The sequence below is a fragment of the Lathyrus oleraceus genome, chromosome 7, assembly GCF_024323335.1.
Source record: "Lathyrus oleraceus cultivar Zhongwan6 chromosome 7, CAAS_Psat_ZW6_1.0, whole genome shotgun sequence".
Classification (NCBI taxonomy): Eukaryota; Viridiplantae; Streptophyta; class Magnoliopsida; order Fabales; family Fabaceae; genus Lathyrus; species Lathyrus oleraceus.
In genome coordinates, this window is record NC_066585.1 from 27,965,688 (window position 1) to 28,037,296 (window position 71,609).

The 71,609-nt window shown below is 34.0% G+C and overlaps 6 protein-coding genes across 7 annotated transcripts; 1 reads left to right on the top strand and 5 right to left on the bottom strand.

Annotated features, from left to right (window-relative positions):
• Nucleotides 1–20,367: 20,367 nt before the first annotated feature.
• LOC127102165 (E3 ubiquitin-protein ligase ORTHRUS 2) lies at nt 20,368–24,479 on the bottom strand. Its single transcript, XM_051039569.1, has 8 exons — nt 23,891–24,479; nt 23,039–23,706; nt 22,838–22,937; nt 22,652–22,713; nt 22,441–22,543; nt 22,090–22,186; nt 21,728–21,945; nt 20,368–21,073 (listed from the first exon to the last, which is right to left on the bottom strand). Exons 1-8 carry the CDS (start codon nt 24,428–24,430, stop codon nt 20,753–20,755), a joined length of 2,109 nt encoding a protein of 702 aa, XP_050895526.1. The 5' UTR covers nt 24,431–24,479; the 3' UTR covers nt 20,368–20,752.
• Nucleotides 24,480–32,612: 8,133 nt separating this feature from the next.
• LOC127102168 (probable protein phosphatase 2C 6) lies at nt 32,613–37,064 on the top strand. The gene is made up of 4 exons (XM_051039572.1): nt 32,613–33,219; nt 34,815–35,102; nt 35,544–35,649; nt 36,430–37,064. The coding sequence occupies exons 1-4, from the start codon at nt 32,731–32,733 to the stop codon at nt 36,762–36,764; spliced, it is 1,218 nt and encodes a 405-aa protein (XP_050895529.1). The 5' UTR covers nt 32,613–32,730; the 3' UTR covers nt 36,765–37,064.
• Nucleotides 37,065–37,261: 197 nt separating this feature from the next.
• LOC127102166 (uncharacterized protein C3F10.06c) lies at nt 37,262–40,065 on the bottom strand. Of its 2 annotated transcripts, none has more exons than XM_051039571.1 (7): nt 39,600–40,065; nt 39,344–39,507; nt 38,381–39,041; nt 38,153–38,247; nt 37,967–38,075; nt 37,817–37,876; nt 37,262–37,661 (listed from the first exon to the last, which is right to left on the bottom strand). In XM_051039571.1, the coding sequence occupies exons 1-7, from the start codon at nt 39,892–39,894 to the stop codon at nt 37,468–37,470; spliced, it is 1,578 nt and encodes a 525-aa protein (XP_050895528.1). In that variant the 5' UTR covers nt 39,895–40,065; the 3' UTR covers nt 37,262–37,467. The 2 variants fall into 2 exon arrangements, with proteins under 2 accessions (XP_050895528.1, XP_050895527.1); XM_051039570.1 differs by having other exon boundaries at nt 38,153–38,253; nt 39,600–40,062.
• Nucleotides 40,066–49,036: 8,971 nt separating this feature from the next.
• LOC127102169 (uncharacterized) lies at nt 49,037–51,205 on the bottom strand. The gene is made up of 5 exons (XM_051039573.1): nt 51,040–51,205; nt 50,692–50,834; nt 50,457–50,564; nt 50,037–50,111; nt 49,037–49,372 (listed from the first exon to the last, which is right to left on the bottom strand). Exons 2-5 carry the CDS (start codon nt 50,823–50,825, stop codon nt 49,141–49,143), a joined length of 549 nt encoding a protein of 182 aa, XP_050895530.1. The 5' UTR covers nt 50,826–50,834; nt 51,040–51,205; the 3' UTR covers nt 49,037–49,140.
• Nucleotides 51,206–56,792: 5,587 nt separating this feature from the next.
• Nucleotides 56,793–58,555, bottom strand: LOC127102171 (senescence/dehydration-associated protein At3g51250). The gene is made up of 4 exons (XM_051039576.1): nt 57,800–58,555; nt 57,502–57,632; nt 57,250–57,416; nt 56,793–57,113 (listed from the first exon to the last, which is right to left on the bottom strand). The coding sequence occupies exons 1-4, from the start codon at nt 58,373–58,375 to the stop codon at nt 56,860–56,862; spliced, it is 1,128 nt and encodes a 375-aa protein (XP_050895533.1). The 5' UTR covers nt 58,376–58,555; the 3' UTR covers nt 56,793–56,859.
• A 301-nt stretch (nt 58,556–58,856) lies between these two features.
• On the bottom strand, nt 58,857–65,767 carry LOC127102170 (uncharacterized). Its single transcript, XM_051039574.1, has 14 exons — nt 65,494–65,767; nt 63,726–63,781; nt 63,469–63,643; nt 62,907–63,008; nt 62,586–62,657; nt 62,129–62,245; nt 61,940–62,017; nt 61,505–61,567; nt 61,334–61,430; nt 61,080–61,158; nt 60,794–61,005; nt 60,165–60,310; nt 59,396–59,518; nt 58,857–59,303 (listed from the first exon to the last, which is right to left on the bottom strand). Exons 1-14 carry the CDS (start codon nt 65,569–65,571, stop codon nt 59,142–59,144), a joined length of 1,560 nt encoding a protein of 519 aa, XP_050895531.1. The 5' UTR covers nt 65,572–65,767; the 3' UTR covers nt 58,857–59,141.
• Nucleotides 65,768–71,609: the final 5,842 nt, after the last annotated feature.

Genomic DNA, 71,609 nt, shown 5'->3' on the forward strand with positions numbered 1-71,609 from the left:
AACGATATTGTAAATTAAAAATGAAAAATAATAGGTATTAAAATTTTAATTATATTTAAAATGTCAAGTAAATTACACTGCCAAAAATTTGCTAGCCACTGTTAGATGACTGTGGGCTATTTAAACTTGAACATAGGCATGTATAAATAATTTAAAATGGTAATGTCTTAGTTTTTTTTATAAAAAAAAAATAGTTTAGCACAATGGCTAATAATTAAAATTTAAATAATTTTCAGATGGTTTAGTTACCGGAGAGGCATGGCTAGATATAGGGTCTATTTGTTTTGGCTTTTTTTTAAAATGATTTTTATAGTGTTATATATTTTAGTGTAAAAAAAATTTACAAAAAAACTTTTCATAAAAGCTTCAAATGAGAATTTGGTTTGAATAGTTATTCTTTAAATGTTATTTTAGGTATTTCATCATTTTATCGAAACTTTTTTTGGATATCAAATTTTCAAAAAATCACTTAATTTTGAAGCTATTTCAAATAGTTTTTCATAAATATTATTTTTAAGATACAACTTTTTGAAAAAAATTATCATTTTGACTATGTTTTGATTTTCAATAATGTATATTTATGTTATAGAATGAACAATTCAATCTTTTAATTTATAAAAAACAAATTTAGAAAAACTTATAATATTTTGAAAAACATTTTTGTAGAATCCATTTTCAAAAATACAAAGAAAAAATCCATTATTTTAAATCTAAAACAATCTGGCCCATATTTCAGTACCCGCATACAATCCTTTTACATAATATTCATTGGTGCTCTCATTGAATTGAATTCATCACTATGACTTCATCAACTCCAACCCTTGAAGACCTTGCTGCGACCATGCAACGTTTGTTGTAGAACCAAGAACAATTCTCCTCCGAATTGGCTTAGCTCCATTCACTTGGTTTCAGTGGATGCATCATTTTACATGGAGGGTGAAGCCCTCACTTGGTTTCAGTGGATACATGCAAATGGCCAGTTGATTTCCTAGGCGTTCTTTCTTCACCCACTGCACCAACTCACCCAAATACTAGCCTTCGTCCCACTCTCACCATGTCAACACCAAAGAACCCCACTAACATACCCATTAAACACCTATCCTCAATAGAGTTACAAGCCCATCACGAGTGGAATTTGTGTTACAATTGCGATGATCGCTACACTCCCAGTCACTGCTGCAAACGTCACTTTCACTTGCTCAATGTGGAAGAAGACCCATAACCGGATGGATACTTATATCTACTTTTAACCTAACCCAAACCACAACCAGATATCAAGCTAACCAAATCAGCCTTCATGGCCTCACGAGCCACATTATCCCTCAGCAAGAGTAATGGGTCAGATCCAAAAATGGTTATTTTGATTGAGACTATTTCCTAACGGCATCTTATAAGTTTCTGGACATACCTTAACATACATTTAAGTAAGAACATTCAGAGTGACGTCATATTATTTAAGTTATTTTATTTCAAAAATGCATTTTTAGGAAATTTTCCGTAATTAGATTTTCATAAGACAGGCATATCAGATCCAAAAACATATAATATTTCAAATTAAAATTAAGATTTATAAAACAAAATTAGAATTATATAGATGAGTTCAACATAAAATCCAACATTACACTTCAATATCCAGTGGACGCTTCAACATCTTTAGAATATCTTCGACCGATCTTGAAATCGTCGCTTCCAACTCGAGCGGAACTTTTGTTTCGAAACGGAAAAACGTATTCCACATAGACCTAACATTTGCTTGCGTCTTGAGCTCAAATTTGTTGAACTCAATCTTCCATCTATTGTCAATCGACGGTGAACGGTACTCGAGCTTCACAATCTTTCGATTGTCTCTGTAAGGTATAAGATAATGGATTTCGTCTTTGATATCCTCGAGGGAGATGAAGTTGTTGAGCTTGAACGTGCGCCCGGGTGTAGAGCTGGAGAACGAGACATTTGCGACATATCAGTCAATGTTCCATTGTGACATTTGAGACATTTTCAATTTGTGTGAAATATAACATAAGAGCACCTTAATTTATAGAAGCCATAGATCAATATGAACCACTCAATTACTGACATACTGATTTCAGAGATATATCTCTGGAAACGCATCCTATTATCTTGTTCCGAAGATGCATCTTCGGAACTTCTCCTAAACCAGTGTTTTTCATTTACAAAAAATACAAATGTTGTTATGGGGAGTATCAAAAATGCATTAAGACAAAATATGAACAAATGGTGAATATATAACACTTCATTTATATTGAGACACAATTATATACACTTATTTATCCGGTAAAATAAGAAATTAAAACAAATCGAAACATGTGTCGCCAGCTAAATCTATTGGTGGTACCCCTTTGACTTTTGCGCATTTGATTCTTTTTCAATGTTGTTCAATTTTTCAAATTCTTGCATCCTTTCCATAAAATGATTCGGCCAAGTCTAGGCTTTTGTGGTTGAATGAGTCGTCCACTCAGGTGATGTAAGTGGTATAGGACATCTTGGTTTCAAGTAAACTTGAACAAATGACTTAATTTTGAAAGTCACCCAATACGCATGATACGACCATTTGGATTTTGAGGTGGGACGGTGCACAGTGGGAAAAAGATTTCCGAAAAACTGTAACGTGCAGATCAACACACACTCTATCATACGCACATGCTAGGTGACCCATTTCAGGGAAGGGCATCCATTTTGTCTCTGGTGTTGGTCCACTAAGGCAAGGAATAAGAGACTCATAAACTTTATCGAAGTGTTCTTTATTTCCATACAGTCGTGTGTATGATTCTTTATGAGTCCTCGACTCTTGAATAAGTTAATGGCGAATAAGTGTATGATTATCTTCTCTTTTACCGAGTAAAGCTGAAACAGCTCGATATCCATAATTATCATCCTCCACAACTTTGACGATTCGTTCGATGTATTTGCCCATAAAAATCGGCATCTCGTCGATGAATGGAATCTTTGGAAGAGGCGGCGTCATAGGTGGTTTGCTAATGAGAGCTCCTTTGACAACACTTTTTTGAGATGTTGGAGTTAGTGAGTAAGGAAAAAATTTGTCAACATGTTCAAAATATGAAGGAGACTGTGTAGTCGAATTGTCATTCGGTGTACGCTTCACTTTCTTCGGAGCACCTTTTGTTTTTACCGGTTGAGAGCGCGTTTTCATATCAGTGGTTTCCAAATAGGCAATCTTCCTCAATTGATCTTTGATTTGGAGTTGCATGCTATCTTCGGCTTTCAAAATCTCTCTTGTATCACTTCTCATTCGGTCAAAATAGAGATAATCTATTTACCTAAGTCTCTTCAAATGAGTGCAAACCCCGTCCATTTTAATTGGGTCACCAAGTTTCACTTTTTTAGCAATAACACAAGCAGGCGGGAGACCATATGTTTTCACACTTATGCATTCACACTTTACGCTATTGGAGTCTACATTATCATCTCGTTAGGCTCGTGAAAAATATAGTTCAAACCCGCCAGAGAGATATTACCGACCAACTGAGAATATAGAGTGTTGTTTTTAAATCTGTGTTCCAAAATTGTTATGCTCCGACCAAATGACGTTTGTATCTTATTATACCGGTTTTGAATCATGTGGTTCAGGGAGTCATAGTCTCTATACAAATTGCTCTTACTATTTCCCAACCAATTTTGAAAAATAGCATGGGCAGACTCAACTCTGTTAGTTGTGGTATTTCCAAGGTGTCTAACATTATCAGTCCATGCACAAATAATTTTCTCCTTCACCTGGTCAAGAATTGTGCTTTCAACATATTTCAATAAATCTGGATACTTATCACACGCTTTCCTGAAATGCATAACAGAATCGGCATATAGTTCTTTTGTGGAAGAATTTATTATATGATTCCATGCATCCATTATTTTTTTTCCACAATCACACTCACCTTCACCAATTTTTTCCACAATCACACTCACCTTCACCATTTTTCTATCTTCGGACTCTATCTGTTTCGCCCCTACCGCGGGTTTAACCCGGCTTCTCACATTCTTTGTTATATGATATCTACAAAGTAATACATTAGAAGAAGGAAATACCTTTGCAATCAAATTCATCAATGCGGTATCGTGGTCGGTACCAATCGCTTGGAGCATCTCACCTTGATCCTTCAATGGTGACTGACACACCTCTAAGGCCCAACTAAAGTTGTCCTCTTTTTCACACTCAAGAAATGCAAACCCAATAGAATATGTCTTCTCAGTTGAGGTAACACCAACCATCTCCAATAATGGAAGTCTATACTTGTTGGTCTTATAGGTTAAATCAAGTATGAGCACCGTAAGAAACGTGTTGAACAACTTTATGCAATCATAATGAGTCCAAAATATATCTCTAACAGTAATTCCACCCTCGCACATTCGGTACCTAGACATGTAATTGTCATCACCAAATAGTTTCAAGAGTTGTTACATCTCAGTTTTATCCTCCCTAAGTGTCTTGTTAGTTAGGTACCGAATATTATACACTTGCTTGATATTTGATATATTTCCGGGTCGTTTCTGTTTCAATGTTGCAAGTATACTTTTCTATTGAACCAGATTCAAGGTCATGTCAACAACATATTCCTTCTCTTCTGGCATGAGCCGACACACACTAGGATGGCCAGATAATTTTTCACACAAATCATGGTTATGCAAACCACATATCACATTAAATCTCCATTTTTTTTGCCAACATGTAACCACAAACCTTGAACAAACACTCACAAATTTTAGAACCAGTATCGTCTCTTTTAAAATTCCGGAGAGGAGTTCTATATTTCCTGCTTCTTTTGCATGTCATTGTCACAAAAGCGCATCTTCTATCCGAACCATTATAGTACCTTCCGATAACCACACCAAATCTAAGTTTAGAGACCTCCATATGAATTTGTTGAAGCATTTGATCACGAGATTCAAACTCTTGCTTGTTTTTAAATTGGTTGCCAACATCTACCGTGTTCACGATAACACCTTGGACATCCGGAGAAACAACTTGTTTTGGGAAAACATCGGGTGCATCATATCTAATGAAAACAGTTACAACATAACAGCATATAAGCGCTACTGCTGAAGACAGAACTGGAAATCAAACACATACAACTTCCGGACATGCATCTCCGGACAAGTTCATACTCGTTCTGGAAATACATTTCCGGACACAACGCTCTCTTTTTCAGGGAAAAAATCATGATTAATGTGAATAATGCAGAGGGAAATGAAGGATCTTTACCTGGAATTCTATCTTCTTTTGCTCCCTATGATGTGATGAACCAAAAGAATTGATATTTGGAGTGAAAAATGGATTGAGAATATATGGTTTTTTAGTGAAGGATTTGGTTAAAAACCAACTATGGCAACAATGGACGTGTCATCATGCAACTGCTTCTTTTATCAGATATTTTCAGAGATGCATCTTTGGAAATATCTGACATGCAAAGCTGACCGAAAATTTCAAATTTCCGCCTATGATTATGGAGATGAATCTTCGGAATTTCTATTGAACTGGTAAATAAATAAGGTATTTCTTAAAATATTCTGGAGATGCATCTCCGGAATAAAAATAACCCAACTTGTAGGACGCCTCTCAGAATGACCTTTGTTGAGTATGTAAAAGGTGCGCCCGGAAATGCATCTCCAGAAATACGGGGCATTTTTGGAAATTCATGTGGTGCAGTAGAAACATATAAGGTGCATTAAGAAATTCTCTTTGATTAATAGTCGGAGTACCCACAACTTCATCCAGGATCAAGTCGCTAAACAATTAAACTTACTCACAGAACCGGAATCCCACGAGTTTAAGGTCCTTATGGGAAATGGAGAGTAGTTCGATTCCTCTCTCATGTGCTCTGAGGTAAAATCATTGTTAGACTCACATGCTTTTACCATTGATTTTGTTTCTCCCTATCAGTAGGGCATAAATTGTATCAATGGTCCAATGGTTAAAAACACTAGGCCCAATGGTCCTATATTATGAGAAATTAACATTGCGCTTCGAACACGAGGGAAAAGTGATTCAAATTTCTAGGGAACCCAAACCGGCGCCTTCTAAGTAGTCCTTGCATCAATTGTAATGCCTCATCCACACTAATTCTCTTGATACTGTGGTGGAGCTGCATTTATGCCATCCCACCACCACATCATACCCTGAACCACCAAAATTCCCACCAGAAATTAACACCTTACTTGACCAATTTTCCACTATATTCAACACACATACTACATTACCACATACTTGACCCACATACCACCGCATTCCTATACTAAATGGCTCCAATCCGGTCAACATTCAACCTTACCAGTATCCCCACTTTCAGAAGCGTGAAATCAAGAATCAGATCCAAGATATGTTGGATGATGGGATCATCCAACCTAGCTCTAGTCCTTTTTCTTCGTCGGTATCGTTGGTGCGTAAGAAGGATGGTACATGGTGACTCTACATGGATTATAAAGACTTGAACTCTATTACTTGCAAATATTAGTTTCCCATTCCAACAATCGACGAATTATGGTATCGTGTGTTTTTCTAAGTTGGACTTGCATTCTAGATACCATCAGATTCGGATGCACGCTTCTGATGTTCCTTAGACAACATTTCGAATGCATCAAGGCCACTACGAGTTCCTTTCCATTCTTCTCGGATTACTTAATGCACCATCGACCTTTCAGGCAACCATGATCACGATTTTCCAGTCGTTTCTGCGCAGGTTTATTATGTCTTTTTTTACGATTCTTTGGTGTATACCAAGAATCTGGATGATAATTTACAACACTTAGAACTGGTATTCAAATGTTTACTAGATAATACTTTTTATCTCAAGCTCTTTAAGTGTTCCTTTGGCAAAAATTCCATCAGCGTCATGGGCAATGTAGTGTTTTCCCTTATTTTCTCACAATCAATGAAATGTTTGGCCAAAGAAGGTTGGGCAAAACCTTATTGACAATGACCAATGAATTTTATTGTTTTGTATTAATTGTTCTGAAAATCAAAAGGTATTTAAGATAAATCCCCTAGGGCCACTGTAGTACAGTGCTATTGTTTATTGATTTAACATTGCTTTTGTTGATTGTGATACTATGACTGTGGAATTGTGCAAATAGGATTGTGTTCATGCCTTAGATTTTTGAGAATTGTCTGTAATTTTAAGCGATCCTATTTGGTCGTGTTTCCCAAATATTTTTACAGAAACCATACGATGTGTATTTCCCAATTTCCAAAACCTTAATCTATTTTTCCAAAGTTTCCCAGATTCAGTAAAACTAAATTTTTTAAAAATTGGACTTTTCACGGAGAACCAAAAATTGGATTTTTTTTCCAGAGAAATCAAATTTGTTGAGTATTAAGGGGAGGTTGAGACTTAGATAGACGAGTTTTAAATCTGTTTAATAGGGAGAAAATGTAGAAAAATTGCATGTAGACATAGAATGGAATTTACCGCCTCATTTCAGACATAATTTGACTTTCGTAAGTCCTTTTTGGGTGTCGTCGGTTGCATTGAAAAGCTAACATGGTAATCCTTATTTTTAAGTAGAAAAATCGGGTCTAGGGGCATTAAAACAATAGCAGTTTGCTAGTTTTTATACCAGAGGCGTAGTCAATTTCAGTTCTACATTGGTTATCATGTTTCATGCGTAACTTGAGTTTCATAAGTCTTTTTGGATTGTTTTCAGTTAATGATCTTTAAAACTAAAGAGTTTCATAAGTTTATTATGAATATATAATTTTTCATGCTATTTGGAAGTCAGACATTCTGTTTTAGAGTTTATACAGGAATTGTCGCGATAGGGTTGTACTGAAACGAATAGAACTGGAGTTTTATAACTTTGCTTGAGATGCAGTTAAAGGCGTTTAAAAAAGAGTTTAAAGAAATTTCAAACTATAGAGTTTCAAAATTTTATCATAAGTCTATAATATTTGCTACTATTTTTAAGTGAGACAATTTTATAGATAGGTCCAGAGCTTTGAACAATTTTGAGTGTGGTGACCTTTCGTTACCTTTTTGATGAGTTTAAGAATCCTATTTTATTTGGTTAGAGTTATTATAAAATTGTCAAAGTTTCTTTTGAGTTGTTTAGCGTCGGAGATGAGAATATATAATACACTTGAGTTGAGTTTGGAGCATTGTTGACATTATAAGGTTACATTTTGAGTAATATTTTATTTGTTGAAGATTGTTAAGACAAAAGAGTTAAAATTGACTTAAATTGTCGGCCATTAGAGTTAGTATAGTTATCACTTGGGAAGAGTTGTCCTTAAAGTACTTTTGAATACTTTAGAGTATTGTTGGGTACTCTAGAGTCAATTAGAGAGTTGAGATGTTGAGTTGTTTTCAAGCTTTTTGAGGATTCTAATCAGTTAAAATTAACATAATAGATTTTTGATAATTTTTGAGTATTTTGATAAGTTAGAATTGTTGACTAATAACGCAACTTTACTCTTTTAATATGAAAAATAATTATTTTAAAAATTGTATTTTTTTAGATTAGTAATCCAGAGCGATCATTACAGTGATAGCATGTGATTGGAAATTTTAGAGATTAGTAATTCAGGGAGATTATAGTGACGGTCTGTGATTGACAATGTATTGATTCAATAATGGAAGCTTATTTGATGATATTTTGATGATGACATTTTGATGATGTATTGATGATGATATTTTATTGATGATGTTTTTATGATGATATGTTGATGATTGATGAGTTACATGCTTGCTTTTATACATGATCATGTATGCATATATTTTGGATTTAGGTAGGATTTTAGTCCAGTGATGGCCTGGTTCAGAGAGGGACTATGGTGGTCTCACGTCTATGGACACAGTTCAATTGGAATCAGAGACATGGGCAATCAGTAACATACCTCTAACCCCAAAAGTCTGATGCCACGTGCATTTTTTATAAAGGAGTTGGTGGCATTAGAATTTGCATAACTATTTTAATTGTGATTGTATTTTGTGTGAATGACATATTTGTGATTATCGTTATTTACCACTTTGCTGCTATTTTTCACTGTTATCATTTGTAAGGTGTACTCTCACCCCCTTATTATTGTTGTGGCGTATGTGCTTCTCTGGAGTACAGACAATCAGGTACTCAACATGAGTAGTTGCTTGTGAGTTGGAAGATAGCCTTTGAACTTTACTTCGTTTATTTTATCGCATATTACTATTTAGTTGATATATATGCTCTGATCTTTAACATCGAGAATGAGGCGTATTATTTGTTTTAAGTTGGTATTTGAAGTTTATTTCTTTTAGTATTTTCATTTAATTAATTCTTTGTGTTTTGAGATATTTTGAGTTCCGCTATGAGAGTTTTGAAAAATATTCATGAAGTCATATGTTTTGTTTTAAATAACATCCTAAATTGTGATATTTCTATTTTATATTAAGATTTGGGGTTTAATTAGGGTGTTATAGTTGGTGCATATATCACATTTTCCTTTAAAGACAGATAGAGGTAGTTCAAATAGTTTGAATGATTTTGCATGTTGCAAGGTATAAATAGGTAATTGAATGCAACATACACTCCTTAATGAGTCGTGTTTAATTAGAGGAAAAATAGGACGACAATAAACATGGTATACTTTATGTTGGTCGAGAAATAGGTCCTAAAATTTTTGGGGTATGAAAATATAAAATGGAATGTCCATGTTCTCAATAGATGTTTTACTATGAATGTTGTGTGTTGTCAACAAGGCAGTACTTTCGTGTTTTTAGGTGTGTGTGGCTCATGCACGTGCTTCAGACCACAAAAAGAATTAAGTTAGATGACAAGAATAAGAAATATGTTTTGTTAGGAGTAAGTGGTGAATGAAAGGCCTACATGTTATCTGTTCTAATTTCTAAAAAAAACACTATTATCAAGGATGAGATTTTTGAAGAGAATGGATGTTGGAATTGGGACAACTAATGCAAGTTTGATGTTTTAGAGTTGAAAAATAATTATCAAAATGACATTGAAAATGAAGTAAAGGGAAATGAAGAAGGAAAATTCAATAAAGAAAAAAGCAACACTGATGATACAACAAACTCAACTAGATCCAGTGATGATTCGCCAATTATGATTATTGAGAGGATAAGAATACCACCTTCTTGGGTGATAGATTATAAAACTAGTGAAGGTTTATCTGATAAATATAAGGTTAATCTGATAAATATAATTTGAATGCAATGATGAGCCTTCCTAAGGATGAAATCCTCTCATTTGAGAAAGCTATCAAAAAGGATGCAATGAGGGAATTAAATTAATAGAAAAGGAAAATACTATCTAGCTTATTTTTTTACCATAAGGAATCAAGCCAATTGGGATTTAGTTGACTTATAAAGATAGAAGATTTTGTATGACCTTCGGTAAGCACCGAGAATAAGGTATAGAAAGATAGAAGGATATTTTGTTCAATAAGGCTTGTGAACATATATTGTTTACAAAAACAAAGGAAAAATGTAAAATTTTAATAGTATATTTTTATGTTGATAATTTAATACATACAATAACAATGATTGTGTTAGTGATTTTGATGATTGGATGAATACTTTTGAGTTTATTTTCTTACTTTGATACACAACTATGTATTGGTCCTCTAAAAACGAATAACGATTATCTAATGTTTTTGCGGCAATTGCTTAGTGCATTTCAATTCTTATTGACCATTAGATTAATCTAAAGCTTTATAATGTGTCATTTGTCCTTATTTATCTTACAACTAAAACGCACAACATTACATTTCCATTTTTCTGTTCATAAAATATTTTTTCATTTTCTTAGTTTGTCGCACTAGCATTGTCATCATCAATCCAAAGCTAGTACCAAATCAAGTTATTGATTTATACAGCCAAATCCACAACACAATCATCTCTCAATCTTAAAATATTTTTATTTTCTTTCTCCGCCATGCCAGCACCAACATTATCCAAGCCAAATCTAGAACCAAACCAGATTGATTTCTACAGCCACATCCACAACATGGTTATCTCCCTTTGTTACGGCCGCCCCATTGTTGACTCATATGTTTAGTGTGAACCATATATCTTATTTCTTCATATTTAGTTTGATTGAACAATTATTCTTCACATCCTAAATTTACACAATGGAAGATTGAGAATCCAAATTGAGCATGTCTAAAATGTGAAAGGATTGTAAACGGTGCTAATTTTTCGGTAACTTATGTTAAGAGTATAGTCTAAGTTTTGTAACCAAAGTTCAAGCTCAAGTTGATTAATGTTAGGGTTTGTTATATTAGTTACTTAGTATACAAGTAACATAGTTGTATATATACACCTAATTGTATTTCAGTTTTACAATAATGTTCAACAATAGCAATCCTTATTCTTCATTATCTATCTCTATTTCTCTCCTCACTAAAAGTATCTCACGCACTAACAAATTGGTATATATAGCTCTAGTTAGTTTCTTGATCGTGTTTTCAAGAATCACACGTCGATGATCATGTTTCCAGGATTGTGGGTTACTAATCGTGTTTGCTGCAAAGATGAATGGTAACAATGGCATTTTGAATTCTCCTCCAATTCTTGATGACAAGAATTAGATCTGATGAAGAAACAGATGTAATCTCTGTTTGGCTTTCACGAATCCCTATAAGTGGTTACTAATGGCGTCCCTAGGCTTGCTAAGAATGCAACTGATGCTCAGAGAGTCACAGACAAGGAGGCCAAGAAGAAAAACCGCAAGGCTGTGTTTTATATTCAATCGGCAGTAGATGCAGCGAACTTTGATCAGATTTCTCATGTTGAATATGTGAATGAGGCATGGGATATTCTTGTCAATTATTAGGGAGGAGGTTAGAAGGTTAAAGTCGTCAAATGGCAGACATTGCGAAGGCAATGTGAATTACTGCAGATGGGAGAAGAAGAAAATATTGTAGGTTATGTCTCAAAGGTGCAGAATCTTGTCCATCACATGAAAGGTTATGGTGAAACCCTAACTGATAAAATGATAGTTGAGAAGGTAATGTGTATGTTGACCTCTCACTTTGATTATGTTATCATAGCCAATAAAGAATCCAACAATCTTGAAAAATTGAAATTGAAAGATTTGGTTGGTTCATTTGAGGCACATGAGATGAGGATTTTCGAAATGAGAGATATTCAAGATTTGATACAAGCACTACATGCTCAGACATGGAAGAAACATGGTGGTTCCAACAAGTTCAAGGGAAAATGAGGGAAGACTTAAAGCAAGAAGTCTTGGTTGAACTCTCAAAAGCATAAGGTCGATGATAAGGCTTATGAATCCTCAAAAAGAGGAGAAGGAAACTCCTATCAGAAAGACAAAGAAGAAGAAAAAATGTGTGTAATGCTATAACTGTGAAAAATGGGGTCACTTGGCCAAGAATTGTTGGTACAAGAAAGACAATGGAGAGATAAAAGGCAAAGAGGAAGGAGAAAACCTTGTACGCTAATATTCAGATGATTTTGAAGATATGGCGGTTATGGCTACAGTTGCAGGTGACCATGTCGACTCCAAAATATGGTTCCTCGACATTGGTTGCTCGAATCACATGACTGGTAGGAAAGCGTGGTTGGCATATTTCAACGAGTCGAAGAAGAGAAAAGCCAAACTTGCAAATAATAATTTGTTGCAAGAAGAAGGTAATAACAATATAGTTATTCAAAGGAGAAATTGAGCAAAAGTTATGATCAAAGATGTACTCTATGTACCTGGAATGAAGTGTAACCTACTAAGTATTGGACAATTGTTTATGGGTGCTTATGAAATATGAAACCTTGTAACTTTTAGACACTCATAATAGTTTGGTCTTAAAATCTCATTTGTCAAAGAACATAACATTTAAGACCATGATTAGTTAGACTGAGGTATAATGCCTCAAATAGTTGTTGACCACAAGAATAGTTAGTTGTGGCATTTAAGGATTGTCCACTTGAATTTTAGGTCATTCAATCTTCTTATTACTCAAGATATGGTAATTGGTATACCAAGTCTTGAGATTCTCGGCAAATTTCAGTGAAGGTTGCTTAGTATAGAAGTAATCCAGAAAGTCTTTTGTTTCGACTATGCCAATGAGGTCCTCCTACATACTAGAAGTAGTACATTCAAATGTATGTGGCCCATTCATTTTGTCTCATTTATTTATGAGTACAATCAAAAGCTTTTGATCTATGTTATCAAACAAAAGGACGAAGTATTTGAAATCTTTAAGAGATTCAAGATGCTTGTCGAAAACTATAGTGAAAAGAAGATCAAAGTTCTACGAACAAATGGAGGTGGCGAATACACATGCAAGATATTTGAAGAGTTCTGTGTAGAACATAGTACTAATGATGAGGTAACTTCTCCTTACACACCTCAACATAATGGAATAGAAGAAAGAAGAAACATGACCATATTGGATATGGAGAGATGCATGTTGAGGTAGAAGAATTTTCCAAAATCCTTATGGGGTGAAGTTGTCGCCACTGCTCTTTATATTCTGAACAGGTGCCCTACCAAGAAGCTGAAGAACAAGGTTCCTGAAGAAGTATGTAGTGGAAAACAACCATCAGTGAGTCATATGGAGGTGTTTCGCTTTATTTGCTACAAACATGTTCCTAGTGCAAGAAGAAGGAAGTTGGACGATAAAAGTGAAACTATGATTCTAGTAGGATATCATAACGCTGGAGCTTATAGGATATTCAATCTAATTAATGATAAGATCATGATGAGTCGAGACATTGTGATTAATGAGAATTTTGTATGGGATTGAAATTTAGGTGATGCGACTAACAAGACATTGATGGGCTATGAAGTTGATGAAGAAAGTAGTGAGCACGAATAAATTCCAGTCGATAATGTTCCAGTCACTATCGAAGTCGAAGTGAACAATCAATAGGGTGTGGCTAGCACCAAACCTCAAAGAACCGTAGTTCTTCCAGTAAGGCTTCAAGACTGTGAAGTGGTTGGTGATGATGAAGTCACAATAGATGGAGAATTAGTTCATTTTGCTTTACTTGAAGATGTTGAACCAATTAACTATAGCGAGGCTTTAAAGAATAAACAATGGAAGTCATATATGGTCTAAGAGATACAAGCAATCAAAATAAACAACAATGGGAGTTAGTCGAATTGCCAACACGTACAAAAGCTATCAAAGTGAAGTGGGTGTTCAAGTTGAAGCATAATGTTAATGGGTTGATAGCAAGACATGAGGAAAGATTAGTAGCTCGAGGATTACTTCAGAGAGCAGGACTTGGCTACCCTGAAGTATATGCACCAGTAGAAAGATTGAAAATTGTCCAATTGGTGATACCCTTGGCATGCAAGTAAGGTTGGTCGACATTTCGCTTAGATGTGAAATCAGCATTTTTGAATGTTCCTCTAGATGAATAGGTCTATGTCACACAACCTTCTGGGTTTGTGATACAGTAGGAAGTAAGGAAAGTATACAGGCTGCACAAAGTGATGTGTGGCCCCAAGCAAGCACCTAGTGTTAGACAATGGCAGCGATCGATCTAGAAGGGGGAGGGGGTGAATAGATTGCCAAATAAATTTTTCTTATTAAAATTCTGTTTTGAAAATTATTTTTCTATGGAAAGAGGAAATGAATTTGGGTTGACTCTCGTCTATCTGAACTGTTATTGGTAGGATCGGATATCAGTATAAACCATATTATAATGTATTCTAAAGATGAGAAAAACTAATCAATAATCTCAATATAGTTTGTTTGAATACAAACCACACTTAAGATAAACGATTTCCAATGAGATGTAAAAAATAAACTTGACAAAGGAATTTTTGCGAACACTTGGTGTGCAGTAATTTTAGAGAATACTTGGTGTGCAATACACCAAGTTTAATTCTCTTTGTGTTGAAGTTACAACAGATCAATTGCAATGAATTAGATTGCAATGGTTTTACACAAACAGTTTTAAGCACTTCAACACAACCATAATTTTCAACAATTCAAATTACACACTACATGTGACCAAAATCTAAAATGAAATTTGAGAGAGAGAGAGAGAGAGAACACCGAGATTTATTTAGGCAGTTCCTTAATTGTCCTCACTATGGGCACGTCTACCATCAATTCGAAATTGAATTGAGATATTGTAATTAACCTTTGCAATATCAGTTTACAAGAGACATGTAGGAATTCAAATCTAAACCCTATGTTTCATGTTGATCTTATCTCCTTCTCTACCCTTGACCCTAGCAAGATCAAGTCACACGAGATCTCCAATATGATCCTTCGGTTACCTCTACTCCTTTGCAAGAACCCATGTTCATCAAAGCCTTCGCTCGGCTGAATCCAAATTGTGAAATCTCTCCCAAGCTTTTCAATTAATCCTTCGGCTATCGCTACTCCTTTGCAAGAAACCCCGTTCTTCAAAGCCTTCGCTCGGATGAATGTAAGTTGATAAGACTTGTGCAAAAACCTCTAAATCAACCCTTGATCTTGGAGTAAAAACCCTAAAGGTTTTATCCTTGAATCCCCTAAAGGAAACCTCAACACAATTTGTTACACAAACCTAAATTGGACCTTATCAGTCTATTCTTGCCAACAAACAATAAAAAATGATTATGTGTTGTTAATAAATGTGCCAAGAGAGGTTGATGATGATGATAATTCTTTGTATCTTTCAGGTTTCAATTCTATGAAATGATGCATGAATGCATATTTATATGTATGTGTATGTGTAGAAAAGAAATGAGTAAAAATAGATTTTTAGCCAAAATGCCATTCTGAAAAATTAGTTCATAATGTATTGACTCTAAACTTGAATGAGTCAATACATAAGTTGAATGAGTCAATATGAGACCAAATAGAGTCGATAAATTTAAGGTAGTAGACAATTTGTAAATAAAAAATTCCAGGATAAGTCGACTCCAAGCACGGGTGAGCCGACCCATTCGCTCAATGTATCGATCCATTTTCGATTGTATCGACCCATTAGAGGCAATGGCAGATATTTGAAAAACTTCTTTCAGATTGAGTTGTCCTAAATAAGAATGAGTCGACCCATTCGCAAGATGTATCGACTCATTTCTCATTTGTATTGATTCATTAGAGGCAGATCCAAATTCATTTAAAAGCCACAAATAATGTATCAACCCATACTTAACATGTATCGACCCATGCATGTCTTTTTGTGAAAAACTCGTATTTTGGCATGTGATGGCTGATGCAATCTAGTCTTACATGTCCTATGATGATGATGATGCACATTCAAGATTGTAAGGTCCAAATACATAAAGATCTAAGCTATCTAGTTTTAACAAAATTCAAAATACATTAAGAGAATATCGCACTCACATACTCCTCATTTTTTATGATAGAGAAACATACTAGACACCTTTGATGACTTTGGAAAAGGTCCTCCTGAATATGTGCGTCATAAACCTTGTGTTTCTCCCCCTTTGACAACATCAAAAAGAGGAAAAGACTGAAAAAATGTGAGAAGCATCATGAACAATACACAACATCATATAGAAATAAACACACTCACAGGCGTTGCAAAGATTAAACGAACCAATTAAAACAAGCACTCACATAGAATCATGTCTTAATTGAAAACAAAACTAAAACATAAATAACCAACCAAATATAGAAAAAGGAATGGAAAGGCATTACTTAATATATCCATTACACAATTGGCATACATGTTGCAATAACAAAACATAATAACAATAAGTTGTGTCCACAAAAAAAATAACATAAAAGATAAATACATGCATAAGAAAGATTAGGTCCATAATTAGGTCTAATATGACCACGTCCACGTCCATGACCGTGACCTCTACCTCTGCCACGGAACCAAGCAAAACCATTGTCACCATCCATCATATCACACATCTCTTGGTAGAATTAAATATAATGATCACTATAGTCATTTTGATCACGAATAATTTGACCAATCCCGGCTTAAGTTGAAGCATGGTTTGAAGCCATGTTGTGACAAATCTCATTGAATTACTCTGTAGCATACGAAGCAAAGCTATAAAAGGTGTCATCCTAAGCAGTTAGATGATCATGAATAGCCCTGAAATGCTCCTCTTGAGTGGCCTCAAACTCAACATGCCTACGAGAATCCTCTTCATGGCACTCCCGTTTCTCAACACGCATGTTCTCGAGCAAGGTGAGAATAGACGAATCTACACCAGATGAGCCAATATCATAGGGGTTTTATAAGTAGTTCCATGTTGGGTCCATGAGTTTTGCTGCCATTGTCCCCAACCTTATGAGTTATCGTGTGAGCTTGCAAAACCTTGCCATTCAGGAGGATCTTCATTAGCATGTTGAGAATCCACTATGTCATCATCCACATTCTGATCTGGTTCTTCTACTTGGTGTTCATCAATCATAGCAATACCATATTCAATTGGGTCATCATAGTTATAGATGAACTTACCTAAGCCTTTCATCTTGTAGTAGTATACCTTGAGATCCTTATCCCAATGGTATCCTATATGCTTCATGGTGCTTGAATCGAATTCTTGAGCAGATCCAGGAGAGATGGTCACGAGATTTGCCACACCAATATTGAAATGCTTCAAAAACTTAGCAATAATTGAAACATAACAAAGAGAAGATCCTTAGTTACATTCCTTAATAGCAAACATTCTATAAGTGAAGTAATTTGGCCAATTTATATGAATTTTGTTTTGAAAGATATACATCAAATGAATTTCGGAAATGTCAATCTGTGAGTGACCACCATATCTTGGACGCAACACGTGAGTCACAATCCAATGAAGGATATGTTGATCCCTTTTCAAATAACCGGTTTATGTGTTAGCCATCTGGTTTTCTGCTCTGGGAGCTTTGAGGCAAGCATTAGGTAACTTCTCACTTCAAAGTTAGGATGAAAAGAATAACCCATGAAAGTAGACCAATGAGTGAACATAGGAGTTAAACCAAATACCTCCTTCCAAGTGTTTTTTGTAACATGATAGGTATGCTCGCCCATCTTAAATTGAAATGTACATCATTTTCTTGACTCCAGCCCAACATAGAAGACTCGAATCAAGTCTTCGATGTACTCAGTTGAGACTTTCAGACAATTATTGATCTCTTGAAACTTCATTATATAAAAAACTTAAGGGATGTGTAACTCATCGACAACAACGGGGTCATACACGTGTTATTTGACAATAATCCTATTTCTAAATGATTTTTCAAATTAATAAGCACAAGATGGACGCAAAAGTGACAGAGCATTTGCAGGGGTTAAGGAATATGTTCTTACAACCTTCCTCCCTTTGTTCAACTTAGGAGCCATGAGTTCTTGATGTAAAAAGTGTGAATACCAAGTGTTTGATGAAGGGTGTGAATGAAAGTAATAAGAATTTGAGTAAAGTTTAAAAGACCCACTAACCCAAACTATGAAAATAGAAAGACAACTAGCCAAGTTTTAAGAATTAAGATGGAAATGATGGATTTTGGAGAAGTGGGTAAGATAGGTCTTGTCGAGGATGATGAAGAGTAAATGTATTTTGGAAAACCAAACTTGTCTTGAGAATAGAATGGATAGTTGAAAGGAAATGAGTAAATGAGTTTAGTTAGGGGGAAATCAATCAACTAGGTATTTTGATTGCTGACACGTAAAAAAATGACTTTTTATATGAATTGGCTGACCCATTTGGACCTTGGAGCCTTGATGGAACGAAGCCTGGCACCAATGTATCGACCTATTAGACTATGGCTTGGAGAATTTGTCGAAATTCAAAGAGTTGGTGAAGAAGGAATTTAAAATATCGAATTTGGGAAAGTTGACGTACTTCCTAAGCATGGAATTTCAAATGTCAAAGCAATGTATGATGCTACATCAAAGAAAGTATGTCAAAGAGATACTCAAGAGATTCAGGATGGAAGACTCGAATCCTACATCCTCGTCTGTCGAACCAAATTTGAAGTTGGAGAAGCATGGAGAGGAAGATAAAGTCGATGTCACTTTGTTCAAACAAATTATTGGATCTCTGAGATATGTGTGCAACAATCGGCCTTATATAATTTTCTCAGTTTGATTAATGAGTATATACATGAGTGAACCAAGGGTGTCACACATGAAGGTTGCAAGAAGAATCCTGAGATACTTAAAAGGATAGACAAAATACGGAATTATATTTCCACGAGATTCTGAAAGCAAAAAAGCTGAGATTATTTGTTATTTAGATGTTGATTAGTGTGGAAAAAAGGAATATCGAAGAAGCACAACTGATTATTCTTTCAAGTATTTGGTGCCCCAATCTCATGGTGCTCGAGAAAGCAACTCTCAATTGCACTATCATTATGTGATACTGAATATATAGCAAGATCTTATGATGTGTATCAAGCAATTTAAATCAGATATGTGCTGGAAGAGATGGAGGTCGAAGTGAAGAAACCTCTGATGTTGCGGATCGACAACGAGTCAGTCATTAATCTTGCAAAGAATCTAGTTCTGCATGGGAAAAGTAAACACATTAAGACTATGTTTCATTTCCTAAGGAAGAAGGTAAACCACGATGAACTTGAAGTAAGGCATTGCTCGAGTGAAGCACAGTTGGTCGAGATTTTCACCAAAGATTGAAGATCAACTGATTCCTAAATTTGAGAAAGAAATTATGAATAGTCCAAATCGATTATGATTAGCTAGTGCTTAATAACTTGGATTTAAGGGGGTATGTTGAGAATATAATCCAAATTGTATAACCAAAGTCAATATCAAGTTTATTAGGGTTAGGGTTTGTTATATTAATTACTTAGTATACAAATAACATAAATTATATATACAACTAATTGTAATTCAGTTTTACAACAATATTCAATAATAATAATCATTATTCTTCTAAAAAAATCCTCCGTTTCTCTTCTCATGAAAAGTGTCTCAACTTCAAAATTAAATAGTTAAGATTTTTCTGAATTTTTAATGGTTTATTCCTAATTCTATTCGGTTATATTCCTATTGCTATATCTCATGTTCATCAAAACTTACCATGATCTTTAATGACTGTTGTGGTCATGTGGATAAAACGTGTAACCCTAAATAACCATTATCTCCTCCATATTGACTGTGGTGTGGTGGTAAGAGTCAAGACGGAGGCGATCGGGGTTGATGATAGTGGGCGACCTGAACGACTGGTAAAGCACGCGAATATGGAGATGCGGTGTGCAAAGTGTATGTCCTTTTTGGGTTAAAATTCTTTGAAAAGTTAATAATGACACGCGTCAAAACATGATGGTTTAGATTGATGTAATGGTAAAAAAAAAAAAAAAGAGGAGTTACAGAGTAAGACATGAAATGATGCTGCGGTCTCTATTTTTTTTTTTGAAACAGCAATCTCGTTTTTTGTAATCAATAAACATATAACAAGAACATGACATATAGCTCGTGTGATATTGGTTCATTTGAAAAAGAGAAAAAAAAAGGATGAAAATCAACCCTGACTATTGAATGCCATTTACAAATGTGTGATTCATTTATACAAATTTGCAACAGTTCTAGAAAACATTGTGTACTGCCTATCCAGCTTCGATGAAAACAAAAGTTCACGCCTCGAATACTAGGAAGTTTCATGTTAGCCAAAAACTAAAATAAGTATCTTTTGTTTTGGATTTAGTTTTCAAGAAAGCCTTAGTATGTGTTTGGTTTCGTATTAGAAAACCAAATCACATTGAAAAACCACGTCCCAATGAAAAAAATTCGTGAAAATAATGAAGCAACTATTTGTTGAAGCTTTTGAGTTGATATGGTTTTTCAACGTGATTTTGATCAAGTTGATGGACATGACATCCAAACACATAACAGAACATCCTTTAATCAAAATCCATTGCTTCGCTTTCTACTTCTGCATCATCCATTGCTTCGCTTTCTACTTCTGCATCATCCATTGCTTCGCTTTCTACCACAATCTTGCCACCGGCAACTTTCCTCCCCTTCTTAGGAGGATCCAAATCATTCTTGTTAATCTCCTTCAACACTTTTTCACCTGAATCACAGGGCTTTGAAAACTCCATCTCCTCATCAGGCATGAGATTTTCATCACTTTTAGCACTTAATTCTTCCGAACTCTCCTCCATCTGCTGCTCAGTCTGTCGCTGGAGTGATTCAATCACACCCATCATTTCTCTGTTTACCTGTCAAAAAACAAAAATAAACAAAACCAAGACCTTTTTTTATGTAGAGCAGAACAACACTTCAAATTGAATATTGCAGCAGCTATTTCACTAAATATTTACAACAAAACTTCAAAAGATTATCAAAGGCATACACACTACACTTTCAACAATATCAAATGCATAGACACTGTCAATATTAAGCACCTAAAGACATCAAAGTATACAATAAATTCCATAATGAATTACATGTTTTAAAAGTGGTTTTATGGTTTTATGGTAAATTAGGAAAACTAGTCATTTCATAGTAAATTAGGAATACAATTAAAAGAAATTCAACAAGGGTTCAATTTGGAGAATAATAATCCATTCCTTATTGGATTGGAGCAAATATAAATCCTGATAACAATATGATTATTGATCACATTACAAACAAGCAATGTAATCCAAAAGTTGATAAAAAGGCTGAGAACACTCACTTCAAAGTTCTGTCACAAAAAATAACTCAATTCACAGTGAAATCAAGCAGTTTTTTTCATAAACATACAAATGTGCAGCAGTACCTGTGAATTCTGAAAGTAATCAGCTATATCGGCTAATCACTTCACAGTTCACAGTGAAATCAAGATGTTCTTTCCATTAACATCTATTTTAACATATGTTCAGTAGTAGTACCTGCGGATTCTGAAGATAATCAGCTATATCAGCTGAACAAATAGGGCATTTCATAATGTTCTTTCGTGTCCGCAAAGAGCGTCCACTTTGAGATGCCCTCTCTCTGATATAGCTTTGGCCAGAAAAGGCATCCTCCAGGCAGGCTTTGCAGAAGTTGTGAGCACAAGGAGTAGTAAGAGGTGAAGACAACACTTTGTGACATATGTTGCAACCAAAATCTGCAAAAAGATTGAGCACGGAGGCAACACTGTATTAACTTAACAAGTCCACTTCTATATGGTGTTTATAACAACAACAGCTTCAAATACAATGATCTTAAAAAAAGAAAACAAGGTTAATTGTTATCGCCAAGGATTATATACCTTTCAACAGCGTATTCTTGCTTTTGGAGGACACCCTTTTGCCTGTTTTCTTACTTAGTGGTGGGGGCTTCTTCCACAACCAGCAGCCCTTTTTCTCCTGAAATTTAGACAAATGCACACACTGAGAGACCTTACAAAATCTATAGAACAGCAAAGTTGGAAGGGAGAAAAACATTTGCCTACCAAATAATTATTACAAGATCTAGACTTAATTATTGTGATCATATCTTACTAAGTACAACAATATGACTAGAAAACAATGAAGAACAGTAACAAACAAAAGTGAAAGAAACACCAACACATCAAGAAATCTAAGAAAACGGATCAGTTGGCACGGCAGATACCACTTACATCAAAGTCCCATGATGGATCACCCTTTCTTTCAGTAATATCTGTTGCACCCTTAAACTCATTAATTATAGGTAGTGAACGGGGACGGTCTCCGGATAAATCACTGCAGATCAACAAAATGAATGAACGTGATCAAGTTCTATACTCCCACCTATATATTAGTACACACACACACAAAAGGAAATATAAAAATCAAGGAACTAAAACCAACCTTGTCCATGGAGCTGGCTCATTGTCACACCTCACAAACAAATACCTGCAAACCTTATGACCCTATCACAGAAAGATTCCCAGTCAATACTAAAGTTTAAACAAATGATAATCGATTAGGTCTAACTCAGGGTACTTAGTTGAATAAATGCAATGATTGGTTATTAAAACCAATAATGATACTTACTTGTATTCCCATTTTGCGCCAGCATTTCTCAATTCTATAAATGCCGTCGTATCTCACTCCTTCTTCCGGAGCATAAGCGGATCGTTTCTCTTTGTGGGACCTGAACCAAATAAACAGATCCATAAACAAATGCATGACAAATCATCACATTGAAATTTGAAACTAAACAAATAAGGAATCAATCAATCCATAAAAACGGACCTAACAACACGAACAGGATAACCTTTTCGACAACTGAGTCTCAAAGCCTCATTCGAACTCTCAAACTTCTGATCAAAAGACTGATCTTTATTGGTTCGTTTGTTACCACTGAGATCTCTCCCACCACTTCCAGTATACAGAAACCACTCACCATGATCTTCATCATCAACATAACCACCAGAAAGCGCAACAGACTGAGCACCATGAGTACTCTGACCAGCAATCCCAGCAACATGAGGAAAATGAGCCCCCCATTGCCTACATTCCATCCTATCCTCCCACGAATCACCAACAAGAACCCCGCGGTTCCTCGTTGGATCATTCTCAGCAACAATCGGCCCAAAATGATCTTTCGGAATCGTCACAAATATCTTCCCACTACACGCATTCGCCTTCCCTGTTTTCTTTGCTCTCTCTGTAGTAAAAGCAGTATCAGGAAGCTCATCATTATGAACAGTATGATAAACTTTCAAACCGCCGCTCCCTCCAACACCACCTTCCGATCTCGCTATCTTCGCATTACGAATCGCCATCGCCAACTGCGAATTAATTCGCGGATTACTCACCATCTTCGCCGGAATTGGAGTTCTACAATTCGAACAAGTGTTCTTTCCTTGCCTAATACATTTCTCAAAACACTTCAGACAAAAATTGTGCCCGCACGGAGTCTTAACCAACACCAACAACAACAGCCACAACCACAATAACAGCAACAACAACAAACAAAAACTCAATTTCAAATCATAATTTTCATAATACCAAATATATTACAAAATTGAGAAAAAAATAATTAGTAATTTGAATCAGCTTATAGAAAGAACAAAAAAAAATCATGAAATGAAAGAAACTAACAGTAACGGGTCTTTCCAATAACTGCATGCAAACGGAGCAATTGAGACTCCCATCGAAGATATCAAGAAAATCATTGCAGGCTCTATTGATGGTTTCAGTTTCAGTAGAAGATCCACCAACGAGTTCTTGGCGTTTCTTCGCTTTTTCTTCATCGGTAAGCGACGGATCGTTCTCGATGGCGCGAATTGAGGAAACGAGATCGCCGGCGATGGACGGAGCAAGCGAATCGACGGTGAGGTTGGGTTGAGAACAATCAGGGCATTCCCAGCCGGCGATAGAGGTGGGAGCGAGGGGTAAACATGTAAAATGCCACGGAGTTATGCATGTTGTGCAATAGAGAGTTTCGGTTTCTAGAGGCTTCTGTTTGCATACCATGCAAACGCCATTGGAGTCGCAAGGAAACTGCGCCATTTTCTTTTTCTCTCTAGTTTTTTTAGTTGAAAATGATTTAATTTTAAGGTCTTTTTTTCTCCTTTTTATAGTGATATTTTTAATCCAATTTTCACTCGAGAGGGAAGGGGGTTTTGAATTTCTACTCATTTTTTAAGCTGTTTTTTTCTCTCGATCTCTTCGTCTTCTTCCGTTTCTCTGTTTTTTTTTATTTCAATGTTGAGAGGGTAATTTAATATTGTATTGTGCGTATCTATTCACTTTTTTTATTATTATCTAAATACTCTTAATTAAATTATTATTTTCATTCTGTCATGAAAAATAAAATAATAAAAAACAATCCTAAATTCTAACAAATCACAGACCAATATTATTATAAGTTTGATGTAATTATAAAAAAAAAAGTTTAAGGTAATTATCACGATGAATGTTACTATGATTTTTTAGTGAATATTGTTATTTCATCATCTATAAAAAAATTTAAAGAAAAAACAAAATGGGTTATGTTGATTTTTCTATGTTGTTTTTCTTTGGACTTTTATATATTTTAAGATGGATTTAATTACTATACATTGTTAGAATAAAAAAATTTATACTAATGATTCATCACCATCATCTGTTTACATTACTTTATAAATTTTTTAAATAAAAGTTAAATTTATTCCAATATCCAACGGTTATAATTACTAGAATGTAAAAAAAATTATACTATCAATGTATTTCAATAAAAGTGTTTTAAGATAATAAAGAAAAAATATTTGTTCAATTTTTGATAATAACCTTAATTATTTAATATTTTATATGATATATTTTTTATAACTAAAATAAATAATTATAGTAATATGGATTATATAATAATTAAAACAGTACTATAAAACTTTAAATTAACAAATAAATAAATAAATTGTAAATATTAAAAACAAAAATAAAAAAATTGAAATAATTTATAAGTAAAAACATAGTGTTAACTTTATTTTATTTAAGTATTTTCTTTTTAAAATATATTTTTTAAAGATAAAATTTTATGTAAATTATATTTATTTTCTTTTTTCTTTTTTTTATAAGCAACAATTAGTTAAAATTATTTGTATATATATTCATAAAACATAATTAAAAAAATAGTAAATATAATTTCTAAATAATTAAGGAGAGTTTGTATTTAATTTTTTTGATTGACTTTCCGTCAATATAAAAAATACTAATGGAATAAGTTTATGTAAATATTAGTTTAATTTTTAGTTTAGTTTAGCATGTATAATTGAATTTAGTCAAATTATTTAAAGCCAATTTAAATGAAAAAAACTTCGATCATGATTTATTTACCTTTAAACTAAATTCTATATTATAAAAATACTTTATGACCTTCCATTACAATAGACGACTGTTATTGCTTTTATTAATTTTTACATGTTCATGAAGAGGCGAAAAAAAATTATTACTCTCAAAATATAAATGTATTAAGAAGAGAAAAAATATTGATACAAAACAGAAAAAACATTACCATAGTGTAAAGAAAGTTCTACACACATCGCATCAAAATAAATCACACATATTCAATTTTAAAATATATCTCATCAATTAATATTTATATATTTTATGTAGAGTTTATTATTATGATCTTTTAATTAATTTTTATAATATTATTTAAATTTTTAATTAAAAAATCAGTTAATATTAATTTTTTAATTTGTTTCATAAATTAAAGAAAAAAGATTATAAACAGGAGGATTAAGCCAGAACTTTATCTTATAAATCGAAAGAATGACCGGTTAAACTTAAAGGTAGGAAGAATTAACTTGTTTCTAACTAAGTTTTCTCTCTTTGTTAAAGAGAAGTGAATATGGATCGATAAAGTTATGAAAGTAAGTTAGTCAGCACAGTGATTTTTCTTTATGAATATGAGGGAAAATGCAATGAATGTGTTTGACTAAAATCATATAATTATAATATCTATTGTGAAATAGCTAAAGGACCATATTGGATAACAAGCATAGAGTTTGTTTCAATCCACCAAAGTTTTCAATGTCTATCATGAGCATATTTTATATAAAAGAATAATGGTTATGAGTTTTGCATATAAAGCATTTTAGATACTAAGAGGAGATGCAAAATAATTAATAGAATCGCATTCCTTGTTCATGAGGATACCTACAAAAGATGAAGGTGGATGTTAAATGATTTTATGAGCTTTGGGAGGATGAACACATACCTTAAAACTTTTAAGAATTATAAAATCATCTATTAAAGGCATTAATCAAAGCTTAGTTATGCTACCTGAGTTAGGAGGTACAAACAATGACTTTGGTTAAAGTTGAAATTGAAAATTTTAAAATTTGATTTCATTCATATATTGTCAAATGATGTTAATAATGAAGATGATGGTAAATGTAATGACAAATGAACTTTCGGGGTTCCAATAACACTTGTAGTTTTTGAGGATGGAGACAACTAATGTGAATGTTAAGGGTTCCAGCCATGTCGTGGCAGAGTAAGAGGGGAGAATTTTATTATTCTATATATTTGTGTTCAATGTTTTATTGTAGTTGAAGGAGAGCAATAATTATAAGTATCTTTCGAAGATGGAGAACTACAAACAGTATACTAATATCCAAACTTTGTTGATTGTACGCAAAGTATTTGACAAATTGTTTCAACTAGTTTTTTTGTATGTTATTATCCTTGGAGATAGACCTTTACTATAGTTGAATATTCAATTTAGTGCTTGAATCGTGTTAATCAACTTGTGGATTATTATTATACCATTGACACTCTTACGCATATCCGAGTTTTTCAATAGTAGGTTCGGTTAGACGATTTTTGATCTAAGAAATATTTGAAACTTGTTTTTGCGCTATAATTTTTTCTAAGTCAAATTTTCTAATAAATTTTAAACTTGGGATCTATTCAACCCCCCTCCCTCTAGATCTATCTAACAAATAAGACAAAAACTACTTTGGTACAGTGTACGAATCAGATGCCCTTCAGTCTTTTAGAAGTTGAGTTTCCATTAGAAGTTGGGTCATGAGACCAGAGTTTGATGCCTTTGGAGGCGATGATCAACTACAAATTCTTATCAATCTGAATCTGAATCACTTCTTTATGGAATTGAGTCTTTTGATATGCTTGAAGCCTTGATATAATTTGACTTTAGAACCTGCAGACTTAAACAACTACTAGCAAACTTTATTCTTCTTTAAATATATTATTATCATCAAAATATTTTAAGGGTATGAACAAATATTGTTTCAACAAATTAATAACTCTCACTTAAGTACGTATGGAACAATTCAATACATCTATCTTCCACCATGAAGGATCCACACTCCTTCCATAATCTTTTTAGCACACGAAAAATTATCAATGTGATGATCCAAAGGATCCAAACTACATGTACATCCAAGAGCCAAACTGAGATAAGAAGTTTCAAATTCAATTTCACTTCACTCTTCTCCCTCACATATTGACTTAAGTTGAAGTGCTAACCTTGTAGGACCCTCCACTCCACCGTACTTAAAGCTTTGATCAACCATCATAACCGCTCCTCAACTAATTTCTTATTTCTAAACGGAACAAATTTCATTGAGAAATGTCTGTTGGAAATATACCCTTTTGTGTTTAGGAAAAGTGTGGGAATATATTAGAGGCTTGAATAGAAACTTGGTAGGTAGGAGAATTATTTATGGAAGAGAGAACTTTATATTTTTGCTTGATTCAAAAGTGTTGGATTACATCTCTATTTATAGTACTCTAATGAGAACTCTAGACACATTAATTCTAGAGAGTTCTCAACTCTAGATATTCAAAGAGTATTCTAGAAAATATTACAATCTTAAGAAATATCTAGATACTCTAAATACTACAAGACTTTTCTAGAAACATTATCCAATATACAATAAGCCCAAATAACTAAGTCCAAAATCAAATAATAAAATTAGGCCCAAATCAAGTTTAATATTTCAACATCCCCCCTTAAACTTGATTTGTGACTCCAAGCATATTCCTTAGCTTCACGAAAGTTTCCAACTTGAGTGGCTTAGTGAAAATGTCAGCAGATTGATCTTGAGACAATACATACTTCAACTTCACCTTGTACACCCATCTTATTCCAATTGCTTTGTGTCCTTGTGGAAGTGTAGTAAGTTCCCATGTATCATTCTTCGTGATTGACTTGATTTCTTCTTCCATGGCGTCTCTCCACTTTACGTTTTCAACTGCTTCTTGATAGCTTAGAGGCTCGCAATTACCCAAAAGGAAAAAAAGGTTAATGTCATTTATGTTTTCGGTTACCTCATAAATCTCTTCAATACTCCTTAGTCGTGGTGTCCTCTCACTTAAGCTTGTTTCATCCAACCTTGGTGTCGGTGAGACCGGTGGTGTAATATTTTCTTCTATCATTGGTTGTTCCATTTCGTCTTCTTCTTCAAAGTAAGGAAGAAAGTCGTACCTGTCTTCTTGAAGACTCCAATCCCAACAATCTTCTTCTTCGAACTCCACGTCACGACTTATGATGATCTTTCCACTATTTGGATTATAGAGCTTGTACCCTTTGGAGCTTGAGTCGTAACCGACGAATACATACTTCTCACTTTTATCATCGAGCTTTGTTCTCCTTTCATCAGGAACATGAGTATAGGCAATGCTTCCAAACACTTTGAGGTGAGAGATCCCAGGCTTCCTTCCACTCCATGCTTCTTGTGGTGTCTTCTCATGCACGCTTCTTGTTGGGGAACGATTTGTCAGATAAACCGCACATGCCATTGCTTCGGCCCAAAACTCTCTTGGCATCTTCTTGCTCTTAAGCATGCTTCGCACCATGTTAAGTATGGTCCGATTCTTTCTCTCTGCTACTCCATTTTGTTGTGGTGATCTTGGCACTGTTAGTGGGCGACGGATTCCATGGTCTTCACAATATTTTTGGAACTCATTTGAAATGAACTCTCCTCCTCGGTCATATCTCATGGCCTTAATGGAAAGACCACTTTCTTTCTCCACAAGGGCTTTGAACTTCTTGAAGTTTTCAAACACTTCTGACTTCTCCTTCAAGAAATAAACCCATGTTTTTCTAGAATAATCATCAATAAAGAGGAGAAAGTATTTACTCTTACCAAAAGAGTTTGGATCGATTGGTCCACAAACATCAGTGTGTATGAGCTCTAGCGGTTTTGTCGCTCTTGACGTTGATTCCTTTGGAAAGCTTTTCCGGAATTGCTTCCCAACTAGACATCCTTCACATAGTTGGTCTGAGTGGTTTATACTAGGCAAGCCTCTCACCATTTCCTTCTTTGACAAACATTTTAGACTATCAAAGTTGATATGTCCGAATCGTAGATGCCATAGCCACGAAGAGTCGGTATAGCAAGTCTTGAGACACTTTGCAACATCATTTTGAATGTTTAAGAGGAACATTCTATTATTTGACATAGGCACCTTAGCAATCAAGTTATGTCTACAATCTCTTAAGAAAAGACTATGTTCTTTCAAGTGGATGTCATAGCCTTTCTCTAATAATTGTCCCAAACTCAAAATATTATTCTTCATGTTAGGAACATAATAGACATTGGATATGAATTGATGACTCCCATTCTTTAAGCGTATAAGAATTTTACCTTTGCCTTTGACCGGTATCTTTGAGTCATCTCCAAATGAGACATTGCCAGTTGTCGCTTCATTGATCTCTACGAACATGCTTCGATCGCCACACATGTGATTGCTTGCACCGGTGTCGAGGTACCATTTGTTTCTTTTCTCTTCAACTTGGTTTTGGCACGCGAGCAACAAAGTTTCTTCTTCTCTGCCTTTTTCTTCTACAAAGTTAGCTTTCTCCACAACTTTCTTCGAGAATCTACACTCAGATGCATAGTGACCGATCTTGTTGCAGTTAAAGCACTTGATTTGTGATTTGTCACACCTCGTCCATGAATTTCCTCTTCCACGACCTCTTGTTGCATGTGGATTCCAACTTCTTTCTCCATTATTAGAGTAGTTGTTGTAACTGCCTCTTCCTTCTCCTCCATGTCCTCGTCCACGCCCACGATCTTGGCCACGACCTCGTCCTCTTTGGCTCTTGTAATTCGCATAATTTGCTTCCTTTATGTTGAGTTGTAGTAGTTGCTCCATAGCCTCCTTTTGTTTAATTTTTCTCTTTTGTTTTTCTTCGTATGCTTGTAAGGAACCCATGAGTTGCTCAATAGTCATGGTCTTTAAATCCTTGTTTTCTTCAATGTTGGTAACAATGAAGTCAAAACTTGGATTTGAAGTGCAAAGTATTTTCTCCATGACTTTTACCTCATCAACATCTTCACCATTTCTTTTAAGTTGATTGACTACGGCCAATACTCGAGAAAAATAATCAGAAATTGACTCTGACTCTTCCATAAATAAACGTTCAAAATCACCTTTAAGAGTTTGAAGACGAATCTTTTTCACCTGTTCCACTCCTTTGTTGCAAGTTTGAAGTTTGTCCCATGCTTCTTTGGTCGTCGTTGCGTTGGAGATCTTCTCAAATGTATCTTCATCCACCGATTGATAAATGAGGAAGAGAGCTTTCTTGTCTCTCTTTCTTGACTCCCTCAATGTCTCCTTTACACCTTGACTTAGCGAGGCTTCATCTTGCTCATTGAAGCCTTTCTCAACGATATCCCATACATCTTGAGCTCCTAGTAGCGCCTTCATCTTGATACTCCAATTGTCATAGTTGTTCTTTGTGAGCATCGACATTTGAAAAGGGAAACCTCCATTCGCCATTTTTTTAGGACGTTGAAGCTCTGATGCCACTTTGTTGAAAATAGACCCTTTTGTGTTTAGGAAAAGTGTGGGAATATTAGAGGCTTGAATAGAAACTTGGTAGGTAGGAGAATTATTTATGGAAGAAAGAACTTTATATTTTTGCTTGATTCAAAAGTGTTGGATTACATCTCTATTTATAGTACTCTAAGGAGAACTCTAGACACACTAATTCTAGAGAGTTCTCAACTCTAGATATTCAAAGAGTATTCTAGAAAATATTACAATCTTAAGAAATATCTAGATACTCTAAATACTACAAGACTTTTCTAGAAACATTATCCAATATACAATAAGCCCAAATAACTAAGTCCAAAATCAAATAATAAAATTAGGCCCAAATCAAGTTTAATATTTCAACAATGTCATCGTCTATTAAGTTTGATTTTATTGTGAGTCATTTCCAGGAAAACAATTTTACTTCTTCTGCCATTTTTTCATCGTGTATTTCCTCATTTCATAAGATTTTATTGTTCCTTAACTTCCATATACTCCATATGCAGGCGAACCATAACATTAATAACTTCATTAACAATTTCTTACATTTACCTAACAAACTTTTAAATTGCTCTATGTATTATCACTCTGCCTAGTTATGACCATACTAAACCACTAAAAGATGAAACTTCATACACATGAAAACACTAGGCATTCAAAAAATTAGTGAGCTGCCGACTTTTCACTTCCATTCTCTTTGACACATTTAACTGAATCTCATTTACTTTCTAGCTCAATTATTTTTTATGAAATTCTATTATGCACATTCTTTATACCCAACATAAGACTTTTAAAAGATTTGTCTCATTCTCCACAAACACAAATAAATCAATATCTTCTACCTTAAAAGCACTCTCATCTCCGACTTCTTCAACGAAAAATTATATACAACCTGAAGCAAAGGACTCAACTTATTTTATAGATAACGGTCAAAACGTATCAAATTTCTTTTCTCGAATAAAAAATAAAAAATAAAAAAAGAATTATTTATCTCCAAACTGAAGTTCACCATTTAAATGTTAATAAATAATGTATTCTGAATTCAAACTTAGATAATTCTATCCAATATTCTTTGCATAACTATTTGATATCCTTGTATATGATGTTCTCTTCAAAGCTACTAGATAACTTAATAGATTAATCAATTTATTATTTTGTCATCAACTTCAACTAATTCTAACATCAAATTTTACTCCTACCAAATTTGTGGGTCCCCTAAATAATACAAGTGCCACATGGCCTTTATTAAAAAACAGAGTACCATTTATTACGTACATATAGTTTTCTCACACGTCATACAGAGTCATAGAGCAACTATTCAGTACAGCCCAATGCAATGTAGCACTTGGAGACGGTCCAATCAGAGACACTGTGTTTATTAAAATACACAGATCAAAGCGGGTGCATACAAAAACGGAAGATCAAGGCCGTTGATTCAAGTTGGAACAGGTGGAGTCGCAGCATAAGGAACGTGAGTGTGACTACAAACAATTCGTGTCTCGTTTCTATTCCTTACTCAAAACAATAACAAATCACAATAGAAGCGTGTGCCATCAAAATAACTTTCAACAATTTTCCTCACACGTGTCGATTTCTTACGTGTCCTTTCTTCAATTCTTTTCCTTTTATCATCTCCTCTCTCTTTCAAACTCAACCACTGCTACTGAGTTATGGAGCGTTTGGACGATTCAGAAGAGCAACTCGAACGAGTTGACTCTGATCAGTTAACATTGACAAGCTCTGGTTCAGGCATTTCGTCTATATTCAGCGCTGACGATTTCCGTAACTTCAACGGTTCCGGTGACATTTCCTCTATCAGCAGTGGCTCAGGTGAGATTCCGATATTTACGGTGAATCGAGTGATTCTTGCACCTTCGTTGATCGCTGAGAAGTATGAAGGTGACAGCAACAGCAACAAGGCTGACGTGACGGCGGCGAGGGAGAAGTGCGTCGGAAGGAACAACAAGGGAGTGAGTTGGGGATATACTTCAGTGATTGGGAGACGGAACGAAATGGAGGATGATGTAGCTGTTATTCCAGGATTTTTATCACGCACTTGCGATCACGTTGGTGGTTGTACGGCTCCCGGTTCTAGATCCTCCGGTAAGATCAGTCCTGTTCATTTCTTCGGCGTTTACGACGGACACGGTGGCTCTCAGGTACACACCTTCTCCTACTTCCATTTTTATTTAATTATTATTTCGAAAAGAAAACCGTTTCTATTTTATTTATTTAAGGCTAATTTTATATGTGCATAATAAGTTTTCTTTGACTCAAAAAATCCAATAATAAGTTATATAGTATTATGATTTTGAAAAATTACATCGATTATTATTAATTTTTTTTAAAATTATTATGTATTATTATATTGATGTCGCATCTAAGATATTCATATTAATAAATAGGTAGAGGTAAAGACATCAATTACAAAAACATCAAAATAGACGAAGCAGAACTTTATAAATTAATTGATAACTGTGTATATTCCTACGTGTTTATATTTATATTACTTTTTTTTATTTGTTCATTTGATAGTACTATTAATTTCTCAAAATTCTTATTTACATTATTGTTATAATTTATAAATTTGTGATCTTAATTGTGATGAATGATCGTTAAACTAAAACAAGAATGTAGTTGGTGTGTGTTTTTCATAGGAAGGACACGTGTTATAGGTAGAATGGTCCACAAAAAGAGAGATGAATTAAATGTGTTTGGTATTGTGGTGACACGTTGTAGATACAGTATGTATGGTACCCTTGTGTGGGCCCTTTCTTTTTTATCTCTTTTCTAATTTTGTTTTTAAATACAACCATATATAATGAAATTTAGTTCAATTGATACAATAAGTTGTGTAGAAATATCTCATTTATTTATTTTTAAAGTGAAATTTTCGACATTAGAAAAGAGTTGACACCACCTATTTTTGTAAGGTTATGATAGGTTTCATTACAATATTAAGATAATATTATAGTTGTTGATCCATCTTCCATTATCATTTTTTTTGGGGATATTTATATTCGCACTTTCAAGTTTAAATTTTGAATGTGAAAATAAGTGTTAAGAGTTCTAAGTTGGAGATACTAAGGTACTGTAAGAGTATTTATTGAATGTGCTAATGATGGTTGTTATTATGAATTAATAGAATGTTTTGGTGGGTGTGGTGCTGTTTGTTGGGGGAGAAAGTTTTGGAGAAAAAGGTTTAGTTACGTGGATGGAATGATGAGTCTTTATTTATTTTACCTAAAGAAAAGGTATGTCGCTCATATCATGACATGTGTGAGTAAGTGGGACCTGCGTTTCATTATGAACCTTTGCACCACTTTTGGCATATTAGTAGTAGTATTATACAGGGTTGACGTATGATTGTTGAGGTGTGTCTGCCCTTTCTGGGAAAAGTTTATTAAAATTTCAATGGTTTAAAGGAGTGAGGATTAAATGAAACTTCCATCGGTCAATATTATACTATCCACTTTCATTTTTGTTACTCCATATATTCCTTTTTGCAAGTATCGATCCCCATCACTACTATTAATTATTTTTGTTAAGTTTTCGTACCATCACATAAGTTGTGGAAACGATTTCTATTGTTATAATGTGAATTAACCATAATTTATGATTTATTATAAAAATGGTGAATATTGGTATTGCTATCGACATCTTTTGATGCCGTTTTGTTGTGACCATTTTCGCGTTAAGAGACTGTTTTTAAAAATCTTATGTTCTTCTAACATTTGCGATAATTTAATCCTAGGTTGCTAAATTTTGTGCCAAGCGGATGCATGATATTATAGCAGAGGAATGGGACCGAGAAATAGCCGGTGGTGCTGAATGGCAGAAAAGATGGGAAGCTGTATTTGCTAATGGCTTTGAGAGGACTGACAGTGAAATCGAATCAGAAGCAGTTGCACCAGAAATGGTTGGATCTACTGCCTCTGTGGTTGTTCTATCTGGTTGTCAAATTATTACATCCAACTGTGGCGACTCAAGGGTGGTTCTTTGCCGCAGGACTCAAACACTCCCATTGACAGTAGATCAGAAGGTCTAGTCATAACCAATTTATCTTCTTTGTTGTTCTATGCATTCTTTAGTTTTCCATGTTCTAAACCGCGGTTGCTAGTCACAACAGTGAATATGCGATGAATCTTGATATTGCGGCAAAGTAAGACAAATACAACCGCAATTGCATTTGTGATGCGGTTGTGGAGATCTCCACAACTTTTTTGTTGCGGTCGCAATTGCTACTGCAGACCCCAATTTAGAATTCATGTATATGTATGTATATAGGATATGATCCATCTATTCTCAATAATAATAATAATAATAATAATATGAAAAGATACAAGCACTTCACATGTACTACTTTTGAAGTATTGAAATACATGTAACCCCTGAGAAAGGATCATCCATGAAAAGAAAAAGAAAATTATTAAGAAACTTCAATGCGGTTGGTTCTGAGATGCCATTGTCCTTGTTTGTACAGCCTGACAGAGAGGACGAACTCTTGAGAATTGAAGGAGAAGGAGGAAAAGTAATAAACTGGAATGGAGCTAGGGTGTTTGGTGTACTTGCCATGTCCAGGGCCATAGGTACCTTGATTTATCTGATATATCCAGTCTTGGTTACTAATTTTACCAAATGCTTTCTTCGTTTGAGCTTATTTTATATGCCAAATAGTCTTCTGCTATGAGCTAATAAGGAAGTGCAAAGTGCAAACGGCTTAATATTTAAATAACTAGATGACTTTTCTCAAAAGGGTTTTGATCCTGTACACTCTGTGATTATCTGATAGCTATCTACACTCTAGTATCTATTTCATGAAATTTCAAAAGTAAGTTTGTCCTTACCAACACAAATATATTTTGTTTCTACCATTTCACTTTCCAATTTTTATGCAGTTATAACTTCCACACAGTTGCTTAGTGGATTTATATATTATAGATTAAATTCTTAATTCTTTCACCTTTGCAATTTGTTAGTGGTTTTGCAAGTTTCCTAGGTACTATAGACTTTCAGTGAATTTGTATAAATGTGTCAATTTTAAGATATATGAATGTATAAGGAAACTTAATTCATAATGTAAGAAAATATACATATAGCCGGTTCCTCAATAGCTTATAACTCTGATTCTAAAGCTAGACATGAAAAATTGATTATGAAGTTGTCCGTGCAAGGTCTTAAAATGGATGTTATCTTCTTTTCAATGGTTCTTATCACCTTTACTTGTTCCGCAAGCTAGATCACAAAAAAAATCAGTAGCTTCTTGCTGCTAAAATCATTTCCTTGCTGAAACTTAAATGGCAAGAGACTCACTTGCAAAGGTCTATAACTAGTCTTGTATTATCTGCTTAATAATGGTGATATTTCAGGTGATCGGTACTTGAGACCATGGATTATTCCGGTGCCAGAGATAACTTTTACAGCAAGAACAGACGAGGATGAGTGTTTAATTTTGGCAAGTGATGGACTTTGGGATGTAATGACGAATGATGAAGTGGGAGAAGTAGCACGCCACCTTCTAAGAAGGCGCCGCAGATCCTTGTCAACAGAGGAAATATCCCCAACACAAGTTGTTGCAGATAGACTCACTGAAATTGCAATTAGTAGAAATAGTAAAGATAACATTTCAATCATAGTTATTGATCTGAAATCGAATAGAAAACGTCTGCAAAGGCCTGCTTCAATTTCCCAAGAACACGATTGATTCTCTTCAATAGTTTTCAACCTTTACAAAGTGATGAACTCCCTAAAGTTGATCTACATATAAGCACTTTGTCATGATGGTTCTCTTAAACTGCTGTACAGAGCTGACTGGCAAAATAATCTGCTTCATGACAAGTAACAACTAGCTAGGCATTGTTTGTTACAATGAAGTGCTTATCAATACTTCATTTCATCAGTTCAGTCCTTGACAGGGGTAGAATGAATTTACCAATTCATATGTTGAACTTTTAAAAACTATTACTAATGGAATGAAATATGAAACTCTCAATTTACTCTTCAATTTCCCCACTTGAATAATGCTTACATTCACTTCAAAGTTGAAATACAAAATGCAAAGCAAAATTACTGCATAAAATTAGTAACTCTACATGGCGCAAAAGCTATAGTAATTTGTCTGTAGTACCTTTCTACACCACTGATGTAAATAAATTAGGGATCACAGTTAAAGTATGGATTAAATTTCGATAGGCAAAACTATGACTGAATCTGGTCTTAAGCATTATTTGCTATTATTCCTACTTTACATGTCTCTCAACCTTCTGCAGCAAGAGTTCATATCAAGATACAGTTGCTGTTATTTGTAAGAAAATTCGCATTAACTTAGGAATACAAAAATCAAGTGCAAAAAACTAAATAATAAGTTAGAAACATCCGAGGAATGACAAATTCGCATATTCTAGTAATCACTCATCACTTCGATCACCCTCCTGAGGTTGAAGAATGCATTTTCCACCAATAAGAAAGTTAAAAACTTGCCTCAAATTTCCTCTAGACGGTCGAGCATTTGTTGCAAATTTACAGACAAATACGAGTCGTCGCCTCATATCCCATTTAGTAATATGTGCTGTATTGAAGGATTCCCCATCATCAAAAGTCCCTATAAACAGCCATGAATGTATACAAAACATCAAGCTTTAAATATTATAGGAATAATGATTGATGAATACTGAAATACATTGATTCCACATTATGTGAGAAATTGCCTCTATGATTAATATTTTGTAACAATACGAAAGCTATATAGATATGTACCTTTTTCATCAAATAATGACATCAAAATTGCCAAACAAACACATACACTAATATCTTCCCCTGAAAAGCAAAGAAAAATAATATATCAGGCATAAAATATTTACATAGGTCCAGCGGAAGGATTAAGGACAAGCTCAGCCGAAGCTATACCATTATTACATAAAATGAGAAGTCGTTTTCCTTGGCTTAGGTTGAACTTCGCAAAGCTCACGGCTTTAGAAAGATTGTTGAATAAGGAAAACCGATCAAACTTTGAACTCTGGCCACGAAAAATTAAAATGAGTCGAAAAATTAAAACAGCAAAAACAACAAGTTTTATTTCCACTTCATACTAACCACCATTGGAAGATGTAGATATGCTTCCTCACTGGGAAGAGAAACCGAGATGGACTCACTATCACAATTCAATATGCAATCAACATCAGCTACATCTGTAGCTGCACCAAACTCGAACACTCAGCCGCATAAACATTGTAAAATATTTAACAACTCAACCACGTTGCTGATCACAAGTAGATTGGATAACAAGACGATAAACTATATCTGTACTATAAATCGCTATACCTAATTGAGATGCACCAACTGCTAGATTAGTTGAGCCCAACCAAGAAACTTCAAAATCTTCCGAAGACTCATTGGCGTCAACTTCAATATTTGACACATCAGATGCCAGTGACGGTTCTTCATGTGAAATTGATTTAACTCTAATCTGAGGAGCATTCTCTCCTCTATAAGCGCGACGCACCCTACTCTTTTCAACTATATCAGCAACCTTCTGGTTACACATTTCCGGACCTGAATTTATAAGATCATAAACATGATTCCAAAAGAGAGGCGGAGTTAAACCCCTAGACCAACTTTCTTCGTCGTCTCCGGCACCAGGTATATAATTCCAGCTAAACTCGGAAGTAGTCCTATTGTGTTGGCTTACTCCGTTCGACGAAGAAGAAGCGGAAACAAGTATAATGGGAGTGAAATCCCAAGAATCATGATGAGGAACTTCGTTTAACCAGATCACAGTTCTCTGAGAAATCCAAAGCGGACGTAACGGTTTCTTCAACGAAACAGCAAGAGAAGCAATATCAGCTCCACTTGCTTTCAATTGTTCCGTCCATTCCTCTAAGTGCTCTTCAATGGAAGCCTTTTCGGTTTGTGGAACCCAAAGAGGAAGGTGCAAAGAGCAATCCCAATCTCTTGCAATCTCATCACATCCATTACAATCCTCCTGTTTCATGAAAATCGAATGCAAAACACAATTACAAAGAGATAACAATGTACAAAACCAAGGTTTTAAAAAAACCGCCTGTAACCGCAAAAACGGCCGCGACAAAACGTTATCAGAAGCCGATACCGTCGTTCATCGTTTTCATGATAAAGAAGAAATTGTGGTTAATTCACACTGCAACGACAGCAATCAGTATCGCAACACTTTTCTCGACCAGAATCATGAAAGCTAACCGTTATTCAAAACCTTGTACACAACCATTCAAACCAGAATATTGAAATAAGCATCATTATCAAACTCACTTGTGGCAATGCAGCATCATTCTCATGAATATTAGAATCTGTTCTAAATTGAGAAATTGCGCGATTAAGAACACAAGTCCAAATAGGTATAGTTTTTGACATGCTATCAGGGAAACGTTTTCCTCTTCTAGTAGAATCAACAACCATGCAACCACCTTTCTGCGCTACCCAATTGAACAAAACAATAAAAAAAACCGATCTTTGAACCGTAAACAAAAGAATATCAAAAGAAAACAAGATTGTTGTTAAATAGTACCGGCAAGATGAGCGACATGGAGATTGAGACGAGAAGTTGAGAAAGAACAGTTGTTGGTGTGACCATCGGTGGATTTGAAGTAACACGTTGAATGGAAACTGGAAGAGTACCATAAACCACAACGGAGATTTGCGAGAAGAGGAAGTTGAGGCCATAATTGAGAGATTTCAGAGACGAAAACTGAGTCTTGATAGATAGATCTGAGTGCGTTGTATAAACTGTTGTCTCTTTTCTTAATGGTTCTTGCTGCTTTGTATATGCTTAGTTTCGACCATGCTTCATCTTCTACCTCCATTGATATCTCTCTAGAAAGGTTGGTTTGGTATTGATACGAATCATGCGCCGTCAGAATGGTTCACATGAGGAGAACAGAACATAACCTAGGAGAAATATGTGGCCATGTCATCATGTTTTTGAAAGTACAATGTTGTTCAGTTAAAAAAACATATCCAATAGAAACATAGATCTTCCGCAATTAAAAAAAAAAAGTTCAAGAGAAGAGATAGGAATACTCCGTCCGTCCTCGGTTATTTTTTAAGTGTCCTTTTTTTATTTTTTTTTAGGCATATCAAAATATCTAATAATTGTTGTTACTTTTTAAATAATGATTATGTTTTTTTTATAATATCCTTAACTTTTTAATAATTTATTTAATTTTTTTCTCTATATAATAAATGATTAAGGATAATTTCGACAATACTACAATTAACTCTACATTGAATTTTAAAATGACAACAATTTTTTTTCTAAAAGGTGATATTTATAAAAGAATCGAGGGAGTAGTACTAGAAACAAAGATTCTCCATTAAAAAATATGTAGTAAATAGTAAATATAACTTTTCTTTTAAAAAACATTTGTAACTTTTTATTTATTTAAAAAAATTAATTATATATATATATATATATATATATATATATATATATATATATATATATATATATATATATATATATATATATATATATATATATATATATATATATATATATATATTAAATTTGATCCATATGATTTATAAAATATTTGATTTTTTTTAATATTTGTGATAAAAAAACTAAAATAAGATATTTTATATATGACAGGCTAATTCTAATATATTAAAATGATAAAGGCACGCCAGTAAATGTTCAATATAGTGATGTCTATATTGTTTATTATGATAATTTCATAAACCTTGTAATGTCAAGATTAAATTTGGATTATTGATTCAGTTGCTTCGTATCATGTTACTCCTAAACGTGGCTTTTTCTCATCTTATATTTTTGGTGATTTTGGAACGGTAAAATGGGAAATGATGGAGTTTATGAAATTGTTGGTATGGGAAATATTTAGGTTGAAACTGATGTTGGATGCAAGTTTAAATTGAAGAATGTGAGGCAAATTTATGATATTTGTCTCAACTTGATTTCGGTCATTGTTTTGAATATTGAAGGTTATCACAGTTACTTTGGTAGTGGTGGCATATGTAAGATCACCAAAGGATCACTAATAGTAGCAAATGAGCAAAGTCCCACAACTATTTATAGGGTGTCTGTAAAGCTATGCAAGGAGGAAATGAATGTAGTTAAAGACTCATATAATGATTTTGAGCATACGTGCCTTAGTCACTTGAGTGAAAAAGACTCAACATTCTTGCAAAGAAAAATTTTCTTCAGGTGAAAGGTAATCCTCTAAAAACATGCATTCATTATTTTTCTGGTAAGCAACATAGAGTTTCCTTTATTAGTAATTGTCCTCATAGGAGGCCAAACATTATAGATTTAGTTCACACTGATGTTTGCATGATGGATGGTAAATCTTTAGGTGATGCATCATATTTTATTACTTTTATGGACGACATCTTTAGAAAAGTGTGTGCTTTTGTTTTGAAATCTAAAGACCATGTACTCGGTGTTTTCAAGCACTCTCTTGCAAGTGTTGAAAAAGAAAAAGAAACGAAGCTGAAATGTGTTAGAGTTAATAATTGCAACAACCCAATTAATGTGTGTCTAGAATCACATAATTAAGTTGTTAAAATTAATACTTAAACAAAAAATTCTAAATGACATCCACAATTGTATTACTTCAAGGTACATAATACATAAGATATCCTAAATAGACTAAATAGAAAGACACAGTAGAACATACCCATCAGACATCCAATTCTTCATCCTTCAGGTCTTCTCGCCAAAACGCCAGCTCCTGCAGCTAACTTGAAAACAAAAACATGATCAGGATGAGATTACTATCAGTGGAGTCCCCCTGTCTTAAGGGTCCACTCGGTTCTATAGGGTATACTAGTCTTATACAGATTATGTACTACACACTCGTACTCTGATAAGAAAATAGTAACAAAACTCTTACCGCTCTATAACACACGTGAAGACACGATATATTATCCTCTACGCCTAGTAGACGATGGAAACTAAGGGTAGTACCATTGTACCGTATCATAATTGACACCTCAGACCCGTTGCCCAATAAAGGATAATTGAGGTATACCACTATGGTGATTCCATATCCTGTCGGAGAGAAAGACTAAGGAATCCAAATACGGGGATTCCATATCCTACAGGGGAACTGAGGAAAATCTCTCGACATGGACTTTCATATCTCTATCGCGTCTTACTTTAAAACACAACTGAGAAAATGAAGTTGTGGTCATTCCCTAATCCACAAGAGGGGAACACGGTGGAATTACACTAAGGCAATTACATATCATGTTTTGTGCTACCTTTCTCGGCGAGAGTGGTATCCCTACCACTTCACAAGTTTCTTACACCAAAGGGACATCTCATCATGGGCAAATATGCAAATACCCAGACTACGGATTATCCTAACAAGTTCTGCAAGTTATACTTGTTAACTAATGATTAGGTTAAGCTTTCTCATAAAACGCTTCAACCCAACTAATTAACCTACTCCCCTCAAGGTTAGGTCTTTCGGGTTTACTTGCCGGCTTACTGTTGGGAATCACGTCCCTCAAGGATTGGTCTTACAAATTTACATGCCTTCTTGATTTTGGGGAGGATATGTCTCTCAAGGATTGGTCTTACGGATTGCACGTCGCCCTACTGTTGAGAACTCATGTCTCCCCAGGATTGGTCTTATGGATTACATGCCTTCATACTTTTAAGACATAACTCACTTAGTCAAATTTATTATGACACTGCCCTCAAGGATTGGTCTTACAGGTTACCTGTCGGCCTACTTTTGGGGCTTACAATGTAATTCTCATCGGGATTAGTATTACTCGTAATTCGTCTGAACACACGTCCAGCTACAAAGTACTAATCATGGAAACAAAGCATTCTTTATTACTAATATTAAACATGAGCATTATATTATTCCAATATAGAACATCTCTTTGAATTAGTTTTTTGACGCGTTCGACCGCGTCTCAATCAGAGTTATAGAACTCAAGTTATGATAAAAATAATGTTTTGAACACATTCTGCCTTTCTGATTCGAATCAAGTGTAAATTGTGATTCACATCAATTCAGGTAGTATCTATCCAGAAGGGTATGATTCGAATCAGGTATAAACTGTGATTCGAATTACAAGGCTATCTAATTCAAATCAAGTGTAAACTATAATTTAAATAATTTGTGCAGATTTTAGATTTTCACTTGTTCTTCATGACTTTCTCAGCCCAATTCCAAGGGGAACACATACAATCAAACTCTAATAATGCTAACATGTTAGAACGATTCATGAACCAAACACGCATCAGTATAATCATGTCATTTATTATCATCAAAATACAATTTTGAGTATCATATTTCAACAACAATCATCCATCAGTTAAGATCAATAACATCAAGGAAATTCCAAATATGCTCACATACTCATAGCATACCAAGGGGGTTCATGAATATAAACCATTCATGGTGATCACAATTTCATGAAATTCACACAACAACACATATATTCAAGAACAAGATCCTAAACCCATCATGAAATCCCTATGAATCTAAACCTACAAAGGCTAAAACTAACTATTAATCCCCACCTTATAAAGATGAACCTGAAACTGAAGAAGAAGATGAATGTTGAACTGGATGATAGTGAAAGCTTCCTTCTCCCTTCCTAGCCACGTTCAACTCCACCTTCCACCTCATTAACTTCCATCAATATAAGAGGCCAAAAGCTTAACTTCTCTTTGATGATTTGCTCATGAATTTGAACAAGAGATTTGGGTTAGAAGGTGTGGCATAAAGATACACATGATGGTGAAGAAGTTTAGAATGCTTACCAAACTCTATGTTAAAGAAAGGAATGTATGAAACTCACATGCATTTCTTCACTACTCACACCATCTCCCACATGCATCAATGAAGATTCTTGGAAAACCTTTCCTTCCTCCTCCTCCTCCTCTCTCTCTCTCTCTCTCTATATATATATATATATATATATATATATATATATATATATGACATGCGCACACATACACACAAATCCTCTCAATTTATTATTTCTTCTTTTATAGTTAAGGCGTAATGGATTACAAATGGATTCAATCGCCCTTCTAGCTTGAAGCTTAATTACAACCATGCCACCCATTATTAGAATTATATGATTAATGACTTAATCTCATTAATTAATCCATAATCAATATGTCACCTTTAAATCATAGATTAAAAGAGAAATAAGTAAGTTTAAGCAAAAAAATTAGGGTATTACAATAATGGTGGTGAATATAGAGGTCCGTTTGAAGAGTATTATAAAGAGCATGTAATCGAGCTTGAGAGGCATGTTCAAAACACGCATCAACATAATGGAACTGCAAAGAGAATGAATCGTACGATTAATGACAAAATTAAGTGTATGCTCTCTCATACAAAGTAATCAAAAGTCTTTTATGGTGAAGCATCGACAATTGCAATGGATTTGATCAATCTTTCTCTCTCAGTTCCACTTGATAATGATGTTCCAAATAGATTATGGACATATAAAGATTCTCTTATGGTTACTTGAGAATGTTTGGCTGCAGGACTTTTGTTCACATTCCAAAAGACGAGAGATCCAATATTGATAAAAGATCTAAATAATGTGTGTTTGTAGGTTATGGTCATGAAGAGTTTGGTTATAGATTATGGAATCCAGACAAGACAATTATCAGAAGTCGTGATGTGATATTTCTTGAAGAATAAACTATTGAAGATTTTGATAAAATAGAGAAGTCAAACTCTGATGGTGGAAGTTACACTGATGATGTGCATAAACTTCCTAGTGAAAATTTTGGTGATAAAGGGGATATATAGGTAGATGATGAGAATATACAAAAATGACCAAGAACCTTACCATGATGAAAAAGTTGAAGAGACTTCACTTGATCCACCAGTTGAACCTGAGTTGAGAAGATCTATTAGAGAGTGTCAAGTTTCTCAAAGATATCTTACACGTGAGTATGTGATGATCACTGATAATGGAGAGTCAGAATATTATCAAGGGGTCATTTCAAATGCCGATAAAAAATGGTTGAAGGTCATGCAAAAAGATATGAATTCCTTGTATGAGAATCATACTTTTGAATGAATTTACCTAAGGATAGAAGAACACTCAAGAATAAATAGATATACAAGATAAAGTTTGAAGATAATAAATCATTCATCTCTCTCTAAACACACAAAAAGAACATGACCTAGGAGAAATATGTATGGCCATGTCATCATGGTTTTCGAAAGTATAATGTTGTTCACTTAAAAACAACATATCCAATAGTAGAAACATAGATCTTCCACAGTTAAAAAAGTCAGAGATAGTAATACTACTAGAAACAATGATCCTCTATGTAAAAAAAATGTAACTTTTAAAAATTCCTTGAAATTGTTTCATTTAAAAAAAAAACTAATTTTAATTTAGTTTTATTATTTTGCTTCAATGTATGTAAATTTTATTTATATTAAAATTGATCTATGTAATTTATAAAATATTTGATTTTAATATTTTTAATATTTATGAATAAAATCAAATATTTTACATATTGAATAGCTAATTCTAACATACTAAATTAATTTTGCAGAGACTAAAATAAAAAATATTTTCAAAATTAAAATCAATAAAAAAAATATACTGTAGGAACTAAAACAAACAAAAAAACATGTTTATAAAAACTAATTACATATTTAAAGTTTTTTACTGAAAAAATGTGATTATCTATAGATTTTAATTTCTATTTTTATTTTTTAGATATAAAAAACTTAATCATGATCTAAGCATGTTAATTCTTTGGGTGTGCTAGAAAACCATTTGCACATGACCTCAAATATTTAGAGACCCTTAAGTGGTTGTTCCATTTAAAATTAAAATATAAGATTAGTTAAATATAAAACATTGCCATTACAACTTATGCATTTTTAACAATTACGCTAAAATTTCAAAAATAACTTTGTCCATAAGTTATCTGTTAAGTGCAGTTTGTTTTGTGTCAGTCAAAGTTTTAAGGATCCACTGTTTCGTGTCGGTCAAAGATTCAATAAAGTGAAACTCAAAGGCCCGACAAAATATTTACAAGAGTGAATAAAAATAAAAAGAAAGGGGAATAAAGAATCTGCAAACATCAACGTCTGACTCCGAAGTGCCCGAACCGCCTATAACGTCAAAGGTTATGTTAGTTGCGGAATACTCTTTCCTGCAGCGGATACGAGCATAAAATGCAATTTGTTCGACTTTATCAACTCTAACTGATGCAAAGATAAGGATAATCGAAAGTCTACAGTTTGACACATCTTTATGTTCGGTGTGACACCAACCTCTTGGTGTTCGAAGAAGGAACCAATAGTTACACTCTCATTTTGTGAGGCCGAATATATTGTCGCTTCGTTATACGTGTGTTAAGTCGTATGACTTATGAATATATTGGAGGAGCTAGGCAATAGTAATGGTGAGGCTATCACACTCTTAATTGACAACGTTTCCACGATTAATCTTGTTAAGAACCCAATCCCACATGAGAGGAGTAACTACATTAAGATGAGGTTTCATTATTTAAGGGAACTTGTTAGTGATAGAAGGTTATGATTGGGATACTGCAGAAGTGATGACCAAATTGTTGACTTATTGACAAAAGGGGTCACAAATGATGTAATAAAGATGTTGAAGAAGGGCATGGGCATGGTGGACTTGCAGCACATGAATTAAGGTGGTGTGTTAAAGTTGTTTGAAGTATTTCATGTGCGGTAACCGGTTACCACGGGTGTGTAACCTGTTACAGCCGGAGCTAACAAGCATTCTAGTAACAGTAAAGTGAGATTTTCGTAGGGGTAACCGTTTATCAGAAGTGGTGTAACCGGTTACCACTGAATCTGAATTATTTGATCAAATTTTAGTGTCATGTGTAATTGGTTACTTGTTTTGGCGTAATCGGTTACAATCTCGAGTTTTTGTGTTTTTTGTTATTGAGTTTGGTCATTTTACATTCCAATCATTATGTAACTTGTATATAAGTGTGTATGGTACACTTTCACCCTATTTAATGAAATATCTCATTCTCACCCTCAATTATCTCATTTTCACCCTCAATTATCTCTCTCTCTATATATATATATTCTTCTCTTTCACTCTCCACACACCAAATTTATTCATTCCAAATTTCACTAAATTTGTGGTTGCTTGTTCCAACAGGTGTGAGAGGGGTGTTAACTATTACGAGTCTCACATCGAATAATATATGACTTGAACATGTGTTTATAAGTGGAAGAATTTTTACTCTATAAGTTGATTTTATAAGGATGAGATAGATTTAACCATATTTGGTTTTTTTAAAAAGCAAAAGATTATTTTTATATTAGAGATGACAACCCAAGGCATGAGACATGCCAAGGCAATAGAAAAGAAACTCTCATCCAAAAACACACAATGACATTCCAGAATCTGAACCAATACCTCAGGAACAACTAACACCATCAAATTACAAGCACCAAACCATCAAAACAGAAACAGAGATAACAAGATAAACTAGGACACAATCCTTCATCAAGGCCGATGCAAAATTGATGGTTTCACACAGTTGTCGGATAAGCGAGACAGAGATTAGGGCATTGGAAATATCAAACACTGACTGATGAGAGAATTCCCGCAACTAGACCACCGCTGACTAAGCTAACTCTGCAAAAATCTTCTGATACAACCCCCTGGTTTCAAAACGCTAACTGTCATGCCATCCACCACCTTCACACTTACTATACTTAGATTGCTGGAAAATGCGAGAGAGGATCTTCCACTCAGCCAAAATACAATCGATATGACACAAACTCCAGCCATAAAAACTGATAAGACAGAACATCATACTTGAATAACCCTTGGAATACAATCAAGCACATCCAGTCACAATGCACCTTCACAAAAACTTTACATGCTCAGTGCTCAAAATATTTAGTCTGACTGCATATTTATCCTTGATATTGAATTGCAGTTTCCACCGCAGCAAGCAACAAATTGTGAGAATTAACGCCAAACGCACCAGACCATGGGCGCCCGGTAGCTAGAGGTACCAACTGCAGGTCTTTATTAGCAACAAAAAAAACTGCATCAGAAGAAACTAGATAAACACCTCCTTACTTCCGCAGTCCCTAGCACAAAGGAAATTCCTCTGCTCGGTGGCTCCTCTTATCACTAAGTTACCTTCAGTTGGAATTCCATTATGAAACATTTTCTACACTAAACATGAGACTTTACAAAGAATTGCCTTATTTCATGCCTTAGACCATTCAAGATTAGAATTGCTTGAGATATTTGAGATTAATTCTTTATATGCCTTCTTTACACATTGCAGAATCTTAGATTCATCCACACTTTTTCATATACCAAAAAACCATAAGATTTTATTCATAGCATATTGTTAGAAATTCCTTCATACACTTAGTGAGAACAACATTCACTTGTTTCCTATCATCATCATGCCTTTAATCAAAAGAAGGTTCCACCAAATAAAATGCATGCAAGTTTGATAACGGAGATGTGCCTAATCAAGATAAAAATCCTTTGAATGCAAGCCACGCAAGCAGCTGTCGTCATTTTGCGAAAGTAGTGCAAGTCAATCAGTTGTCTGTATCGAGATGAACTTTATAGAGCTGTTTTGCTTTGAAAAAGTTGTACTTCGTAACACAAACTTATATAACTTCAGATGCACACACACTTAGAAAGAAAAAAACATAAACTTATACAAAAGTTCTCTTTGTAGAGGCTTGTTAGGAACATGCACCGTTACATACTTCTACTGATGAAATGTCTACACTAGCAATTAATCAGACATGTACAATCATATCAATTTCCTCTTACAAATAACCGTTGCCTTAAAAAAACTGTGAACAAATAGTTTTACTATAAAAGGTCTTTTAAAACTATATAAGAAAGGCTACACAAAAGTCACAGCCCCATCATAAAATTTAATGATTATTTTATTTGAAAACAAGAGAAACTTTCATTAAATCTCCGCATGTATACCCGGCTAAATAGAACAATAAAAAGTTTGATATTTCATCCACAAATTCGAATAATCTTAATTCATCCATGTCTACAATACAAAAATTGTTCAATAGTAAAGCACAAGAAGCCAACTAATTCATTAAATCATAGTCATCCAACTTGTCATTGTACTGAAGCACCTTTCTCTTTATCTTAGACGAATCCACCCATGTAATGAAGTCTTCCTGGTTTCTAGTTACAAGGAAAGCTGGGTCTGTAATTGTATCTGGACCAACCCGAACATGCCCCTGCTCAATATACGTTACAGCTTCTTTCAAATGCTCCGCAAATTTCAGTCTCACTAAAACAGTTGAGAGCCTCCGTCTGCACGATAGTTAGCATAATTTGGAGCAACTCAGAACAATGTAAAATCGTACAAACAAATCAAATAATTTTTGTTACTTATTGCATAAGACTGGCATTACTAGGCGACAGGTCAGAATCAATAACCAGTTGACAGTCACATTTTTCGCCCGAAAATATTTGACAGGTGCCATTGGAAGAAAATTTGTACTTAATTATGCAAAATGTTCATGCTACCTCAACTTTATTACAACTTAAAACATATGAAGTAAACATCCAAAATTAGCATGAACAAGAGGGAACAATAAATTTCCCCAAATTCCTCATTTGATACTTCATCCAAGTCCATAACCATAGATGCTTTCCGAATTTCTAGATTTTGTTTATTACCTGTCCTATTGAACTAATCTGACTTCACTTGTTTGACCATAACAAAATTTAGAATGATAGGTCTACTAAAGAATAATTCAATCAGCTAAGTATTATTCCAAACCCAATTAAAACTCCATGACCATTTGCTTAAGGTGTGTTTAAGTTCCTTACCACTCGGAAACAACCACATATTGGCAAAATCCGGAGCCTTTTGTTGCTTTTCATATGATAATACACTCTAATGAACTAACGAGTAAAGTCCATAACTAAATTTTCATTTAAATCATTAAAAGCAGTAATGTGCTCTTTTTACCTGCAGAAGGATGACACAGTTAAGCGTTCACATAATGTGATGCTTTGCCTGGTTGGAATCACGCCCATGTTGTAACTGTCATAGAATTAAAAGAGTGAGTTAATGGAATCACAATTCACAAATGACGGGGTAGGTGTCCGACACCGAGACGGACACACATTTTTTCAGAGGTGTCGGTCCTACAAAGCCAAAGGGCCATTGCAATCAGGCCACTTATTTTTATTATATTTTATCTAATTACCCGTAGTTGCTGCTTATACTTACATAAAACCACCCCAGAATTTTTATACATTACTTGCAACTAAATTTGTAATTGAATTTTTAAGAAAATCCAAAATTCACAGTCTTTGCACCAATCCAATCCAGTTCAAACAATAGAAATCATATATTTAAACATGTAACTTCAAAAAGTAAACTTACAGTTTTTCCAAAAGGTTATCCGTCATCTTAACTCGATCCGAATCCTTGGCGTCCATCTGTTTCACTATGTTTACCAACTTCTGAACCATCCTTGTTAAACTTGCATACCTGTTCATATTTCCAAATCCCAGTGACACAGAGAAAATGAATCAGCTAAAAACCAAATCAAAACAAAGAAAATTACCGAATGCCAGAACAAAAAAAAACAATGTGAATTATGATAGAATAATAATACTTTTTATAATCATCCCGTTGAGTAATATGGTATCGCTGCATAACCATGTTCTCTCTGTGTCCCCCTTCTCTCTTCCATTCCAAAAAATTCACCTTCTTCAAAAGCTTCTTCTCATGAAACTTTAGCTTCCTCATTGTTTTTCACTGTCATCACAATTCATTAATGTTAGATACAAGTTTGGATAAGTAGCTTAATTATCTTATAACAAAAGATCCATTTCACGAGAACAACAACGACATTTTTCGGAAAAGCGTAAGGTTAAACGAAAAGGAAGAACTCAAACTTTGAGATTAGAATAGAGAATGAAAGCGATTGAAAGGGAAGGAGAAAATGAGAAAGAGAATGTACCTTAGAGTGATGACGGTGGCGGAACGGAGGCGGTGGCGGCTGAAGCTCGATTAGGGTTTACGTAGTGATTTGATTTTGAACATAAGAGGAACGAGAACGATAAAATTTGGGGGTTTTGTTCATGGTTTATTAAACAAACCAAACTGGACCAAGTTTTTGGTTCGGTCCAGTTCTTAAACCTGTTTCAGTAAAAATCAGTTTTTTTGCAAAACCAGTCAAAATTCAGTTTGAATATGGTTCATTACTGGTTCAGTGGAAAGCTTCGTTCACTTTTAAATATTTATAAAAGAGTCTATATTTTTTAATTTTTTCTACTTCTAGCAAGTCTCACGCATAAAATTTATACAATCAAACAATTATTATATTTAAGTTATTAAAAAAAAATTAACACATAGCAATTTTTTATGATATGATATGATATTTATTAATTTTTTATTATCTAAATTATTTTTAATTAAATTAAAATAAATTATCATTTTTAATATCTATACTAATTATTTTATTAATTAATTAATGTATTATATAGAATAAGAATAAATTAAATAAATTTAATTTCGCTTATGGCTCGTTTCTTCAAGCCACATAATAAGGAATGCTCTTTGTTTGTATATGCTATATAAAGATTGGAATTAAGTTTAACAAAAACAATATGGAACTTGGTTACATTTTTTTAAAATTTTTTTTCTATATCATGCTCGTTACATTTTGCTTTTTGTCTTTGAATGTAATTTAATATTTAAATTTGTTTCATTTTAAATTTAATTTAGAATTTAATGATAGTGCATTGGCAGTAAGTATTACACGTGCATCCAATCAAAATACTTTAAAATGTCAAATCATATAAATAATTTAAAATTTAATAGCTGACTTGGTAGGATATATGATTGTCATTGGTTGAGTGTAAAAATAATTTACACTATCAATGCACCATCCATTTTCTCTTTTATTTATATTTAAATTTGTATTTAATGTACATTTGAGTTTGGGTTAATTTATATAAATCCAAGTAAAGTGAATTTGTAACCGAATTTGGTAATTTGAGAAAGTTAGTTAGAATTCTCTCTCTCTCTCTCTCTCATTTTCTTCATCTTCTTGTGCATTGTTAATGTAGGTTCATTGTTGAACTCCAACAATTGGTATCCAGAGCTTCGGTTTAATTTACAGGGAAACACGAGTGTAGTGAGGTGTGTGATTGATTTAGTTTTTGAAATTCGCGTTGAATTGAAGTTCAAAATCTTAGAGAATCACAAATCTTGATTCTCATGGTTTGGGAAACATGAGTGTTAGTGAGAACTGAGTGATTTGCACAAGAACGAAGATGAACGACATAAATGGTAGCTTGAACACTAAGCTTCCAGTATTCTACGGAAAGAACTAGAATCAATGGTCGATTCAGATGCGTGTGTTGTTTGAAGCTCAAGATGTTCTTGATCTCGTCAATGACGGTTATACACTGGTTGTAGAAAATGCAATTGAATCGCAAATGACTATGCAACGAGAAATGAGGAAGAAGGATCAGAAGGCGTTGTTCTATATCCATCAGTGTACGGATACAAAGGTGTTTGAGAAAATTGTTGATTTGACGACAACAAAGGCGGTATATGGACATTGGTTGCTCAAATCACCTAACTGGAAACAAGCAACGACTGGTTGATTTTAACTCTAGTTAAAGGCCAGGGTCATATATGCTAATGATGAGTATCTGAATGCTAAAGGAATGGAAAGTGTCAAAGGTAAGTTGAACAATGGAAAAACTGTATTGATCAATGATGTATGGTATGTTCCTAGCATGAATAGAAATCTGATGAGTGTAGGTCAGCTGATTGAAAAAGCATTTTCAGTAACCACGAAGGATAAACTCTTAAATGTGTATGACTGTAATTAGAAGCTAATTATATTATATGAACTTGGACGAAACAAAACATTCAAGGTGAATGTTGCAACGATAGACACTCAATGTCTTAGTGCAAAAAATGCTAAAAGGGAAAGTGAGTTGTGGCACAAGAGATTGGGGTATCTGAACTACAGAAGCTTAGGGCATATGTGTTCAAAGAATCTGGTACATGGAATTTTTAAGATTGTGGCACCAGAGAAATCATGTGATATATGCATGAGAGGCAAGCAACCAATCTTTTCATTCTCATCAGAAATACCTCCTAGTGCGACACATGATTTATATGTGGTGCATTATGATGTATGTGGTCCATTTAAGGTACCTTTACTTGGAAGGAACAAATAATTTGTGTCATTTGTGGATGAGTTCACAAGAATGACATGTGTAACACTCATCAAGTTCAAGAATGAGGTGTTTGTTGAGTTCTAGAAGTTCAAAGTGAAGGTTGAAAATCAAAGTGGTCAAATGTTGAACATCCTTAGAACCGATGGTGGAGGTAAGTTCAACTCAACAGAGTTCAAGAAGTTTTGTGAGGAACATGGTATTGAGCATGAGGTGACTGTTTCATACACTCCACAATATAATGGTATTATTGAAAGGAGGAATAGACTCTGCTTGATATGACAAGGAGCATGCTGAAGGAGAATAATTTGTCTCAGTAATTATGGGGTGAAGCAATTGCTACTTCAGTATATGTGTTTAACAGATATCCAACAAAGAAGTTAAAGAAAGTAGTTCTTATTGAGAAGTGGATTGGAAGAAAGCAAAGTGTTATCCATTTCAAGGTATTTGGTTCGGTATGTTACAAACATATACCAGATGCTACTATATGGAAATTGGATGACAAAATCAAGGCCATGTTGCTTATAAGTTACCACAGTACAAATGCTTATAAGCTTTATTGTTCAATCACCAACAAAGTTGAAGTCATATAGATGTCATAGTGAAAGAATTAGAAACGTGGGATTGAAGTAAGTCTCAATCCAACTCTAGTGTAGTGTCAACACTAGAGTCTATATCTGCATCTGAAGGAGATTCTACCTTTGAAGGTGATTCTGACTTTAAAGGAGAGTATAAATCTGAAGACGACTCTGTCTCTAAAAGTGAGTCTGGCTCTGAAGATGACTTTGACTCTAAAGGTGAGTCTAACTCTGAAGGTGATCCAACCTCTGAAGATGGTCCATCCTCTGAAGGTGGAGCTTCTGAATGTGTCTAAAGGCCATAGAGAGTTAGACAGATACTAAGGAGACTTGCATATTTTGAGTATCTACAAGATACTAAGATTGATTCTGAAGAAGAAGTCATACAATGTGTCACTATGGTAGATTCTGAACCTGTCAACATTAATGATTCTTTCGAGAAGAAGGTGCGTGTGAACGCCGTGAAGGAAGAGCTTTAAGCCATTGAAAGAAACAATACATGCGAATTGATTGTTCTACCTCAAAACAAGAAAGTCATAAGTGTGAGACGGGGTTTTCAAGACAAAGTTGAAGCCATATGGTTCAGTTGTCAAGCATAAAGCAAGGTTAGTAGCTAGAGGATTCCTAAAAAAGTATGATTTAGACTACTTTGAAGTGTTTGCACCTATAGCCAGACATGAAACCATAAAGTTGGTTATTACTATAGCTGCAAATAGGAATTAGTCTCTGATACATTTAGATGTAAAGTCAACTTTTCTAAATGGTCCATTGCAAGAAGAAATTCATGTGTTACAACCTCATGAATTTGTGAAATAGAACAAGAATGGATGGTGTACAAGCTGCATAAAGCCTTGTATGGGCTGAAACAAGCCTTGTATTGACTCATTTTCAAGCATCTGGGTTTTAAAAAATGTGAAATGGAATATCGTGTGTATGTGCAACATACTTCTTATGGCAATGTGATTCTGGTGTGTTTTTACATGGATGTCATACTTCTGACATGGAGTTATACTTTTGAGATAAACAAATTCAAGAAGGTGTTGATGAATGCATTTAATAGGACTGACCTTGGAAATATGATATATTTTTTAGGGATGGAGATTTTGCATTCTAAGAAGGGAATTATTATGCACCAACTGAAGTATGAACTTGAGCTGCTAAAGTGATTTGAGCTGATGAATTGTAAGTCAGTAGTCACACTTGCTAAGAAAAATCATAAGATGGATTTTGATGATGAGGATGTAGATGTTACAATTTTCAAATAGTTAGTTGGTTGTCTGAGATATTTGTGTAACCATAGGCCTAACATATGTTATACATTTGGAATGGTGAGTAAGTTTATGAGTAAACCAAAGTGGTCACATTACCAACCTGCAGTCAGGATTCTGAAGTATGTAAAAGGAATTATGAGGCAAAGAAATTTATTTCCATCTGGAGTCTCAGATGTTGTTGAGGTGATATGCTACTCAAACTTTAAATGATGTGATAATAGAATTGACAGAAGAAGCACTACATGATACATGTTTATGTATTTGAGAGCCCTTATTTCTTAGTGTTCGAAGAAGCAACCAGTGGTTGCATTGTTAATCCATGAAGCTGAAAACATAGTTGGCGTTGTGTCAGTTTGTCAGGCTACTTGGATGATGAATTTGCTGCAGAAACTGAAATTTAAGGTGAGCAAACCAGTCAGATTGATGATTGACAACAAATTTGCCATAAGTCTTGCTAAGAATTCAGTGTTGCATGGAAGAAGCAAGCACATTGATACCAAGTACCATTTTCTGCACAATTAGATTCAAAATGGAGTACTTAAGGTAGTTCGTGTCAGCACTCAGAGGCAACTTACAGATGTGCTTACCAAGACAATCAAAATTGAATACTTCATCAATTTGACGGATGAAATTGATATTGTTGAATTTTTAACTTGAATGTAAATTAAAGGATGGTGTTGAATGTAATTCAACATTTAATTTAGTTTAGTTTTGAATTTCATTTAAATTTAAATTTGCATTAATGTGCACATTGAGTTTGGGTGAATATATATAAACCCAAGCAAAGTGAATTTGTAACATAATTTGATATTTTGATAAAGTTAGTTAGATCTCTCTCTCTCTCTCTCTCTCTCTCTCTCTCTCTCTCTCTCTCTCTCTCTCTCTCTCTCTCTCTCTCTCTCTCTCTCTCTCTCTCTCTCTCTCTCTCTTCTCTCTCTCTCTCTCTCTCTCTCTCTATCTCTCCTCTCTCTCTCTCTCTCTCTTCTCTCTCTCTCTCTCTCTCTCTCTCTCTCTCTCTCTCTCTCTCTCTCTCTCTCTCTCTATCTATCTCTCTCTCTCTCTCTCTCTCTCTCTCTCTATCTCTCTCTCTCTCTCTCTCTCTCTCTCTCTCTCTCTCTCTCTCTCTCTCTCTCTCTCTCTCTCTCTCTTCTCTCTCTCTATCTCTCTCTCTCTCTCTCTCTCTCTCTCTCTCTCTCTCTCTCTCTCTCTCTCTCTCTCTCTCTCTCTCTCTCTCTCTCTCTCTCTCTCTCTCTCTCACACACACATATTTTAATTTTTTTCATCTTCTTCATTGTTAATGGAGATTCGTTGTTGAACTCCAACACTTCCAACCAATAGTTACATCTTGGATTTCACTTGCATTATTCAATCCACTTATCTCAAAAGTTGATATGTTAATTCAGATCTTCATACAAAATATGTAACCGTTTTGATCTTTGTTTACCTCTGATTATTGTAATATTTTAGTATATTAGCTAGCCACTTTGAAATGTTTCGTGTAAAACCGTAGATGTTGTTTCCTTTGTTGATGTATTCGTTGTTGTTAATATTGTTATTGTGGCTATTATAAGCCATGGTATCTGATGTTTGAGCTTCTGAATTTGGAGAAGTAGAGGACTCCCTTTGGTGCTCTCTAAGCTTAGCTAGTTATTGAAATGAATACATGTATACAAAAAGTACTAATCAATTGCACCACTTTTTTTGACAAACAAGTATAAAGCAACTTAAATGGAATTTAATGCTTAAAACTTATATTTTTGACAGCATTTTTCAGTGCACCCTTGGTTGCTGATGAAGTTGGATTGATGGCCTTTCTAATCTTAAAGACATTCCAAGCAGTGTTAGCAGCATGTCCAGCAGTTGCAAACACATGCTCAGTAGCTTCCCCAGCATTTTCCCCATACCTGTTAGAGACCATTCTGGATGCGGCTTTTGAGGTAGCAGAAAGAGTTTGTTTTTCAGCAGCTTCAGCTGCATCTAGAACTTTGTCTGCAGCATAACATAACATAACAAGAGAAATACAAAAGTCAAGATGATGTTACTATTCCTTATTTAAAAGAAAGAAACCAGCATAACATAACATAAAGGGTTCTTTCATCAAGTGTTTTGACTTGGTTTTACTTACTGACTGCATCAAATGAAGCCAACAGCACCTCTCCAGGTAACATCCTTAAAAATGCCTTTCCTGGTTGGGATTTAACCAAAGGACCCATCACTGTTCCACTAACTATGCCAACACCATTAAGCAAAGATTTGCTCAACTTTTCTGTCATCTTAGACAGCTTCCTCACACTACATTGCAATACAAAACACAACTATCATCATACTAAGTATTATGTGCTATGTATGTGTGCACCTCAGAGTCATTTTCGTTTACCGTTTGAGGTTTTTATTGATTTTGTTCTTCTTCGAGGCCTCCGCGCTCTTGTTGTTCATGCTTTCCTTGACCACAACACTGTTTTTCTCGTCTGCATGACTACTTAGGATCTTTTCTCCTCCTTTTTGAACCTGGTGGTTTTTGCATTCAGCTAAAAGTTCTAAGTCATTGTTATCACTATGTCACACACACATTGTTTTCACTTTGTAGACTCTGAGAAATTACAATATGCTTCATGCTTCTTAAAACAAGATGTCTCTATTAATATTTTTATAGAAAAAAAAGAAGAAGAAAAAACCTTGTTTGTATAAGCATTGCTGCAGATGAAGATACCCTTCACAATCTGACCAGTTCCTCCTGCAATAAGCTTGGACAGAAAATGATTGTAATCTTCGACCCTCGGAGCAAACTCCTTCCAATCAAGATCATTCTTGTTACTCAACTTTAAGCCAGAAAAGCAAGACTGTTCTTTCAAAAACGAATCTAGAAAACTCAAACTTCCATAACTATCTTCCGAAAAGGTTACGCCATAGCTAAGAGGCTCGCCGTCTTTCACGGGCAACGAAAACAGGTAATGGAGAGCATCTAGCTTCACTACAGGCTCATCTTTAGTCAAAGGCCACTGAAGTTCATTTCCGACGTTAATAATTGTTGCAAGAGACACATTCTCTTCCAATGTTTTGATGACCATGAAATGGCCTTGAGCAAGTTCAAAAGCTTCTCCTTCATCCATCAGATGAACTTTACATCCTGGTATTTGTATCAGGATTTGTTGTTTGAGGTTCTTGGGTCCTGCATAGTCTTCAACAGTACTACTTGGTAGAGAGGTTTCCATTGGTGGCATAGCTGTAGAGCCATGGAAGCAGCACCCCATATCACTTCTTTCTTTTTCTGGAGTGGATGTGGAAATGTTAATGCAGAATTTTTTAGATAAAGGTAAAGGCCAAAAGGAGATTTCTGTTACTATGGATTCTTTTGTTCTTTGCTTTATTCTGTTCCTAGTGAATGGTGCCAGTTTATATGACTTTCGGTGGAATGTATTATAAAGAAAAATGAAATAATATTGAGAGCTTATTGAAAAAAGTGTAATAATAGTCATATATAAGCTAATAGCATTACAGCTTGCACTCAACCCAGTGTGAAATCAAAGACTTTTATTGAAACCAACATTCTACTTTGTACAGTAAAACTATTTTGAAATTTTCACCTTTGAAATTTGTTAAAAAAATTGTTTGCATTGTACTAATTCATGCTGTGTGAGCAGAAACAAATTTTGTTTTCTTGGTAACAATTATTCTGACTTGTGAGTGCTTTGTTTGGTCCTTGAATAAGAAAACGCTATGGCGTGAATGAGATGATGTGAATCACTGCTTGTTTGTTTCTAAACTTTGCAATTTTTTAGTACTGTTCCATATATTATATCACATATAGCAGTTACAATTACAAAATGAAGCCAGGGGCAAAGCTTGCAGTAAAAAATAATAATGGATTGAATGGGTAATGAAAAAATGGAACTAGGACTCCTACCATCATCTAAAACAATCAATCAAGAATTGCACCAAACAATAAATGAGATCAATGTGATCTACCAACACCCTTGCTTCAAAAGAGAGAATGATACAGCTGCTTGAAGCTTTTGCCTAGTTATCAAATTTTTTGGGTTGATGCCATTGTGCAATACTTCTGGACAAAGAACTGAGGAATGAACCTTTGGCAGGTATCCCTTTCTTTCCGTATAAATGTTTCCCTCCCAAGTCTGTGAAAACCGGAGTCATATCCTTGCCTCTTTCAGTTCTTTCAATCTGCAGAGTGTACATTCAAATACTTTTTGTTTAAGAAAACAGCGGCAAAAGAAATCAAGTCAGAGATGACATAAAGCCCTTGACAAACATACCTTGATAATTTTTCCATCTCTTAAATAGTACCAAATACCAGACCAATTGATAGATTGAGAAAAGTGAGACTTGATCGCAGACAAAGGGTATAGAAAGTTGTCCACCAGCAATGCAATGAACACCTGCGAAAAAATAACACCCTTTCTAACTTTAGCAATCAGTAATCAAGTATATTTTGATGGCATAACATTTTTATTTATATTATCTGCTCAATTTTCACTTTTAGTATCTGCTCAATTTTGTCCTTTATTGGTCCCGAATATTTACAAAATCATTTGTTTGTCTCCACCATTAATCGTCCCTTTTTCACGCTTAAATGAAGGAAAATACACATCATTGTTGCCGCGTATGATTAATAATGTCTGTCACGTGGACTCCAACTCAGTTTCATTTTTCTTTCTCACTGACCCAACGCCATAGTAGGAGGTTGACGAGATAGAGAGTGAGATGGGGTGTGGATAGTGAGAGGCTGAAGAAGAGGGGAGACTTGAAGAAGTAGTTCTGATAGTGAGTTGGTGTCCATTTTATACACATGGCATTATTAATTCTACGCTGATACAGTGACATGTACTTCGATTAGCAACGGCATTGCCAGATAACCTAGAAAATACAGCGGCAAAAATATATTGCTTTTTTAAATGTATTGTTTTTTTAAAAGTCAGAAAATTTTGCAGGAGCCAAGAGTGGAAAACCATTTATTTGCAGGAACTAAATAGGATAAACGTATTAAAATCTAACCATATTAAAAACAAGAAAAAAAATACTTACAAGACACCAATTATAGGCAGCAAGAGATAGCTGTGGTGCCTCTGGGGACAGCATGTTGCATAGTTGAACTTCTATCCTTGTCAAGTTCCACATTGAAAGAAGTTCCACAAGAGTGCATATGGCTAGGAAGCTCACCAGTGATAACCCTGGGAAAAGGCACGCATCAAAATGAAAGAACTGAAAATGTTAGAAGTGGAGATATAACTTGTAAAAATGGAGAAGATAGTGTTATTTTTGGAATTAAATTTGACTTGTGAGAAGTGCATGTTTGAAAGAAAGAAAAAAACATTCACATATATTACAGACAGACCGGATTTGTCTAATTTATTTTAGTATCCCACAAACAAGGTCAGAAGGTGTTAAGATAACAACATATTTAAAATTATACAAAGTATTTATTTACAAATTTCATATCACACAAAAGTTCACACTAGTGCTATTCCTGAATGAAATAAACCCACGGCAATTTCAAATTTCTACATGTAGCTTGAGAGCATAATCATGAATATAAAATCAGACAACACTACAAGTAAGTTGAACAATATCCCTTATTTAGCATCAGAACCCTGGCAAAATGTTTGAATGAATCAACATTAACAACCTGCCAAAAGGAAAAGTAGTATGCTCACCAGCAGGAGTATAGGTCACTTCTTCAAGTGAGTATCCCAAACTATAAAATCTAAATGCTGCTGCAAGATGAATCGTTGCCATAAAGAATGGTGCTACAAATCCCCATGACAAATAGCAGTGAACACCAAACAATGCACGATTCATCACCCAGTTAACGGTTGTTGTATATGACTCCAAAACAAATGTTTGTTTCCTCAAGTAATTCCAGTATCTACAGAATTTTAAAACCTAAATCATAAAAAATGGAAGGAAACTATATTTTTCAGATGAGAGATAGTCACAAACCTTCCAAAATTAAGATCACTGGCAAGGGGGTGAGGAAAGACAGCAACTGGGGGAGAAGTAATAAGTCTTTTATGAGCCCCTGAAAAAGATGGCAATGTAGTCATTGTTAGAATAATAGGATCAACCATCAGGTAATTGTTTTTCAATGATTGGTACATATAGTGCAGTTATATATGATGATGAATATGTTTAAATTTTATATGATTGAAGTGATAATTACATCAAGAATTTTGATAAGAAAATCAAAGATGTACCAGCTATGGCTGCAAGAGTCATATCATCGGAGTATCCACCATCTTTAAGTCCCGAGACTACACCATAACGGTCTTGCCTAAAGTCATCAGCATGCATCTGGAGAAAAACTAACAAGTTAAAATTAAGCTTTTCTTTAAAGCGGCAACTAAGAAAAGGCAAAAGCTACTTGCCATCATACAGCCTCCCCACAGAAAGAATGTTCTCCCACCAGTGGCAAATCCCATCGAACAAGGCTGTATAATAAAACAAAAGGAGAAAAGATTAGGAAAGAAAATGTTAAATGACATAATTAAATATTGACATATTGTGTGAATGGAGGACACAGGTTTAAGTTGTTGTGGAATCAGCCCCTTGCAAACGCAAGGTAAGGCATGCAATAGATCCGTGATGAGTCCATAATGTAGAATCAGCGTTAAATAATGATACATTATCAAAAGCCTAAATGAAAAGTTGTCTGATTAATAGTGACTTAATTCAAATTCAATTAGCAAACTAAGCTTTATTCATAAACTCTTCAAAACGACTGGAAAATAAAAGGAAAACCATCTTATACACAGATGTGTGCTGCAAAGATCAGAGAATAAATGATAGAGGTAATTGTGTACCATATGATATTCATAGATGCAGTAACTCCCTAGACTTCCAGATGGCAAATCAAGAGGATATCCAGTTTGAATAAATATCTGTGAAGCATCAAAACGGTTAAAATCACAAAAAAAAACTCAGATAAGTAGAATTATAATAATTATCATTAGCACCTAAAAATAGAACAAGAAACAAAGTTTAAGTAATACCTGAGGGTTTTTCTCCATCTCACGAGTGAGTGCTCCAATTGATCCAGGATGTATCCTAACATCATCATCCAAAAATAATACATACTTGCTGTCTTTGTGCATTTTCTCCACCCCAACCTGCCAGTAGTCTAATATTAGCATGTGATACTAGTGTAGTTAGCAAAATGAATCTAACAAGGACAGTTTAACAGACTAGTAAATGACCCAAACAAAGTGTCAATATCAAATTATAAAAAAGTTAATTCAGGTCTGGCATGCATGTATTGTTGTAACTATCAAGTGTTATGCTGGGAAATTAAATCATGTCTAACTACTATAGTCAATGAAACAACTAAGATTGTCACCATTTTCAACATAGATTTAAATAGACTTTCAATAAATGTAGGGAACTAGTCAACAATAAAGCTATACTTTGTATTTGAAAGAACAATCAAAATATGTCAGTAAATTTACATACCAATTGATTGTGAATTTTTTGACTACAAGTTGTTGATAAACCAGCTACGATAACCTTAACATCAACATCATCCTGCATATATCAAACACTTATCCAATTTAGTGAGATATGGACAAGATTAGAATATGTACCCAAGAAAGAAAAATATTCAGGTAATGACTTGGAAGGAACAGAATCAAACTGCAAAACAGAAGTTTATCTGGTTCCAACAGGGTAACGAGGGTATAAAAACCATACTGAAAGTTTAACATTGCAAAACTTAATAGCAAATAATTCAAAACATGAATGTATAAGTGGAGGGAAATGTGGACTTATTTATACCTTGAATTCTGATATTAGCCGTGATACTGCACGGTAAGCAGTATCTTCTGTACTTTCTACCACGAAAAGAAACTCTATAGGGCCACCATAAAGAGATGTTATCTGCATTTAAAAATTAATAAATAAAGAAACAGAACCGTAATGAAATTTCGCTATTAAATTTGACATACAAAGTCCAAGTATTAGCTTAAAAAGATGTTCACAATTACAACCGACTGTTGTTAACTATGCAACAAAAATGAATAATCAATAGTAGGCCCAAAATGTGATAGAACACTTTCTCTAATATTGTCATTTCTAAACTTATTTCGTATAGTCTTACCACACATCCAAGGCAACTTCTTCATCTTTGCTATATATGATACAATTTAAATTAGAACTTAAAATTTAGGAATATGAAAGAGAAAGTATGTGAAATACACATACAAATAAGTCTAAATTAAATTAAAATTTTCCAAGTCATAATGCACTATTCATGGAAGAACCAATAAGGTAGGCACCACATGTAAACCAAAAGAAAAACAGAAATATCAAATAAGTTCCGGGGGGGTATGAGTTTTACCTGACTCCTCCAATTGTGGAGATTGTGTTCCCCAAACCCTTTCAGGGGCATAACTACTGTTACTCTTGGAAGATTGGCCTGATAGGAGTGCTCAAGTTCATTAATGTCATGACAAAGGAAAGATAAACTATTCCCATTCTTCATAGCATCCTTCATTTGTTTTATCTCTCTGTTCCTGTAAGGGGGAAACTGCATTATTTCTCATAGACACGACAATGAAAGTGTTTCCAGACTCTGACACTATTGAGTAATAGTACCTAACATAAGAAGCAAGAGCCCACCCAAGCGCAAGTGTTAAGCAAATGAAACATCCCTGCAGAGCAAACATAACATTCAGGTTTATGATTATTTCTCATGATATCTCTCTAAAGTAACAGAGGTGGTGACATACAAACCAAGATTTCAAGAAAACATATGTTAATAATTATCATGCAATGGTTCAATCAAACCGCAAGACCTATATATATTTACTTAACACTGCCACTCAATGTAGTCAAGCACGAGATCTTAAGTAGGATCGATCGGCTTGTGAAAAATCGTAAAACTCATATCGTTAGCACGGCACGTAAGATCCTACTGAAGGGAAAAATGGTAATTTCATATATATTTATACACACATACACAAAAACATACAAATTAAAATTCAGGCCCAAAAAAAAGGTCCAGCATGTTTTTTATACGATCTTGCTTCAAAAAGCCCGATCTTGACCACACCGGCGACGAAAACAATCTTTCTCTAATCATAGCACTCTCAGGCACCCTTGGCACGAAAGATCTTACAATCTTATGATCCAACACTAGATCTTGACTACATTGCTGCCACTAATAGGGATTTCTCAATCCAACCACTAAAAAAGCAAGGGGTTTGTTTACATGAAGGATCCTTGAGATTCCACGACCTTCTTAATTAATTCTATCTCATTCAATAATCATACAATTTCACAATTCCAATTTGATATAGAACTTATCACTAAAACTCCTATAACAATGTGAAACTTCCCCTACAATGTTTCTTGTGTTGCAAGTATATTCTATATGTACTAGAATTAAATCCTACAAGGATTAGGGATGTCAAATCTGACATGACAGATAGGAAGCAAAACAACCCAAACTTTAAAATAAAAATTGGGAATAAAATCAGTTTAGAAGTTCCCTGGAAAAAAGGAGAGATTGAACATCTAAATCACATGCATTTAAGGATAGCTAAATACCATCCATATCCTACAAAGCAAACCATTCATTCAATCCTCTTCATGAAAGCAACAGTTACATCAATATGAATCCAGAATAAATTCAAAAGTAATGTACTTTCCAACAACCCCAAGTTGTTAAACCAAAAGCACAATCATAAATTCTCCACAAAAAAGCTTCACTAGCACCAACCAAGTACCCCTTTTACTACTTGATTCGGAAATCAAAACCGAATTATGTCACCACTTTGTAAACCTTTCCCCTCCAAAACAAAAACCTTGTAACAAATAAAGTGCATGTTTGGTTTAACTTTTGGAAGAGCCAAAAACAATTCTAGAGGTATAATTGTGATTTTTACATTGAAATTTACTGTTTAACTCAATTTTACATAAAATTATCCAAACATAAATCACTTTATATTTAACAACTCGCCCGTAACCAGAATCAATTTTATATAATCAGAATCAATTTTATATAATCAATTCACTAAAAATTAATTTCTTTCACCGCATAATTAAGCATAGGCAAAAATTACATGCTACAACACAAATTAATCATAAACATAACCAAGCAAAGAGGAGATAAAAAAAAAAGAAAAAATTTCACAATGTACTAATATCTATAACTATAAACAAAACTTAATTTACTAATGGATAAACTTCAAGAATCAAACAAGAGTAAAATTAAACAATAATTATTGAATATAAAGAGGAAAAAAAAGAAGTACGAGTTCAACTGAATTTCCAGTAAAAAATAGGTTGGAAATGAAATTACCCTAAATAAAGAACGATGATTGATAGAAAAAAAGAAAAAGAAAAGAGAGAAGTGAAAAACCTGGATCTGAATGTAAACGGCGAAAGGAGTACAAAAGGTTGTGCTGAGAGAGAAGAGGAAGATATCCAACGAAGCCATTGTTGTTTGGTGCGAGAGAGAGTGTGTACCCTACTACCCCTTCTCTCTCTCTCTAGAAAACGTTTGTGTTTCTCTCTCTAGAGTTGAGAATTCAGATAGGAAAGAGCGGCATTGATGAGAGAGAAACAGAAGTAAGCTGGCTGGCTGGCTGGCAAGAGAGAGAAACCGAACAGAGGTAAGTAGTAACGCTGCACGAAACTCTTTTTTATTTTATTTTAGAATATTCTCGTTTTAAGTAGTAGGCATCTCGTTTTCTTTTCCAAAACGCCTTCTCTTCTTAATTTTGACTTTATATTAATTACTGGTAAATAAAATTTATTCTTATATATTGCTCAATAACTTATATTTTCTTCCTTTAAAAAAAATATTTTTTATTTATTTATAAAAAATATCTAATATAAAATAGAAAAATTCATAAATATTTTATTATATTCATATAATAGAGAAGAAATAATCATTTTATTGTGCTATCATAATTATAATAAAAAATGTATCTTACCTTATTCCTCCTTATCGGTCGATAATTTATCTAAATTAAAATAAAAATAAATAAATAATGTAAAAAGATAATATTTTTATTAAGATATTTTTTATTAATATTAAGAATGATAAAAATAATAAAAAAGTAATTAAAAAATATATTAAAAATTAAAATAAACTATTTGTTTTATAATATTTTTATTCTAAAAATATTATTTATAATAAAATGAAATACTATAATATTTCTATTTTTTATTATGAAAATATATTAAATAGAATTATCGATTAAATACGTTATATCTTTTTCTTTATAAATACTATTTAAACAAGTCTTAGTTTTTAAGTAAATATAAAAATATATAAATAAAATATGACAAATTTATTATAAAATTTTATTTAATTATAATTTAAATGAAAAAGATTTTAAATTTTTTATTGTTATTCATATTGTATATTTTCATACCCGTCCACAAATTTAAAAGAAAAACTACCAATTTAATTTATCATAAAAATAAACACTTAATTTTTTTAATTTATCATATTTAATCTATATATAAGTTACATAAATATATTATTTATTGAATTAAAAAACAATTTAATTTATATATCATAATAATCTATTGTCAAAAATAATAAGAAATTCAAACTCAAATAATGATATATTTTTCTAAAGGAAATATGATATAATATTCTTATGGATATAAAGAATCCGATGAGTCATAAGCGAAGCATCCTTCCACTTATATTTTGTTTTTCTCTCTCTCCTTCAAACTTTTTTTAATCCTTTTCTCTATGCTTCTAAATGTTCCCACCCATCCAGCTCTTGCTTAGCAAGAAAAGATCCAAATACTATCTTTTTTCTATAGGAATATTCTATCCAATATCTCTTTTTATTATATTTTATTATATTATTACGTGTGTGCTATTAACAATTAAAAGTGATCGATCAATTTGATTTTAAATGATTTCAATCACCTTCTAATTGCAGTTTTAATTTTTAAATAAAACATTTTTGACTTATTTGCTAATTTACTCTATTTTAAAATATTAAGTTTGAATTTGTATTAAAATAATAGTAAAATATGGAATAATATTTTTTAATTAAAAATAAAATAAAATATTCTTTACGTAAAAAATACTTTTTTCAAATATAATTTTTTTTTGTTTTGTAGTTTAATAATTAAAAATTTACTTTTTAAAATGAATAAATTAAATATCATGATTTAAAATTCATTTCTTCGTAAAAAGAATATTTAAATAAGATGGTATTTTGTTTTTTTCATTGTACTTCTTCAATAGAATAGTTTTGCAGTAGAGATACTTTCTTAAAGAAAAAATATTCATGTAAAGCTATCAACTTAAGTTAGCTTATGGGATTATATAAATGTTGCTTTATAGGATTAAAATGAAAATGTGAATCTTAGTGTTTCATTTTTATTAAGCCAACCGTTGGATTGGTAGTTGGTTGCTTTGTAGGAGAGAAGAATGGCAGCACAGCATGCATGCAAGGTGTCACGTGCTTATTACTCAAATGGAGAAAGTAAATCTTGCATGGTCAAAACTCACAAGTCCAACGCATTATATATGGGCACATCCAACTAAAGATCGACAACACATGAAACATTTTATAATAAAGCAACAGTGTATTAAATGTCTTGATGTGACTCAATTTCTATACTTCAAACTACCTAAGATAGAAGAGGACTACTTATATAACTTTATTTTCTCCAATCAATTGCAAGAAAATATCTCATTTTCTCTTTTATTCCAATATTCTTAAATCACAAAAGTATATGGGAGTTAGGTTCCGGATTAATTAGAATCAAGATATATATATATATATATATATATATATATATATATATATATATATATATATATATATATTATATATATATATATATATATATATATATATATATATATATATATATATATATATATGAGTATAAATTATGTTATTTTTTAAATCAAACGATAAAAAGAAAGATTCAAATAGAAAGGACCAAGTGTCATAAATTACAATCATAAAATATATAACAGTCAAGCCTAATGTATTCAAAGTCATGAGAATAATCTTATGTGCGGATTGTTGAGATATAAGATATAATCTAAGATGTATGATTCTTAAATCCAATTTTAATTAGAGTTTAAGGTTTGTTACTTAGTTTGTTATATTTGTTACTTAGTAGTCAAGTAACTTTGTATATAAATACATGCATATGTAATCCGTTTGTAACACAATCATTCTTCAATAATAGAATCCTTATTTTCATATTCTCTCTTTTTTCTCATCAATAAAAGTGTCTCACGCGCTAACAAATTGATATCTAGAGCTCTAGTTAGATTCTTGATCGTGTTTTCAAGAATCACACGTTAGTGATCGTACTTCCTGGATTGTGGATTGTTAATCGCGTTTTCTGCAGAGATGAATGACACCAATGGCATTCCAAATTATCTTCCAATTTTTTACTGCAAGAATTAGATTCGATGGAGAAAACAAATGCAATTTCTGTTTGACTTTCATGAAACCCTTAAAGTGGTTACCAATGGCGTCCCTGAGCTTGCTCAGAATGCAACTAATACTAAGAGAGTCGCAACAAAAAGAGGCCAAGAAGAAAGATTGTAAGACTGTGTTTTGCATTCAATCGACGATAGAATCGGCGAATTTCGACAAAATTTCTCATGTTGAATCAGCGAATGAGGCATGGGATATTTTGATCAAGTACTATGAAGGAAATGAGAAAGTCAAAGTCGTCAAATTGTAGACTTCGGGATGGCAGTGTGAATTGTTGCAGATGGGAGAAGATGAAAATATTGCAGGCTATGTGTCGAAAGTGCATAATCTTGTCCATCTCATAAAGGGTTGTGGCAAAACCCTAATTGAGAAGATGATAGTTGAGAAGATAATGAGTGCGTTGACCTCTCACTTTGATCACATTATCATAATTATTCAAGAATCCAACAATCTTGAAGTCATGAAACTGGAAGATTTGGTTGGTTTGTTGGAAGCGTATGAGGTTAGAATTGTCGAAAGGAAGGGGATTCAAGATTCGATACAAACACTGCAGGCTCAGACCTGGAAGAAGCACGGTGGTTCCGACAATTTCAAAGGAAAAGGAGACAAGACTCAGAGCGGGAAATTTTGGTCGAACCCTTAAAAGCAAAAGGTCGATGGTAGGGCTTTTGAATCTTCGAAAAGAGAAGGAAGAACAATATCAAAAAGACAGAGAGAAAAAAGTTGTGCAGTGATATAACTGTAAAAATTAGGTCATGTGGCCAAGAATTATTGGTATAATAAAAATAAGGGATCGACAAAAAGGCAAGGAGGAGTGAGCGAACCTTGCACGCCAAGATTTAAATGATTATGAAGACATGGTAGTTATGGTTGCAGTTGCAGATGACCATGCCGAATCCAAGATCTAGTTCCTCGACTTGGGTTGCTTGAATTACATGACTGGTCTAAAAGTGTGGTTAGCATATTTCAATTCGTCGAAGAAGGGCAAGGTCAAACTTGCTGATAATAGCTCGTTACAAGCAGAACGTATTGGCAACATAGTTTTTCAAAGGAGCAATGGAGGAAAAGCTATGATCAAAGATGTACTTTATGTACCTGGAATGAAGTGCAACCTGCTAAGTGTTGGAGAACTAGTCGAAAAAGGTTTCTCAATGATTATGAAAGATGGAGCGTTAGAATTGTTCGACACCCAGAACAATTTAGTCTCAAAATCTCCTTTGTCCAAGAACAGGACATTCAAGACCATGATCAGTTCGATTGAAGTACAATGTCTAAAAACTGTTGTCGACCACAAAAATAGTTGGTTGTAGCATATAAGGTTTGGACATTTGAACTTCTGATCACTCAATCAACTGATTACTCAAGATATGGTAATTGGTATACCAAGTCTGGAGATGCCCGACAAACTCTGTGAAGGTTATTTAGTCGGAAAGAAATCCATAAAGTATTTCGTTTTGACTATGGCAATGAGATCCTCCGGCATACTTGAAGTTATACATTCAGATGTATGTGGACCTTTTAAAGAACATACCATTAGAGGAAACAAGTATTTTGCTTCGTTTTTCAATGAGTTTAGTCGAAAGTTGTGGATCTATATAATAAAGCGAAAGGATGAAGTATTTTAAATCTTTAAGAGATTTAAGATGCTTATCGAAAACCAGAGTGAGAAAAAAGATCAAAGTTCTACAAACAAACGGAGATGGCGAATACACATCCAATATATTTGAAGAATTATGTGTAGAACACGGTATTGATAATGAGGTGATTGCTCCTTACACGCCTCAACATAATGGAATAACATAAATAAGAAATAGGATCATATTGGACATGGCGTGATGCATATTGAAGCATAAGACTTTGCCAAAATCCTTATAGGTGAAGTTGTTTCCATTGCTGTTTATATTCTGAATAGGTGCTCTACTGATAAGCTGAAGAACAAGGTTCCTGAAGAAGTTTGGAGTGGCAAACGACCATCAGTGAGTCATCTGAAGGTATTTGGATCTATTTATTACAAGCATTTTCCTGATGCTAGAAGAAGGAAGCTTGATGACAAGATGTAACCTATGATTCTGGTAGGATATCATAAAACGGGTACATACAGAGTGTTCAATCCAATTAATCAGAAGATTGTGATGACTCGACATATTATGATTGATGAAAAATCTACCTGAGATTGGTATAGTGATGCAACTGACAAGCGATTGATGAGTTGTGATTTCAACGAAGTAAGTAATGAGTTGAAGTCAAAGATATCGTCAATATTCCAATCGACATCGAAGTAATTGCTGACATGCCCGACACAGTCGAAGTCGAAGATGGTGTAGGTAGTAATAGTAAAAGACCTCAAAAAACTAGATCTCGCCCAGCAAGACTTCAAGATTACGAAGTGACCGGTGAAGATGAAGTCACGCCAAATGGAGAATTAGTTCATGTCGCTTTACTTATAGGTGTTTAACCAATCAAGTATAGTTAATCCTTAAACGATAAAAAGTTGAAGTCATTTATGGTCGAAGAGTTACAAGCAATCGAAAGAAATAACATATGGGAGTTACTCAAATTGCCAGCACATACTAAAGCTATCGAAGTGAAATGGATGTTCAAGTTGAAGCACAATGACAATGGGTCAATAGCAAGACATTAGACGGGCGAGATTAGTAGCTTGAGGTTTTCTTCAGAAAGCGGGAGCTGACTATTCTGAAGTATATGTACCGGTAGCAAGATTGGATATTGTTCGACTAGTAGTCGCCTTGGCATGCAATCAAGGTTGGTCAAAATTTCACTTAGATGTGAAATCATAATTTTTGAATGGTCTTATAGATTAAGAGGTATATGTCACACAACCTCTTGGGTTTGTGATTCAATATGAATCAAGGAAAGTATACAAGTTGCACAAAGCGCTATATGGCCTCAACCAGACACCTAGAGCATGGAACAAGAAGATCGACTCATACTTAGTCGAATTGGGATTCGTCAAATACAAATGTGAGTATGGTGTCTACGTTCATGTTGTGGCACTGAACATAACAATCATATGCTTATA

What these genes read in the sequence shown, in the direction of transcription:
- LOC127102171 (XM_051039576.1), bottom strand. Translation starts at nt 58,375, where the DNA reads ATGGGGTGCTGCTTCCATGGCTCTACAGCTATGCCACCAATGGAAACC. An exon ending in ATCAATAAAAACCTCAAACG is followed by an intron (nt 57,417 to 57,501) that starts GTAAACGAAAAT and finishes ATTGCAATGTAG; the next exon opens with TGTGAGGAAGCTGTCTAAGA. An exon ending in GGCTTCATTTGATGCAGTCA is followed by an intron (nt 57,114 to 57,249) that starts GTAAGTAAAACC and finishes GTTATGCTGCAG; the next exon opens with ACAAAGTTCTAGATGCAGCT.
- LOC127102169 (XM_051039573.1), bottom strand. Translation starts at nt 50,825, where the DNA reads ATGAGGAAGCTAAAGTTTCATGAGAAGAAGCTTTTGAAGAAGGTGAAT. An exon ending in CAACGGGATGATTATAAAAA is followed by an intron (nt 50,565 to 50,691) that starts GTATTATTATTC and finishes AAATATGAACAG; the next exon opens with GTATGCAAGTTTAACAAGGA. An exon ending in ACTGTGTCATCCTTCTGCAG is followed by an intron (nt 49,373 to 50,036) that starts GTAAAAAGAGCA and finishes ACTATCGTGCAG; the next exon opens with ACGGAGGCTCTCAACTGTTT.
- LOC127102168 (XM_051039572.1), top strand. Translation starts at nt 32,731, where the DNA reads ATGGAGCGTTTGGACGATTCAGAAGAGCAACTCGAACGAGTTGACTCT. An exon ending in ACGGACACGGTGGCTCTCAG is followed by an intron (nt 33,220 to 34,814) that starts GTACACACCTTC and finishes ATTTAATCCTAG; the next exon opens with GTTGCTAAATTTTGTGCCAA. An exon ending in CATTGACAGTAGATCAGAAG is followed by an intron (nt 35,103 to 35,543) that starts GTCTAGTCATAA and finishes TTGTTTGTACAG; the next exon opens with CCTGACAGAGAGGACGAACT.
- LOC127102165 (XM_051039569.1), bottom strand. Translation starts at nt 24,430, where the DNA reads ATGAGTAGAAATTCAAAACCCCCTTCCCTCTCGAGTGAAAATTGGATT. An exon ending in GGCGCAAAATGGGAATACAA is followed by an intron (nt 22,714 to 22,837) that starts GTAAGTATCATT and finishes TTTCTGTGATAG; the next exon opens with GGTCATAAGGTTTGCAGGTA. An exon ending in ATTATCTTCAGAATCCGCAG is followed by an intron (nt 21,074 to 21,727) that starts GTACTACTACTG and finishes GTTTTTTGACAG; the next exon opens with GTAAACAGAGAAATGATGGG.
- LOC127102170 (XM_051039574.1), bottom strand. Translation starts at nt 65,571, where the DNA reads ATGGCTTCGTTGGATATCTTCCTCTTCTCTCTCAGCACAACCTTTTGT. An exon ending in GCATCTATGAATATCATATG is followed by an intron (nt 61,568 to 61,939) that starts GTACACAATTAC and finishes TTTATTATACAG; the next exon opens with CCTTGTTCGATGGGATTTGC. An exon ending in GAGATGGAAAAATTATCAAG is followed by an intron (nt 59,304 to 59,395) that starts GTATGTTTGTCA and finishes TACACTCTGCAG; the next exon opens with ATTGAAAGAACTGAAAGAGG.
- LOC127102166 (XM_051039570.1), bottom strand. Translation starts at nt 39,894, where the DNA reads ATGGAGGTAGAAGATGAAGCATGGTCGAAACTAAGCATATACAAAGCA. An exon ending in CCATGTCGCTCATCTTGCCG is followed by an intron (nt 39,508 to 39,599) that starts GTACTATTTAAC and finishes TCAATTGGGTAG; the next exon opens with CGCAGAAAGGTGGTTGCATG. An exon ending in GTCATTATTTGATGAAAAAG is followed by an intron (nt 37,662 to 37,816) that starts GTACATATCTAT and finishes GGCTGTTTATAG; the next exon opens with GGACTTTTGATGATGGGGAA.